The 71,889-nt window shown below is 25.6% G+C and overlaps 3 protein-coding genes across 3 annotated transcripts; 1 reads left to right on the top strand and 2 right to left on the bottom strand.

Moving 5' to 3' along the window:
- Positions 1-13,958: 13,958 nt before the first annotated feature.
- On the bottom strand, positions 13,959-20,285 carry LOC145835614 (phenylalanine--tRNA ligase beta subunit-like). Its single transcript, XM_082943288.1, has 9 exons — positions 20,057-20,285; positions 19,723-19,942; positions 17,911-18,392; positions 17,362-17,457; positions 16,952-17,109; positions 16,018-16,205; positions 15,503-15,688; positions 14,793-14,911; positions 13,959-14,529 (listed from the first exon to the last, which is right to left on the bottom strand). The coding sequence occupies exons 1-9, from the start codon at positions 20,266-20,268 to the stop codon at positions 14,400-14,402; spliced, it is 1,791 nt and encodes a 596-aa protein (XP_082799414.1). The 5' UTR covers positions 20,269-20,285; the 3' UTR covers positions 13,959-14,399.
- Positions 20,286-33,899: 13,614 nt separating this feature from the next.
- On the top strand, positions 33,900-43,358 carry LOC145836644 (uncharacterized). The gene is made up of 13 exons (XM_082944430.1): positions 33,900-33,923; positions 34,198-34,307; positions 35,301-35,454; positions 36,604-36,744; positions 37,520-37,630; positions 37,698-37,857; positions 39,150-39,285; positions 39,402-39,585; positions 39,981-40,133; positions 40,820-40,974; positions 42,608-42,693; positions 42,781-43,027; positions 43,199-43,358. Exons 1-13 carry the CDS (start codon positions 33,900-33,902, stop codon positions 43,356-43,358), a joined length of 1,821 nt encoding a protein of 606 aa, XP_082800556.1.
- A 2,863-nt stretch (positions 43,359-46,221) lies between these two features.
- Positions 46,222-71,069, bottom strand: LOC145835494 (uncharacterized). The gene is made up of 15 exons (XM_082943119.1): positions 71,043-71,069; positions 65,455-65,572; positions 61,629-62,348; positions 60,017-60,102; positions 59,688-59,837; positions 57,404-57,502; positions 56,070-56,226; positions 55,377-55,444; positions 54,111-54,258; positions 52,578-52,734; positions 50,471-51,209; positions 50,089-50,156; positions 47,438-47,648; positions 47,027-47,175; positions 46,222-46,878 (listed from the first exon to the last, which is right to left on the bottom strand). The coding sequence occupies exons 2-15, from the start codon at positions 65,505-65,507 to the stop codon at positions 46,807-46,809; spliced, it is 2,877 nt and encodes a 958-aa protein (XP_082799245.1). The 5' UTR covers positions 65,508-65,572; positions 71,043-71,069; the 3' UTR covers positions 46,222-46,806.
- Positions 71,070-71,889: the final 820 nt, after the last annotated feature.

Raw genomic sequence — 71,889 nt, 5'->3', positions numbered from 1 at the left:
AATATTTAATAATTACGTCATAATATTAAGCTGTTATATATGAACATTAGGACAAGCTAGTTAACTTATACTACAAAGTTAGATAATTCGTTCTTTATTTTTGGAAAAAAGTACTAAAGTGCTTTAATTTAGACAGGTAATATTTAATCTATTGTGAATATAAAAAGTAAAACACCAAATATCAATTATTGAATTAATAAATTAAAAAATAGTTAATGTAATAAAAGCTACATAAACTTGGTATAATATTTACTTTTGTTGAATGTTTATCATGGTTAAATCTTAATTTTAACAAAGTTGAAAATTTGGAAGCAAATTGAATTTAAATTAAAAAATAAAACAAAGCACAAAAATCAAACTTTTTATTAAGCTTTCAATGGCCTGACCAAAAATTAAGTTACAGCGCCATACATAAAACCACTACGACTTCAACTACACATATGTTATATAACAAGTAAAATAATTAGTAATGTTTTAGAAAAGAGCAGTCGGGTACTAAATCAAAGATCTTATACAGATGCTTTAAATATTTAGTTATTTTAATAGAAATTTTTAATCGAAAAGAACAAAGCACAGCGTATAAAAACATATCACTTAAAATTGAAAGATTTTTTTATCTTCTAGTTTTATTACTCACTACATTACATACTGGAGGCGAGACTCCATAGTGGGCGCGGCGAAATTTAAACTACCTCAATTGTTGTTTCAAAATAAAATAAGCAGTTAAGCTTAAAACGTTAAATATATACAAAACGGAAAATTTAAGTATGAAAGATAGCTGTTTTCAAGGTGTTTAATGTCATTCCTTGTTTTAATGCTACATAGTGACTAATTTTCTTCAGTACTTTTAAACACTCTAGCAATGAGTAGAACCTAGAGAACGTTCAAAAATTAAATTAATTTTGAATAACTATTTTTTATAATTCTACAACATTATTTTTTTATCTTATACTTCTAACTGGTTTGCCATCCACAAATAACTAGCCTCAGTCAGCCTGTGTTTGTCAAAAATCCTACAAAAAACTGCACGGCCTTAGTACAATGATCTTAGTTGTACTTTTTCTTACCACTTAATGCGTGTAAGTTTTGTAATCTCAGAAACTGTATAAAGGTAGAAAAATAAATATACTTAATATTTCAATAATTTAGTTTGGATGGTTAGGTGCAAACTTAGTATGACTTTTTTTATAGTGTGCGGCAGGGGCGTGTCTAGACTTTTTTCAAAGGGATTCACAATTTTTTTTAATTCTTAATTTCCCGCTTAAGTACGCATTTCTTAGGTATGCCCAGTTAAGTACGCAATATTTAGCCAAAAAAGTGTTTGTTTAAAAAGCTTTTTTTCTGCTTAGAAAAAGAAAAAACATATAAGTAGTAATGGAAAAGTATTTTATATTTTTATTCATTATACTGTACTAAATTTAGATAATTTAAAACTAAAAGAGCCGGAAAATTTATATTTATAATAAAATTTTTTTTTAAGTAATTTAAACTATAAGTATTTAAATTTTACTAAAAAAAATGGTTAATTACCTAGGATGATGTCGCACGAATATCAAGCTGAATTTATATTAAATTCAATGTTGTTTTTTACCATAATTGTAGGCTTAAAACTTATATTTTATAAATAAATAATTAAAACTTCTTTATTATAAACCAATAAAACTTAAATATTTAACTCCTTTTTATTTTGAAACAAAGCAAATGATACATAACTTATTTACATTACTATACTGTAAAATAAAATCAATTAAGTATATTAGTTTATAACAATTGAATTTAATTCTAACTATGTATTTATATAGCCTGTTCAAAACGAAGTATAATTTTAGATCAAACATACATACCTACAAGCCTAAAATCATGGTTCAAAAAGATATTTAACACAATATAATTTCAGCTTGATATTGGTGCGACATCATCCTAGGTAATTACTAAAAATGTTTAGACTTTTACAACTAAATTAAAAAATCTTTAAATTATAATTAAATGTTAGCCTCATAGTGCAGGAATTCTAATAATGATTTTGAAATCTTTCTGAGTTAAAAATTTCAAAAAAATCAAGAACAAAATTTGTGGCTAACACATATACAAAAATAAAACAACTTAAATAAAAAAATATTAAAATAGCAATAAATGATAATAGAATAAATTGGCAGGTCTAAAGATAATTTTAAAAACTCTATATATTGAACTTTTCACGGTTTAAACCCAGTTTGGTTAGACACATAAACAAAAATATCAATTTTAAAGTACAAAAACTTCACACAACATTATTATATACAACCAAGTAAGTTAAATTAAATTTTAGTGATTATATTGGACATTTTTTAAGTAAAATTGTACTTACTAGTTCAAAAACAATACTGTATTAAAAGTTATTTACACTAATAAACAATTTTTAGTGGGAACTAAGAGCATCATAGTAAAAAGTTTCCTAGATAGAAAATGATAGTTTATAACTTTTACCTATTATGACGTCACGATTGAAATTTTATTTAAAATATATTTCAGCTGGGCAAAAAAGAGCATTTTTTGTTAAGTAAACTTTTTTATCTTCCAGTGTTATTAATTCAACATTCATTATTCAAAGTTTATCAAATAAGCAAACAAAGACAATAAACAACGTTTTTAATGATATTCTAAGATTTTTTTTCTTTTTTTTTTAATGGGGTTTACAGGAAACAGGAAACCAGTCAAAACACGCCCCTGGTGTGCGGCCCGCTAGCAATTTTTTTTAAGAAAAGTGGCCCGCGACTTACAAAATACTGCCGACCCCTGTTCTAGAGTAAACTTTAATATAAATATTTAATAACACTTATCAATAATTATAAGTTCACTCGAAACACTTACTTAAGAGATATTAACCGCTTTACTGAAGATTAACTTCAAGGCTAATATGGTTACGAAAACCTTCATTGTTAGGGTTTAGATTTTTTATAAGTATGTACCAAGATTTAATATCTATAAAATTTTTATTTATTAAGGTTTTTCATACACCACGTCCTAGTTAATTTGAGCGCCTTTTTGTTGTTCAAGAAAAAACATACTATATTTTTATAAATATAACTATAACATTGTACAAACCAAATTAGTTTTATAAAAAAATCAACAAGCAAAAATAGTGTTATCAAAATTTCTTTTTAAAATTTAGTATGTTCAAAAGTTTATGCACAATGAACACATGTAGTAGTTATTTATTTTTACGTGGAGATCTAAACGTGTGTTTTAGGCAAAAGTAAAAAAAAATCTCAAAAATAGTTAAAGGTGGCAATGTCGTTTGTGACAAAAACTTTGTTTTGAAGGCTTAAGAACTCAAAAAAATTATCGTCAAACCGTAGGCAACGAAGGCGTTGAACACTTTTGAAGATAACTCCATCGCTCTATGCAGGTTTAATTTTCTCGCCTTTCTCAGATTTTTTGCTTTTCAATCATTACATCAGCCGAATTATCATTAAAATTGGCTTCGAAGTTGCAACATGCGAACTTCACAGGTCCTTCTGTCACAATAAAATATTCTTATTACTTCACTACTACTATCAGTAGGTTTAAAAGTAGTAAATAATAAGTAAGCGATTACTCCTTAATTTATAGTTATGTGTTGTTAACATTTGCTGAAAATTTTATTAAAGTTATTTTGTCTTTATATAATTAAAACTAAGTTTATCAGAGTTAGTTTTCAACAAATTGAATGTAAATCAACTTGTGTTTTTAAAAAAGTGTGGCTTTATTGTATATTTTTTTTACAGCTATATAAGCATTAAAAAATTTTTTTTAATCTTTATATGGAAACAACAAACTTCAACACTACATAAATAGTATTTAAAATTTAAAAATTTTACGACTTGAACGTTGCGATGAAAAAAATACTTTATCGTCTGGAAACCTCTATCTACAAAAATTTTAAATTTCTCAGCGCATTAGTCCTGTTACCATCGGTTAATGCCTTACTTTACTTGCTTCGCAATCGGCCTTCGACATGCAACTCATTCTGACAACATTTTTTGCTTTAAAAAAACATTGTAGTAAAAAAACTATGTTTTTCAGAGTGCAATTAACGCAATGCTAATCTGGCATACCAAGTAGAGTGTAGTGTTAAGCTTGATAAGCATGTGTCAGCTCGGAGAGCCTGGTAGCACCGGCGGAATAGCCTCGGAGTCACTTGTGATTGTGACCCTAATAGTCGCAAAGCTCTGGCTGGTCTTCTTTTCTGCGTTGCGCTTACGTGTGCGTCTCTCACTTATCTTAATACAAACTCTTACTTACGATAATAAAAAATTATTAGAATGACAAAATGAATATCAATATGATGATGAGTATGAGGATAAGTATCAATAACAATATGTTTATCAATCTGAGTATCAATAACAATTACTACACCAATTATTTTAAATAAAACTGAATATTAATTAATAACTACAGAAACATTAACCTTAAATATCACTAAAATAGTACTGAAAATCACTAATAAATTATACACAACTATAAAATTACTAAATTGCCTAACTTTGATAAATACAGAAAACTTAAACATTTAATATCACTAAAATTGTACTAAAAACTACAAATAAGTTATATACAACTATAAAATTACTAAATTTATTATCAGACAAATTAACTACGAGGTTGCAAATAATAAAATAACAAGATGCAAGGAGAGAACAAATAAGAATTCATAGTTGCTTTTTTAGTAACAATTCTTTCTTGCAGATAAACCTTAATTTTACACTGCAAACACACTAACTCAAAATCTCCAACTCAACAAACTCGAACTAAAGACATATTTTAGCGTATATAGTGTTTTGTCCTTTTGGGAAAAATAGCCTAACTTTACATATGAATTACAATTTGTAAAAGCATAAAATTAGAAGGCATATATTACTTACCTCAACCATTTAACCCATTCTGACTTCTAGACTCTGGAACTTCGAAAGTTCTGCAAAAACTATCTTCAGCACAAGCTTGATCTTTTTTTGTGTCTTCGTCAACAAACACTGTAGCTTTATACCCCTTTTTACAGGTGACGCTAGCGTCGCTTTGCACAAAAAGGCATGATAAAAGTTAAAAAAATCTTTTTTTGCAATTTTTTTTATTAAAAACTATTTTTTTATTAAAAAACTGCGGAGGCAACGTTTAAATTCATTTTTTTTTGCAATGCAAACTTACTTTTTGCGTTTGTAGAATAATTTATATTCTTTGCCACAATAAATTATTGAAAAAAACTAACTTTTTAAATGTTTAATTGTTTTAAAAGATAAAGCATTAAGTTTTTTAGAATTTACACTAATATCAAGAAATTTAATTAAAAATTTCAATGACAGTTTTTTAAATGACAGTTATTTAATACAGCATTGTTGATGCTAGTTGGAAGTTCCAACTTGGAACTAAAACTATATTTTTATACAACATGAACTTTTAATAACTTAGTTTTACTTTAGTCACTTACGTTTGTTTACAGACAATTGATTTTTTGTATTACTTTTGTCAAAAGTATAGCAAAGTAACTAGTTTGAACAAAAATGGTTTTGTTTTTTTTATATTTGATTTACAGTTTTAACGTTTGGCCGTACACAAAACCACTTTACAAATTGAAACTTCAACAGCTATACTTAACATTCTCGATCGTTCTGACAATAGTTTACTATACCAGCTAATTATATATTACTTATGGAAGGAAATGACGTATTAGACTGTTAAGGAAGAACTTAAAAAAAAACCAATACAAACACGGTTAGGTCTTTTGATTTGAGCTATAATTGTTGGTTACTTTTTCAGTAGAAGTAAATTAAATTCTGGAACACTTAAACTTTTGATTATGTTTTCCGAGTTTAATATATTCTTTATAAGTTGGTATCCAAGCTTTCTAAAATATTTGTTAAGTAAAACATAAAGTAAAATTTTTTATACAAAAATATTTAAATGCTCTTTTGCAAAAACTACATTGTTTATATAAACTAGATAAAAAAATCAATACTTCTTAAATAAACATAAAACTGAGCGTATTGTTATTTTAAAACTACTTAATTAGTTTCAAAAAATATTGTTAAAAGGTAAAATAGTTTTTATGACACTACTGTACTACAGTGTAAACAAGGCTACATTTTAAAAAAAAGACAGCTATAAGTTTTGCTTAACTTTTTAAAATTAAAGCTGATATCTGTTTTGTAGTTTTAAGTTTTTAAATAAATATGTTTTTACCATTAATGACTTATATTCAATCAAATAAGGTAGTATTAAACAGTTATACGAAAAATATTTTTATAGAAAATGCAAGAGTTTTGCGTACAGTCACAATTATCCTCTTTGTTTATATTTTACTTAAGTACTATTGATTTCACATTTAGTAAATCTGGCTATTAGTTTTAAAAAGGAAATAATTGGTAACTTAAAAAATAATCAGCTAATACAAACTCAAGCTAATTTAAAAGTTTTACTTATGAAGTACTTATAAAGTATAACAGTTTTAATATGTAGAGTAGGGTTTCCCTAACTTTTTTCATTAGGCCGCCTTTAAAGAAATTAAATAAGCTACAGCAAAATTACTCAAAAAACTTCCATTAAAATTACCCAAGATCTTTTTCTTTCTTTTTCTCTTCATCAACACCAGAATATCTAGTGTAAGTTTAATTTATAAAATTAGTTTCACAACTTATAAAAACAGATTTTTTAGACAACTCATTAGAATAGTTGGTTGTATAATATAAGTTTATTAAGTTTTAAACTCGCAATTGGTAATTATAAATAAAAATTTTAAAGTTTTTCTAAATCTAAAACTGCTTAGAAAAAGTTTTAAACAATAAATACAATTTAGTAGTAAATTACATATATGTAACTTCTTAGCAATAATTAGTAAAGTGAGCTTATTTAGGTGTGAGTAAAATTCGTTTATACGTTAAATCAGGGGTGGCAAAAGTATTTTTTTTATTCTCGTGCAAAAATGACCTTTCGTGCAAAAGTTACTCTCCGTGCAAAAGTGTATTCTTGCAAAAATGTTCCTTCGTGCAAAAGTTTCCCTTTGTGCATATTTGACCTGTTCCCGTTTAGAACAGCTTTAATTGCGATCTGCGAAACATGTTTTTATTTTTACTGCATTGATTTCCAAGCCGTAATATTGGTTGGAAAGTGCCGCTGAGGGATTTAAAGTTTTCTTGGTTTAATATTTCAAGACGTCAGAGTGAGTTTTTCATTGCAACGTTTCAGCTTGAAGTTCTAAAATAAAGTTTTTGATTTTGTAGCTTTTTAAAGGTTAGATAAGTGTCGAAAAAAACATTCTTCTGTAAAAGTAAGTCGTTTCACATTAGACTTTTTGAAAACTAACTCTGATAAACCTAGTTAAAATTTTTTTTGAGACAAAATACACCTTAATGAGCTATTTAAGTAAGTGCAAACAATACAAAATTCAAAACTGAAAAGTTATTACTTATTTTTTTTTTAACATTTAAACATACTGATAATAGCAGTGAAAAAGTAAAAGTGTTTTAGTGACAGCGGAAAGTTTAACATTACATTTTTTAACTTCGCACCCAATTGTAATGATAATTCAGATATAAAAACTATTGAAGAAAAATTTAAGGAGGACGATAAAAATAAACCTCCAGTGAGCTGCGGAATCAAGGCTTGACAATGTTTTTGTTTCAAGTGATTAACCGCTCAAAGTAAAGTTTTTAGTTTCCAAACTGTTTTAAACAAAATTCGGCCTGCAAAGGGTAAATGTGCGGTTCGTAAGCGTATTTTTATTATAACTGGGATGAGGCCCGCGAAAGGTAAAACTGCGACCTGAAAACCTAAAAGTCTGGCCCGCCAAAGAAACTTTTAAAACGTACACTATATGTTTTTAAACTTAAAATAAAAATTCAAAAAAGTCTCAGGTATAATAGACGGGATATTAAACACTTACATTAGATTTTCAGTTAGCAATAAATTATCGAAGTTTGTACAGTTCAACTTAAGAGAATGTAGTTTTACAACGTTGTGCAAAACCCTGATTCGTGTTTTGTGTGTTTTTTTTTTGTTTCAAAAGTATGTGAAAATAACTTTTAGTTTGATTTCTATTGAGCAAAATTTGAAAAATAAAACAAGAAAATCTTTTAAGTTTTTTGTGAAAAAGTAATGAATGTACTTATTTTTTTTCTCTTTATTTAGAACATTTTTAAATTTAGTGAACTTAAAATTTGAACTAACACGACATTTGAAAATATATTTAGGATTTTGTATTTATGTTCAAGTTGTTGTGTTTAAAAAAGTTAAAGTTTTCAACAATTAAATTATTTTAAAAAGTCATCACAATCTCATATAAATATTTTCAAATAACGCAGTGTGTATATTCGGACATATTAGTAGAGAAATATTAAAAACAAAGTAAAAAAAAAAGTTAGTCTGAAAAGGTAAGTAAAGTTAAAAGTTTAAAAGTTCTGCGATTCGTATTGAAATGTTTTTGCTGTTTTTTAATTCATCTCAATTAAGTTTTGAACATATTATAAAAAAAAATCAGTTAGAAATAAACGATTTAAAAAAATTTTAGCTGATTTTTTAAAAATTTTATTAAGTAAATTTTAATTTGTACAGTACAGTTTTAGATTTACTTTTGTTTTTCATTGAACGTCGAAATAGAAACACTCAAAAAATTTAATTTATTTTTATTTTGGTTAATAAAATTAAACATAGTTATCTAATTTTATTTTTACTTCACAAAATTTATGCCTTTCAAAAATGGATCTTCGTGCAAAAGAAATACCCGTGGAAAATCTCACCAGTACAAAACTGAAGACTAGTGCAAAAGTGACTCCATGTAAAAGTAACGCTTCGTGCAATATAACTTGTGTGAAAATGAAGATCCTTGCAAAAGTGATACTTAACTTGGGAGGGAGAATAGATCGGGTGGTAATCGTTCTGGGTTGAATTAATCGAGAGGGAATTGATCATTTTGGAAAATGTTCGGGCTGGAATTGACTCAGGTGGCAAATGATCGCGGGTTCGAACTGAACGTGTCCTTGCATATATCGTAGAAAATGGTATTTAACGTAAAATATCACCTAAATCGTTACAGTTTATCGTCTATGACGCAGCCTATAACTGTTTACACTTAGGGAAGGAAAACCAATAGAGGTTTTTAATGGTCTGGGCTAAGAATTGATGTCAATTATCTGGGTAGTTACTATATAGCGTTTCAAGAGACGATTTTTTTTCTCACTGAAACAAGGTACTACTGCCTTTAATTTGCCTTGGTGCTCCAATACCTGCACAAAACTTCATTCCCAATGATTTGAGAAGCTAGTCTGAATCACCTCACCACATGAAACAAAAACAAGTTCAGAGGAAGTTTTTTGTTGGACAAACCGGCCAAATCAAACAAAGACTCCTTAGTTCGGTATCAGGGTGTACAGTATCATTGTTAAAAAGACGTTCAAATAGACCTAAAATTTGATCCTTGAAAAAGTAAGGAGATTTACTGCTAATTGAACACGTGTCCTAAGCAGGGAAGCAGGATTATCAAAACTAAAAAAACAATATTAGCGGCTTGCATCATTGAGACTTAATTGAAAATCAAGTTTAATTTTAAAACGTTCGTTAATTTCTTTAGAAAAATTTGTTCTAAAGCTATTTAAGTTTTAAATAAGCTTATCATGTGTAGGATGTATGTGGTGAGACTTACATTTTCTTACAACTTTCTTATAGTTTATAGGCGCATGACTTTGGCTGACAAGTGCTTCAAACCTTGATTTGTGATTCAATCCAGTATAGCTTTGTAAAACAACTGGTACTTCAGTTTCATATGTAGCTTTTTTAAATAATGTTTCTACAATATTACTTTCTTTCCATGTCTCAGCTAGCGACTTTTCTTCCTTTACATCAGATTCGCTATTGTTGCACCAACCTGAGCTTGGCATCGCAACGTTGTATTCTATTTTTTCTCTAAAGTCTTCATCTGTAGACTTTTTCAGCTCTAAAATTAACTGGGAAACAAGCTACTTATTTTTTGAGCTCATTTGTGGTTGCTCATTTTAAGTAGAGTCATGGTTGTACTCTTGTTTGTCAGTTTTTGCACTTGTGTACTAGGATGGGTTGGTCAGCTTGAAATTTATTCGAATTTAAGTTTTTTGAGTTTTTTTTTATACTGCATGAAAGTGTTGGTTTTCTAAACTTAAAAAGAAGCAATTTTGACGACAGAGAAGAATTTTCTTTTTGCTATAAATTTGAATAAATCCAAACTTTTATTTATTTTTTTACATTTTTGTTAGAAAGTAGATTTGTTTAGTTACATTAACATTAGTTTAGTCGAGATTTTAGCATTTTCTGTCCAGTTATTTTTAAGATTGTTCTTTAAAGTTACTTTTTGAATTAAGTTCAGAATACTTACAATTTTTTTTTTTCTGCTTACAAACTTTTTCTTTTTTATACTTTATTATTATAATTTTTTTTTATTGCATGCAAATGTAAAAAGAATAGTTATAGATGTTTATATTTTAGCAGAAAATAAAGTATTTAAAAAGCAAGCTGAGATAACTGTTTAAAGCAAATTTATGTTAAAAAATCTCTTTTTCAGCAAAGCAAAGAAAATTTCTTCTTTTTTATGTTTGCAAATATTGTTTTCTTTCTATTATTACAGCTAAGACTTAGTCAAGTTTTTTAAAAGGAGAAAAGAGTTTTTTTTTTGATTAATCTAATGGAAAGAAATTTGTTGTTGTTAATATCATTGTTGTTAAGATTATTATTGTATTTTTTACGTAATACGTATCTTCATTCTTTCATTTAAAAAAGTTAAGTTCAGTTATTGTAAAAATCACTTCTTTAAAATTCTTTAAAAATTTACAATAGTTTATTTAACTATTCAAATGTTAAATACAACTTAAATTATCAAATAAAAAAAATACTTTATCTGCACAAAATTCTTAAATTATTGTTTTTTTTTTGTAAAAATCCTCAGCGTATTACACTTTACATTCTTTTTAGAGGTTGTAACCTATAATTCAAATATCCACACGTTTGCTATTAGTATTGTTTAAGCAAATTTTTTTATGGATACAGCTTTATTTTACTTTTTTTTGAATATTGCAGCTTTATCTTATTTATTTTTTTTTCAGTGTTATAGCTTTATTTTACTATTACTTATTTTTTGATAAGTTAAAATAAGTTAGTAGTAGAGTCGAAATTCTTAAACACACTTAAAAAAAAAAACTTCAAATATTTTTATTTATTTATTTTTTCTGTTTTTTAAATAATATAAAAGGTTAATTTATTTGCCAAATTCTTGTTGAATTTTAAAATTAAAGCTTCAGATAAAAACTTAACTTTTTAACGTAAAGTTAGATATATATTTTATGTGTATATAATGCAATGTTAGATATATGTGTGTATAAAAATTCTTTCATTTTTTTGGATATCTATTTATTTTTATTTTAAGAAAAATGTTTAAAGTTGTATAGTTTAATAGTCTCATTTTTCATAGATCTTTTCGTTTTAGAGTTTAAATTTTTCTTATTTTTCATTTTTAGCTCATTATAATTTTGATAAAGTTTGGGTATGCAACTCGATGACCGAGAGGTCTTTTTGCTACCCAGGTCATTGGACCAAAAATTTTTGAGCAATTTTTTTTTTGTTTTTGTTCAATAAACTAATAATAATTAAATATTATATAAAAAATATTTCACTTTTTTCAAGATTTTATTGATAACTGAAGATCTTGTTTAAGTAAAACATTGTTAAGATAATAAAATTTAAAAATCATATAAAAAATATTAATTTACGCCAATTGCCATTACTTCTCTAAAAACTTGACTTATAACAAGCTATAATAACTTGTAACACTAACTTAAGTATTTGATTTTAATCTAAACTAACTATTAACTCAAAGTAAATCTTAACTTTACTTCTATAAAAACTTTCAGTCTGAAAAAAAGTTGGACTTGCTACGTGGCAGAATTTTTATTTGACAACTAAAAAAAGAAATAATAAGTTAATAATAATTATATAAAAGAATTTTAAAATACTATAGAACCAAAACAACACCAACTCAATGTAATTTGTATGAAAAACTAATCTAAGATTTAAAAAGTTCAGTTTAACCTGAGTGTATGGTAAATCTGTTTTAAATTTATACGTTTTATTATTTCTAAATTTAAAACCTTTGCTCTTGACAGAAATAACAAATCTTAAAAATTAAACCTAAAAAGAAAACAATTTTATTACTTTTAACGCATGGCATTATTATGCTACACATCGTTCGACTTAAATATATTTAAATGTTGGAAAAATGTATATTAACTTTCGGACGATTCTTAAAGTATTTGGTAATAAAGTTGTTTATTTTAAGCTAAAATTTATTCTCAATGTAATTTGCTAATTGACAAGAATTTAAATAAAAGTGACGTGGTGTCTTACCTGCATGGCAGCTTGAATTGTATATTAGCCTTTTTTAAAATAAAAATAATTTTAAAGTTCTTTTAAGCACTGCTTGTATCTAAAGTTTTATAATAGAATTGTATAAAAGCTTATCATTCTTTTTTATGTTAAGCCTATGTATATATGACAGAAGTACGCAGATTTTTTATAAATAACGGAGCAGTTTTTCATAAAAACTTGTACAAATTGCGAGCTGCAATGTATAAAAATTCATTTACGGGACACGCTTGTTTAAAATTATATTAATAATTAAAAACCAAAACTACTTTAAATTAAAAGTTTGATAAAATTTGGAAAAGTATAGCACTAGTAACTCCTCCTTTTTTAAACAAGTCCCTATTTGTAAGTTTGTACCACAGACGTATCATCAATTATAGTAAAATATATGTTTCTAGCTTAAATGCATAACACGAGCAAAATATTTTTGTTTTGCAAGTCGCAGTTTTCCAACTTCTGATATAAGTTATGAGCGCACTAGACTTTCAAAACTTTTGTGCTTATACTTTTTGCTATTTACTTTGACTACGATTTTGCTTAAAATATTTTGGTACAATTTTTTGGTTTATCCTTTAAAAGCTTTACCAGAACGATCTAGAATTAATCTACATTTATTTATAATTAAGCTTGTTGACATAAGAATATAATTTTTTTGCTACTGTAAAACCCAGAGAGAACCTTTTTGAACTGTTTTACGATAATTAAAATTATTTCAACATCCAATAAAAAACTCAATCAACTATTTCGAGCTAAAGCTTTATAGTAGATGTTTCATTTGGTTTAAAAACTTTTAGCATTAAACCAACGACGTAGACAGATTCAAGTAAATCTACTTAGTAGTATAGTCTGTATAATTTCAAATTTTTAAAAGCACACAGTCACGGTTATACTTTTTAACAGAGAAACTTTATTATGTTTAACTACTTGAACTTTATTTGGTATTTAAATTTTTACTACTGTTTTTGTGAAAGTGCCAAGGTTTTTTTATTTTAGATTTTTTATAAGAAGACATTTATTGTTTTAATAATTTTAACGAAAACGAGCATGTAAGTAGTAAAATATTTAAAAATAATAAAGTTTTTAACTACTGCTTTTATATACCAAGTGTTTATTATTTCTAAATAGTTTATTACTGGCATCGACGTTATAATTATGACTTAATTAGTATGCACGTTTTTAAAAAGCTAGACTACAAAAGAATTGTTGAAAAATATTAACTTATTTTATTTTATAAAAATCAGTTTTTATGTTTGTTTAAACTTAAAATCCTACAAAATATTAACAAAAAAACTATTGTGATTTAGTTTTAAAAAGTTACTAAGTCTTTATCTACTAAACTTTATTTCCATTACACATGAAAACAATTAAGACATGACGATTTTATTCTGTCTATTTATGAAATAACTTCTCAAACTAAAAAATGTTTTTCCTTTACGTTCTTTTTAATTTTTAAAAAAGATGGTTAAAAAAATAACATTTTGATTCATCATTATGCATATACGACTTCTTAAAAAGTTAATTTCTAGTTTAATTTTCATTGAAAACGTCATACAGTAGATTAAAACTCTTGCTGACTGAATTTAAATTTAAAAAATCTAAGAGAAGCCTAACGATAAGAAGAGACAATTTTAGAGTTAGACAATTACGTGTAAATAAAATCGTTTACCTTTAACTTTTCTAAATAGTGTTATCTTCAAAATTATTTAAAAAAATATTAATAAAAAACAACAGCTTGGTTTAAAAAATTTATTCTAGTTGGTAATAAATAATAACCTAAACAATTAAAACTCATTTATAAAAATCATATTCTGTAAATAATTTTCATCGAAACATTAAAATTACTATTCATAACAAAGTTGACATAAAGAAACAGAAATTGACATCAAAAACAAGTGCGAAAAAATAAATACACCCTAGTTAAAATTTACTAAAAATCAATAAAATCGTGTACAATAAAACAACGAAAAGCACACTTTATTGAGATTACTTCCATCCATGAACACTGTTCAATACAAACTCTCCATGTTTATTTCAACGGCCGATACGGGAGTTTTAAGCTTGAAATTTTTCAAAACTGATGGATGTATGATTCCACATTCACCTATTCTCTTACCTCCTAACATTATTGCTGCACAGCTGTTTACAGAAAATTTATAAATATATTTATTTATTCTTATACTTTAGTTTAATTCTTGTTTAGTGAAATACTTATTTGCTATGAAATCCTTACTATTTACAACTAAATTAAAGAGTTACAATTTTTTATATTTTTGTAGTCATTTAAAGTTTATAAACAATAGTAAACTTAATATAAAAAACAGTTTTTATAAAAAATGAAGTAAATTTAATAGAACAAATACATTGTTTATTGAGTTTAGTGGTACAACTCATAAACTTACCTCATGTATGATGGATGATCAACTTGTTTGAGGTAGAATTTGCCTACCTTGTTTTCTTTTTTTTCAGAAAATTGCATACCAAATTGTTCAAGGATCAAGAAAGCAACACTTTGAATAGGCTGTTTAATTTACAATGAAATATTTTAACTGTTTGACAAACAAACTAAAATATTCTAACAACATAGGTATTGGAATATACAAAATCCATATAAGTTATACTTAAATGAAGGTGAACTTATTTATTTACATTTTAAAATTTTAGTGTTTTTATTTAACAGGCAAAAGTTTTGTATAAAAATTTATCTATTTGTTTACCATTATAATCATTATGATTAAAAATTGACAAACTTATATTAAATAACTTATCATTTAAGCTCTTTATACTCTACCAATAATTAAATTTATATGAAAATTTTACAGATCATAAAAGATACAAATTTATTTATAAGGGCAAACATGATTTTATTATCAACCGCACAGTTGAAGAATGATATGTAGTTATCGTTTTATTTACACATGCAAACAATTAAACAGTTTAAATACTAGAAGCTAATTGAGTTATTAATGAAGTTTATGTAATAAAAATAAACAAATCTTAATCAAAAAAACAATAGCAGAAACAAAACGGCATAAATCAAAGAACTGCTATAATACGTACTAAACACATAAAATTAATGTTTAATTATGGAGTATTTGGTTCAGAAACCAACCTCAAAAGTGTCGCCAGTACCAGTGTAAACAGCGCAAATATTTCGTTGATTTTTTGCACCTGTTCCATTCACATCCTCGTTCTTCTGCACAACTTCTTGAACTTCAAACAATTTCACTGGCAGCTTCAGACTGCGGTTGGAGGCCAGAGTTTTCATTAAACCAGGTAAAAGTTGCGTCCTGACAATCTGAAATTTTAACAAAAAATTAGATGCATTTTTCAATAATATAAAGAAATTAAATATCGATTTATTACTTTTTTTTAAATTTAAATTTTGTTTTGTTAACCAGCTGACTAGTTTTGATGTGTTTGTACCGTACAATTAAAACAATTAGTTTGTGTGAAATATATAAATATATTTTTTTGTATGCCGTTTAATCTTATTTTCATGATTTTATTATTTATATCATATTTAATTAAATTATTTGTCGTTTAAGTAAGTTGTTTAAATTTAACATCAAATACAAATGATAAAACAACAAAGCACCAAATATATAAATTAAAAAACAAACAAACTTGAAACTCTTGGGTTTTGGGGTTGGATATGGTGACGGCTTTATTGGCAATTGTTTTTTCAGGCAGCAGCATGCTTGTGGAGCAATCATCTCTTGAGCACAAGATGAATGAGAGCGCTTCGACGTAGCCAGCAGCGACTATTTCTTTTCTCAGCCGGTCTGTCAGCTTGTTCACCTTCAAAAGTTCACCTGTTGCATATATGATAAGGTTAAGACACCAAAGTAAAATAAAAAATATAACCGAATATTACGTTTAACAACATTATATAGCAGCAAAAGTGTAGTTTTATATTCATAAGCTAGAGTGTTAGATATTAATTAATTGTATAGAAGAGTTGAGTATATTTAAATTTGTTGTTTGTTGACCAACATATGTATCTGTTTTTTATTTGTTACTAAAAAAACTTTGGTAACAGATAGAATCACATACATGTTACGAGATATGTAAGATCATATACAAAAAAGTCTGCTTTATGTCATATTAGCGTTAAGTTTATGTAAAGATTAACAAACTCAAAAATATTTTTTTGCTTAATAAGTTACTTATTTACTTTTGACATAAACTTACAAAGTAGTACTAGAAAACTTAAATTACCACCTTATTTGATATATCAAAAACTCAAAAAGTTTGTATATAAACAATAAATAAGTTTAGCTGAATTAAACATATATAACATCAAATAAAAATGTGTCAATTTGTAAAAAGTTTAGAAATAAAATCCTTGAAAACTTATACTTTAAGAAAGTACAAAGTAAATAGAATTTAAGTTGTACTATGTTTTTATAAGGTTGAGACTTAGCATTGGTGTTAGTAAAACTAGAATTTCATTTTTTCAACTATAAAATATTCATTATTGTATAAAAATGTCCCTAAAACTATGCAAGAGAAAATTATGAAATTATTTAAAGGTTTGAATTAGACATATTTTTTTTACCTTTAATGGAAGTTTTTGATGGCAATGTTTTTTCGATATTATCAAAACCGTATGCAATAGCAACGTCTTCCAGAATATCAATTTTATGCAAGATGTCGGACCTTGTAGGAGGAATTGTGACAGATATTTCACCAGTTCTTTCATTTGTTACTGACGATCTAAAATTTATAAGAATTAAATAATGTTTTTTAATACGATCTCAATTAAATTTTTTTACGATTACTAATTGTAAAAATTTCAAAAATTTATTAACTTACTTTAAAACAAATAGTTTACAAAATATATTTTAAACTTGGACAGATTAAACAGAAATCTTTTAAATTACAAGATTATATAAATAAAAACAAAAAAATAAATGTTAAGTACGCTGATAATTTGTTTAAATGATAAATATAAAAACCATTACTAACTCTAGACACATTTTAGTAAGAATTTGAGATATTTTGCTTGCACTTATATCAATTCCAATAGTTTTGTTAAGATAATCTGCATTAACTTTTTCCACCCTAAATAAATAAAATAAGTTAACTAAGTGAAAAACCATAACTACTATTAATAAAAGTTATATAATTTGGGTTTCAACTAGTAAATGATACGGTAAAATTTAACCTTTCTAAATACAAACAAGTTATTTTACTTGGACATGTTTTTAGGAGCGGATAATTTATATTTAGCTTTTTAGTTTAGTGAAATTATTTTAAGAACAATGTTTCATAAAACTTCTTAAACTTTAAAAACTTTATGACTTAAATACTTTTCATTGTAAAAATTCAATACATTGTCAAAAAAAAGCTTAAACCCGTTACGAATAAGAAAACCATTAATATTTTATAACAATAGTTTGTAAACATTGTATTTAAAGTTAAGTAATTCAAATATTAAGAGTTTATATCTCCTTTTGTAACAGCTTCTAAAAAACATAACAACTGTACAAAATAACACTAAAAAACAAAAGTTACCTGTATGGAATAAGAGGAGTAGTAATCACATTACCATCTGCAAGTTCTACATCTACTGGCTCTATTTCAAACTGATCTTCACAATGGTAAGAAAACAAGGTTGTGATGATGTCCAACGTCGTATTCGCCTTTGTTTGGTCGGTTGCGGTTATCTCAATGAAAATGTTTTTAGTGTTCAAAGTGATCTTGCTGTGCTCTCCATTGATAATTGGAGGCATTGACATAACAATGCCATTTGCGTCTCTGATAACAGGGTACTTGTCCTTGCCCTCTATCAAATGCAAGTAAGGTTTTAAATGCGAATCCTTGAAAATTTCCATGAGTTCAGCTGCATTGTGGCTTTTTTCCTGTCCCAGAGCAACAAAGTTAATTTTCTTGGGAGGCTGAGCGTCGTACACAAACGGACCTTTCACGGTATCAAGGTCATGAGTTCCAATTGAGACCAAGCTTCTTTTTCTTCCGATATTCTGATGCAACTTGTCCTGTTTAAGTTGATTTTGAATTTAATTAGTATTTAAGATATAAGTTTGTATTTGATTAGTGGAATATTTTTAAAATGTAAACATAAATAAACAAATATTTGAAAATTTTTATTTTTTGAACATCCTGAAAACTTTATTTAATTTTTTTATCATTTTCTGTAACTAATAGTAGGTATTTTAAAACACGTAGAATAAATACAACAAATTGATCTAAAAAGTATTAATATTCTACTAGTAATAAAACAGTGGAAGATGATTTATTTTTGCAGGATATTTTTCAAAAATATAACTTTGTTGCTGAGTTTATCTGGTAAAACTAATTAAAAATGCATCGTTGAAATAATAATAATCAGAAAGTTTTATATAGCTTTGATAATTTTTGAAAACAATTTTTGATGAAGTTTTCGCTAAATTCTACAACAATTTAGTTCATTTATAAAAATATTTGGTAACACTAACAATTTGAGTTTAATTTAATATTTAAAGATTATTTAAAAGTATTAATTCAAAACATCTTAAACAATTCAAGCTTTTTTAGTTCAGACAAGTAAAACAAGTGGAAAAAAAAAAAAGAAAATCTAGGTTTTTAACAATTAGAGCAAAATTTTAGACAATAACCTGCCAACTAGGTACGCAATGCGTACCTAGGAAATCTTGGTCTTTAACTACCTGCATTAAGTTTATAACCAAAAAAAAAAAATTTACTAAAGCTTATGAATGACTTTCAAAGAAAAATTCCCCCAAATAAAAACTTTTATCAGACAACCAAAATATATTTGTTGAAAGTAATATGTATATTATAAGTATTTAGTTTATTTAGTAACAAGTATTTATTTACGAATGTATTTTTGTAATTATATTGAAGTTTTTTATTTTAAAAAATAGTTCTGATATGACTATATTCTTAACTTGTTAGATTCGTCTAAAAAAGCTTATTTTTAAATACATTTATACCTATAAAAACTAGACGTTTAAAAAAAATTGAAATAAGTTTCGAATTCACTTATACACAATTATTTATTTTTCCCACAAAATATTACTAAACAGTTATTTTGTTATTTGGTCGGATAATTTTTAGATAAAATTGCATTTATATAGTATAACATGGGTAATATAATCTATATTATGAAAAAAAAAAGCATTTTGAACACAGCTTGTTCGGTTTATAAGTGGGTACTATGCTGAAAGTTCGTACCTATTTGGCATTATACTGAACTGACTTTAAAAAGCAAATCAATCAAAACATACTAAAATTTTTAAAGTATTCTTAATCTTTGTTACTAAAAGATTAAAAAAGTTAAATACAAAAACATTTAAATTAGTAGCTAACCTGCAAATCAATAAAGCTATCATAAGCTTGTTGATTCAAGTTAACATTTCTGAGAATAGCTGCAACAGCAACTGGGCGAACACTTTTGGTGTTCTCCTTAACAATCAGCCTTTGACGCTTTCCACTTGCTGGTTGTTTTAAAACGAACGTTGGTGCTTTGTTTTGTTCCAAAAACACTTTCATACTGTGCACCAGCCCTTCCATACATAACAAGTCATACCTAAAATATAAGAATATTTAAAAAAACATCCAAGTCTTTGATTTTAAAATAATGCAGACATACAATTGGTGAGTCATAGTTTAAAATCAGCCGGTAAGAAAAAAATCAATTAACCTGTTTGCAGGAATATCAATTTTGTAAATTACATCTTCTGACAATCCCTTGGCAGCACTATCACCTTGTTCTTTGGACTTCTGTTGCTTTTCAGAAGTGACATCATCAAGTTCAATTCCAAAATCAAAGCATAGTTGATCAAATTCTTTTTCAGTGAATTCTCTACCTAGCTGTTTGAAAAGCTCGTCTCTGTTCAATCCAATGGTTGGCATTTTTTTTTATAAATTAGTTTTCTTTAAAAAACATTTTATACAATTTACTATTTGTTCACTATTATTTATTCATTCTTTAAATAAAATTGATTAAATCAAATCAGATTCTCAAGGTATTGTAGCTCCCTAAAAACTGACCATGGTATTAATGTTGTTGGATTTCAAAATTTCGTTTAAAACTTTAGTTAACTAATTTTTTTTTGTTTTTATATCATTATGCCAGAATTATTTTTTCTTATAAATATTTTTAAAATATTATAAACAAAAGTTTTAAAAACATTTCAATTGATAAATATATCATTTCAAATGGAAGGAATAAGAACTCTAATTTAATCAAAAAATTCTAAAGGACATTATATTTATATCTAAATTGTCAATATCTAACAATTGAATTGTAAACAATAATTAGTTTTAATTATGATTTATTTAACAACTAGCTAGTATTTTACAGAGTAACTTGGTTATTATTTCTGTCATTTAGATAAATTGGGACCATTGTCATTCTAAATCTTCATTTGGAGAAAAACTTTGAACAACTTGCTTTAAAAATTAAAATATACTTGATTATTTAAAAGAGTCTTTAATCCGTAATCAGTTTTACAATTATAAAACTACCCTTACAGACCAAATTTATCCTGAGTTATCTTTTGTGTGTGGCAACCTTCCTTAAATATGTCCTGTTTGACCTTAAACTGTCATGATTCATCCTGAATTTTATAATCCTTTATATAAATATTTTTTTTAACAATTTGTAATATCAATAACAATGAAGTTTCTGAACAAATTTGATTAATCTCATTCATGATTTAGAAAAAAAGGGACTAGGATCTTTTTTAAAATTCTTAAAACTACCTTGAATTTTTCAAATACTACCATATTTGACTGAGTCATCCTGAACAAAAAAAAAACTAGGCTATTTTACTCTGAGACTTCAACCATTTTTAATTATCTTGAGTATCTAACTTTTAATCAACCCTATTTCAATGGTGTTGCTTCAAGCTCTATCAGCTACAACTGATTGTATTCTAATGTAATTTAAATTTTATACTCTTTTGTTATTTAAATATTCACTATTCAAAATATCATTAAAATACTACAAGCCAGGGTTGCCAAATTTTCTCCAGGTTTAAAATTTTTTTTTACCACTAAAGTTTATGCTGGAATTATTATTTTCTATGAAGATTTTATACTTGTAAATTTAATAATGTATAATATACTTCAATCAATAAACAATTAATTTTTTAATAGAAAAGAATTAGAACTCTAATTTGATAGAAAAATTATGAAGGACACTGTATAAATATCTAAATTTTCAATATCTAACATTTCATTTGTAAACAATTATTAGTTTTAATTATGATTTCTTTAATAATTAGCTAATATTTTACAGAGTATCTTAATCCTTATTATTTCTGTCATTTACATAAATTAATACCATTGCCATTTTAAATCTTCATTTTGAGAAAAAAACTTGTTTTAAAAATTAAACAATACTTGATTATTTAAAACAGTCTTTAATCCATAAACAGTTTTACAATTAACAGGATTGCCATTTTTTAAGTCCAAAAAACTACCCTTACAGACCAAATTTATACTGAGTTATCTTTTGTGTGGCAACTTAGCTTAAATCTGTCCTCAGTGACCTTAAACTGTCCTGCGTCATCCTGAGTTTTTTAATCCTTTATATAGTTCTTAAAAAACATTTTTTATCTTAAAACTTTTTATTATCAATAAAAATTAAGTTTTTGAACAAATTTGGCTATAAAATATCATATTAATGAATAAGGAACAACAATATATTATTCATGATTTAGAAAAAGGGGACTAAGATAGTTTTTAAATTCTTAAAATTACCTTGAATTTTTTTTATAACACCATACTGGCCTGAGTTATCCTGAATAAAATAAATATCATTAAAATACTACAAGCCAGGGTTGCCAAATGTTCTCAAGGTTTTTAAATTTTCTTTTATCACTTAAATTTATGCCAGAAATATTATTTTTTATGAAGATTTTATACTTAAAAAAGTTTATTAGTTTTAATTATGATTTATTTAACAACTAGCTAGTATTTTACAGAGTAACTTGGTTATTATTTCTGTCATTTAGATAAATTGGGACCATTGTCATTCTAAATCTTCATTTGGAGAAAAACTTTGAACAACTTGCTTTAAAAATTAAAATATACTTGATTATTTAAAAGAGTCTTTAATCCGTAATCAGTTTTACAATTATAAAACTACCCTTACAGACCAAATTTATCCTGAGTTATCTTTTGTGTGTGGCAACCTTCCTTAAATATGTCCTGTTTGACCTTAAACTGTCATGATTCATCCTGAATTTTATAATCCTTTATATAAATATTTTTTTTAACAATTTGTAATATCAATAACAATGAAGTTTCTGAACAAATTTGATTAATCTCATTCATGATTTAGAAAAAAAGGGACTAGGATCTTTTTTAAAATTCTTAAAACTACCTTGAATTTTTCAAATACTACCATATTTGACTGAGTCATCCTGAACAAAAAAAAAACTAGGCTATTTTACTCTGAGACTTCAACCATTTTTAATTATCTTGAGTATCTAACTTTTAATCAACCCTATTTCAATGGTGTTGCTTCAAGCTCTATCAGCTACAACTGATTGTATTCTAATGTAATTTAAATTTTATACTCTTTTGTTATTTAAATATTCACTATTCAAAATATCATTAAAATACTACAAGCCAGGGTTGCCAAATTTTCTCCAGGTTTAAAATTTTTTTTTACCACTAAAGTTTATGCTGGAATTATTATTTTCTATGAAGATTTTATACTTGTAAATTTAATAATGTATAATATACTTCAATCAATAAACAATTAATTTTTTAATAGAAAAGAATTAGAACTCTAATTTGATAGAAAAATTATGAAGGACACTGTATAAATATCTAAATTTTCAATATCTAACATTTCATTTGTAAACAATTATTAGTTTTAATTATGATTTCTTTAATAATTAGCTAATATTTTACAGAGTATCTTAATCCTTATTATTTCTGTCATTTACATAAATTAATACCATTGCCATTTTAAATCTTCATTTTGAGAAAAAAACTTGTTTTAAAAATTAAACAATACTTGATTATTTAAAACAGTCTTTAATCCATAAACAGTTTTACAATTAACAGGATTGCCATTTTTTAAGTTCAAAAAACTACCCTTACAGACCAAATTTATACTGAGTTATCTTTTGTGTGGCAACTTAGCTTAAATCTGTCCTCAGTGACCTTAAACTGTCCTGCGTCATCCTGAGTTTTTTAATCCTTTATATAGTTCTTAAAAAACATTTTTTATCTTAAAACTTTTTATTATCAATAAAAATTAAGTTTTTGAACAAATTTGGCTATAAAATGTCATATTAATGAATAAGGAACAACAATATATTATTCATGATTTAGAAAAAGGGGACTAAGATATTTTTTAAATTCTTAAAATTACCTTGAATTTTTTTTATAACACCATACTGGCCTGAGTTATCCTGAATAAAATAAATATCATTAAAATACTACAAGCCAGGGTTGCCAAATGTTCTTAAGGTTTTTAAATTTTCTTTTATCACTTAAATTTATGCCAGAAATATTATTTTTTATGAAGATTTTATACTTAAAAAAGTTTATTAGTTTTAATTATGATTTATTTAACAACTAGCTAGTATTTTACAGAGTAACTTGGTTATTATTTCTGTCATTTAGATAAATTGGGACCATTGTCATTCTAAATCTTCATTTGGAGAAAAACTTTGAACAACTTGCTTTAAAAATTAAAATATACTTGATTATTTAAAAGAGTCAATCAGTTTTACAATTATAAAACTACCCTTACAGACCAAATTTATCCTGAGTTATCTTTTGTGTGTGGCAACCTTCCTTAAATATGTCCTGTTTGACCTTAAACTGTCATGATTCATCCTGAATTTTATAATCCTTTATATAAATATTTTTTTTAACAATTTGTAATATCAATAACAATGAAGTTTCTGAACAAATTTGATTAATCTCATTCATGATTTAGAAAAAAAGGGACAAGGATATTTTTTTAAATTCTTTAAATTACCTTTATTTTTTCAAGTACTACCATACTTGCCTGAGTCATCCTGAACAAAAAAAAACTAGGCTATTCTACTCTGAGATTTCAAACATTTTTAATTATCTTGAGTATCTAACTTTTAATCAACCCTATTTCAATGGTGTTGCTTCAAGCTCTATCAGCTACAACTGATTGTATTCTAATGTAATTTAACTTTTATACTCTTTTGTTATTTAAATATTCACTATTCAAAATATCATTAAATACTACAAGCCAGGGTTGTCAAATGTTCTTTAGGTTTTTTTAATTTCTTCCAGGTTTTTAAAATTACACCATTTAAGATTTATTTTTAGTTTAAAATTAAGTTTAAGGTAAAAAACTGTGTTAAATACTATAACAACTTTAAAAGATATCTTAAACCTACTATAGATATATTTTTTAATTAATTTCTTTTTTAATGAAGACAACAAAATTTTATGTACACAATACATTTTTGTGTCAAATTGAAATTTTACTAATAACATGTATAAGTTGTTTAAAATTCTAGGTTTTTAAATGATTTTTGTGGTTAGAGTTTTTGATTTGAGGTTAGTCCAGGTTTCTTAGTCTAAATTGTCAAATTCCAGGATTTTTATGCTTTTTGAGGATTCCAGGTTTTTTGGCAAACCTGTTTGCGATTCTTTGAGTCAAAAAGAAAGAAATTAACTGACCAAAAACTACCTTAAGTCATCCTGAGTTTTTTAGGTCCTTAAAAAAGTTTTTCCCCTCAGGCACAAACACAATGTTGTTTGTTTGAGTAGTGAAGAGCTAGCAAAATAAGAATTTCAAAATTAACCAAAATCAAACTCTTGAAAAAAATTGGTTGTACAAACAACAAATTAATGAAATAGGATCAACTAAGTTTGAGATTTAAAAAAACTTCTAAAGTATAAATATCCTGATTTTTTTATTAAAAAACAAAACTGTCCATAATCAGCCTGAGTTTAAAAAATAAAGTTATAACATCATGAGTTATACTGAGTGTGTGGCATGGCAACCCTGTTAGATACACATAACATTAAGGGCGCATAGAAGGGGTCAACCTTGATTTTTACAAGTTGATCTTATTTTATAGAGTTTTATCTGAGCTATCAGTGATTTCTAACCACTTGAAAAAGTTCAAAGTAAATTTTGAGATATGAACAATCAAAGTCCGTGACCTCAATAGGAAGGCGCAAACTAAAATGGCAAAAAAGTATCATCTAAAATTCAAGGTAATTTCTATAAAATTCTATCTCCTCCAGCATTTTTTAAGCAATCTTCTTTAAATTTTTACATAAAGTCTATTAGCAAATTATTAAAATATTGAATACAGGATTTTTTTTTTTTGAAAAATAATTTTTTTATCAAAAAACCACCTTTTTTTTTGTGTAATATATTTATTTTTTTAAATTTTTAAAATTGCAACATTAAGAGTTTTTTAAACTATAAAAGGAACGTTTCCTGGAAGTTTGAGGTCTCTAGCTCAAACAATGAAGGAGAAGATAAATTTTTAGTGATTTTTAAAATTTCTGAAAAAATTAACCCCAAAAAATTTGTTGTATATACATTGTATCAGAAACTTTTTATATAAATTACAATATCTTAAAAATTTTAAAATTATTTTTTCATTCTATAAAAGCTGGCTTGTAGTTTGTACTTCATATAGCTTCCATTTAGGACCCAATGTTATTTTTATTAAAAAAAAATTTCAGACCCCACTATGCCCATAATACTTAAACTCATCAAATTAAGTTATTATAAACTATATTTGATGTTTATAAAACTTGTTTTATCCTAAATGAGTTTTACATCTTAAGCTATTACTCCTAGCATTCTTAGAAATTACTGAAATTATTAATATTTTTAGTTAAAACAAAATTTCATTTCCAAAATACTTCTGATTAAAGAGGCTGAAGTTTTATAGACATTTAAATTCTAGATTCTCAACACATTTTCATTTTTTACTTATAGTCATTACTATACAAGATTTAACTTCTATTTTCAAAAATAAAATAGTTAACGTACCTCGAAAATACCAAAAATAAATAATTAAAAACAGAAGAAGCTCAGTAAACACACTTTAAAATCGCCAGTAGTCACAATAGAGCAATTAAACTCCAGAACCTTGTTCCATGTGCGTAGAACTATAAACAAAACAAGAATTAACTTTCTACCTTCAAAAACAAAATAGTTATGGTATCCTGAAAAATACCAAAAATAATAATGAAAACCCTAGTAAACACACTTTAAAACTGCTTGTAACTATTTTATTTTTGAAAATAGAAAGTTAAATCTTGTTTTGTTCATAGTTCTACGCACATGGAACAAGGTTTTGGAGTTACATTCCTCTAATGTGACTACGGGCTGTTTCAAAGTGTGTTTACTAGGTTTTTTCTTTTTGTTTTTTTTTTGGGGGTACTGTAACTATTTTATTTCTGAAGGTAGAAAATTAATTCTTGTTTTGTCCATAGTTCTATGCACATGGAACAAGGTTTTGGAGTTTAATTGCTCTATTGTGACTACTGGTGATTTTAAAGTGTGTTTACTGAGCTTCTTCTGTTTTTATTTGTATTTTTTGAGGTACAGTAACTATTTTATTTTTGAAAATAGAAAGTTAAATCTTGTTTTGTTCATAGTTTTACGCACATGGAACAAGAATCTAGAGTTTCATTGCTCTAATGTGACTATGGGCGGTTTTAAAGTGTGGTAATGACTATAAGTAAAAAATTAGAATGTGTTGAGAATCTAGAATTTAAATGTCTATTAAACTTCAGCATTGTTTCTACCTTTTGTATATCAGAACATACACAAAAAAAGTTGTAAAGTGAGACTAATGTTTTTCTAGTTTGAGTTTTTCAAATTATTTTGTATAAAACAAATATACTGATGTTTAAATAATAAATACATCATTTTCCACAACCTAACACTTGGTGGTTAAGTATAATTTGGTTATTTTAATATATTAAAAAAAAAATTATAATAAAACTTCACTATGAATATGTATCAATTTTAGTATTTTAAATGCTTGAATGAGCAACACATATACTATTGTTCTACATTTTCAACAAACTAAATTATTTATATTCTACTCAACATGTCAATGCTTATATTTATGAACTACATAAAACAAAAAACCAAAAGAATTATACCAAACGCAAAGCGTAGTAGAAAACAGCTTCAAAAAATTGATTGAATAATTAAAATCTCAAAAATAGAAAAAAGACTACATTTTTTTAGTTTATTCTTACAGTTAAAAAACATATATGGTAAGTATACTTTAATCTGATTAGTGAAATTAATAAGTATGTATAATTTTTATTTTTCTAATAGTTTTTGAAAGTCAGTACTATTTCTTCTTCTTCTTTTAGAACGTAATATATTTGATCTCTACTTTCTAAGCCGGATTTACCGAGCCTATGACACTTATTGAAAAATCTAAAAACAGAGACTAGAAGTTTAGATTAGTTATAGAGTGAGACCATTTAAAATAAAAAGAATTACTTAAAGTTTAAGTTTTACTTATTATTCTTTGTGTATTTATTGAGATAATTATTGTTAAACATATTATACTTTTTTTTAATATTTTTTAATTTGTTTAAATAGTAACATCTAAAACAAAAATTTAAGTAGTTTAACACATTTTTTATTACATTATAGATTTTAGTATTGTTGACTCAGCAAATATGCAAATCAGACTGATCTTTAAATAAACTTTATATTACATAATAAATTTATTTTATATAGAACCTGTTGAAATTAATTCTATTCGGTAACTTGCTGGGAACGGGTCAAAAAACTATGACATCACTTTAGTACAGAATAACACTTTAGCACGGACTGACATTTTAGCACGGTGTGACACTTTAGCACAGAGTGTCACTTTAGCACGTAGTGACATTTTAGCACTGAACTGAATCTATTTTGATTTTTTTATGCTTAAATAATACTTGTACTATTATGTTTAGAAATCTAAAAACGTACTATGCAACATGTAAACTAAAAGTTAAGAAGCTTTAAATAAGCTACAGTGGAGTTTAAGCTAGTGGTCTACTGGATCCGGTCGGATCCTAGCTGAGATTTGGCCGAATCTGGATCCAGTTAGTTTGGAAATATTTTGTTTTCCGCGATCATATAATTTAAGTTTTGTATACTTATAAAATTATTCAAGCGAAACAGACTAATCAAACCTTAGTTAATTCAATTATTCGTTGTAAACATACATGTACATACATCCTCCTAAGCACCCTGTTTTATTTACACGCTTCAATTGATAATTAAAGATTCACTGTTTTCAGAAAATGACATAAGTGTGTTAATAGCCAAGGCCCGTCAAACTGTTGGCTACTTTAATCATTTACAGCGTGCGAGAAACTTAAAAAATCAGGTTCATCAGTGTCAATGCAAAAAGCCTTGCTACTTATAAAAAGTGTTTAAATAAGATGGAACTCAACAAATTTTATGCTGAAAAACTAGAAAAAATGTTGTTCTACAAACAAGTGTCTTAAACTTTAAGGCTATGAAATGAGAAATAAAAAATCATAATTGTCGTGATACTGGTCAAAGTGGTCAAGTTTCTCTAGTACTGACTAATAAACCTAAAGCTCAACTACCTAAACATGTTCCTAAATTTTTTTTGTCGTTATATTCTACATTTAAATCGGGTAAAAAGTGCAAACAATCACGAAAGTGAGCAAAAAGATTCAGTTATTCAAGAGATTGAGAACAACAACAATATTTATTGAACGACAAAAATAACGCTCAATATAGTTAATCCTAGGACCTGGTCTATGTTAAAACCTTTTGTTTATCGATTTGTACGGCGTTTGGATACAGTTTAACTTTATGTCTAGAAACCTTTACTTTTAGTGGTATGTTTTTCATAATGTACCATTATTTAAAAGATGCACAAACACGCACATTTTTAGTATTTAATTATTAAACTTAGAAGTGATCTACCTGATCTGAAGACCGAGATCCTGATTTAAAAAAGTTAAGGTGCAATAATTAAGAAAAAAAGGAACAGTCTGCATTTTTCTTAAAACAACACTTCTTTGAAGTATACTAAACTTCAAGTTTAAATTTTTATACATTTGTACTTAATTTTGTATATCGCTAGCAAATGAGTCAAATCATGAATGTTATAATACAAAATTAAAGTTAAATATATATGACTGATCATTTACCTGCTTATTAAAAATTGTTGATAAAACTACCTGACGTTTGATAAGTTCTATGTTTTTTCATTTATGAAAATAACAAACAACTCTAACTTATTACTAGGAAAAGTATTCAAGCTGGGACAAGCTTTGTTTTGGAAATTAAAAAATGAATACTTTTACATTATTATGTCAATACGGATGATGCTCTTTTTGAAGCTAGTAAACTAAATTACTTAATTTTAATTAAAATAACACTTTTATTTTGTAGAAAATCGGTGCAAATTGAATTAAAAGTTTCTAAATAAGAACACTGAAACTATTTTACCACGGATGGAACTGTTTTGCATTTGTTCGGAACGTTTTATAATTTGATATACATAAAAAAATATTTTTTATTACATTGTTAAGTGTATTAAGTGTTTTGAATTTTTATTTAGGTCCGAGTTGTCTGTACACAAGATCACAGTTTTTTTCTGAAAAGCTTTGATTTGACAAGCTGCTAATACGGAAAAAATAGCTTTATTTAAAAACTATTCGCATAGGTAGGCAGCATTACAGAAAACTTGGTTTTTAATAAATTTTAGCGGTAAGCTCTTAACTTGTATTGTAAGTAACATAAGATACACTTTTTTTATATATACTGAGTCCTTTAATAGATACCTCAATTACAGCTAAAAATACGACTACTATTTAGACACAGTACCGTTTAGTAGATATAAATACAAAGTTTTAATGATAAAAAATGCTTTCTACTAAAATTATTTAGTTAAAAATAGGTTCTAAAGGGTGTTTTAAAAAAACACGTTTGCTAAAACTAAACTAAAACTATATATTGAAATAATTCGCATACTTTAAAAACGTTTTGTTAGTTTTTTTAATCTAATGAGTCTGAGAATTCAAAATAATTATATATATATATTTATTTAGTAGCGCACGTAAAATACCTTAGCTTTATAAAGTTTACTAGGATGTCAATAAAAAAACGTGCATGAATTACATAATTAAATTTTTCTTAATTTTTTATTTCACAAAACAATATAAGAAGTTTTGACAAAAGTATTCAATAAATTTGTTAAACTAATATTTAAAATACCTTTTGAAAACAATGAAAAAAGCAACAAAATACATTTATATTAAAGTAATTTGTTTTAAGTTTGTTATTTAACCGTTGATTTTCAACTTTTAAAGATATTGAAATATGAACTATTCAAAAACGCTTAGAATCGCCTTGCACCAATTGGAATAACTTTTGTATTAGATGATTTTTTTTTAGTATGAATCACCAAAAAGATTAGAATCTTTGCTTTCTAACCAAAAAATTCAAAGAAATATCTAATAATTTTAATTTGCTATTTCAAGCTGGCGGCCCACTGTCAGATATTTTCGAAAGAAAGTATGTAAATATTGCTTAATAAACCATTCAAAAAACACAGTCTTAAAATTGTAGAAGAATCAGGACTATTACAAACAAAATTCTAGAATTATCTTTAACAACTTTAAACTTAAGCTACCAAACATCAAACTATTCATTACTTTGTTTAAATACAGTTGCATTTAAACATTTTTTTAAACCCATACATCTATATGATAAGGAATATCCCTTTAGTTATGTAGAAAAGACTTAACAACACGCTAAAACTCAGTTTATTACAGATACAACTTAGTTTATGATAAAACACATATAAAAGAAAACTAGACACAATTATCTTAACCCCCGTTCACCTTAAAAGTTTAATAAAACAATAACCTGGTAAAAGTTTTTTTAATTACAACCACTTGTATGAGAAAATTTTAAACCTAAAAACAAAATCAATTTTAGAAGAAATTAGTAACACACAAATACAAACTATTTAATTAAAGACAGAAATATTAGTATATGTAATTTAAGTATCAGTAAATGCATAAAAGAACCATGGAAGTTATATAACCAATTACTTACAACAAACTTTATGTATATGGCTACTGTCAGCTTAACTTTACGTTGTAACAAGGGAATATTTACAAAAAAAAAGCATTCCACTGTGCTATCAAACTTTGTGTGGAATCTAAAAGACAATTACAATATAGAATGCGAATTATAAGGAGTACAAGACCTAAACTCAGTTCAGAAACGGCTATAAACTATGTCTTTAAAAAAAGTAAGTTTATTTTCACAAGGTTAAATTATCCTTGTGAACTTGTTTGTTTCAAATTATGCAATTTAATTGTTTTAATAAATATCGAAGATATGATATAAACTAGACACTGATAAGAGCTGCTTTAATACAATTTAGTTTAGAATCGTTTTACACATTTTAGTTAGTAACGTAAAGAAAATTTGATAAAAAATAAAAAACAAACGTAATTGAGACCTGTGCCGTAGTTCATAACTAAATACAAAAGTTATGACTGAAATTTGTATATTTAGTTAATTTTAAAACCTAAGCAGCATAAGTATGCGTCAGTATCATTATTAGAGAACAAATTCAATATATCTCAAAAGTTCATTTGCAGTAGTTTTATTAATGAAAGTTGACCTAAAAACTTCTAAAATTTACTGACAAAACTTATAAACATTCGCCTTTAAAATCTTTTGAAGTAAAAAGCACTTGTAGTAGTATTATTTGTAACACCTTTATAATGTTACTTTAAAATGAAGAAAACGTAAATGATTGTTGTTAGGATAATTGAAAATAGTTTAAATGAATTCTTATAGTTTTAAATAATAGGTAAGATGTTTACTTAAATTCCCGATTTTTCAATTAAAACATAGTTAACTGTTTATTTCAGCTATTGATAATGATTAGCTTTATTATTTGATAACAAAAATTAAATCTATATTACACAAACATTTCTAAAAAGGTAAAACACACATTTCAAATGTTTTAGATCATAAGAAAACAGTAATTGATATTTAATTTCGAACTAAAAAAACTAATTCTAAAAACTGATTTAAAATAGAAATATGAAAAAAAAATATGTTAAAGATGTATAGGATTATAAAAGAAACTATAACTTATTATTTTATTTATTTGAGCATGTATAAACATAATAAACTTATATGTTGGCCTATTTTTAAAGCTTATATAAAGTATAACTTTTTTTCGCAAGTTCTTTTTTAACAAATAGAATAAATGTAAACATATTGCACATCATTTAATAAACTCTAAGTGTTACTTCATACAAGCCTGTAGCGAAATTAAGAACTTAATTATACAGACTAAGTAAAGTAATAAATAGAATTGCGTTTTTTTTATATATGAATAAAAAAAAATTCTGAGAATTCAATTTATGTTTGAAACAGAAAATTTAGCATTAAGTCATATTTTTATAATCAGATAATTGTAACATAATTAAAATTTAAACGGTATACTTTCTACACAGAGTACTAAAAAAGTATTACAATTGAGAAATTAAAGGACATATATGAAATAAAAGTTAGTTTTACTTAAGTTTTACAAAACAGTAGTGTACTAATATTTTTCTACTAATTAAATTAAAATGTCTCAAACAACTTTAAATAAAATATTTGTCTTTGATAGAAGGCAAAGAGATTAAAGTTGTTACGATGACAAAACACAACTTCGGCATTGTTTACTTTTAGGAGTGTCACGCGTTTCTTTCATAAGCTTATTTCTTTTTTGTTGTTGTCTCCTTTTTTGTGCTAACTGTAGTAAGTATATTAATTCATTCAAAAACTGAATATAGTAACTTTAAAAATGGGTAACATAGTAACTAATCCATCGTTAAAAGAAAAAAACACTAATTTTGAAGAAAAAGTAGGCTCAAAAAATACTATAAAGTCAAGAAATAATACTTTAAGTGTTAAAGGAGAACCAATTAAAAGGTTGAATTCAAATAAAGGAATTAAAGTAGAACGACAAACGAAAAATCTTTCCGAAATAGAAAACACAGTTATGACAGAACAATCGGAAAATGCTGCAAAAGTTTTAGAACCTGAAATTGTCTTAAATAAAGAAAACACACAAGACAAAATACTTGAAGGTGTTTCAAAAATATCCAAAGAAAAAGGTCTTTTGAGATTTTAGACTTTAATTAGCAAAATAAAACTTGTTAAAACTTTCTAATATTCAATATTTTAAAGATTCATTAGAGAAGAAAAATGCAGTAGATTTTCAAGAGTATCCGGAACTTAAAGGTTTTAGGTTTTTAAATTGTTTACTTATGCTTAACAAAAAAAAGTTTAAACTGAAAAGTATCCATTAAAAATTTGACTTAGTCTTAAAAACTTAAGATTATATATTTTTGTATTATTTTATTTTGTAGAATGTTTAGTTCATATCAAAACCTTGCTGCAAAGCGTGTACAGAAACCTTGACAAAGATACACTAAGTAGAAATATTAGTTTATCATCAAGCCATGCATTCGAAGAAATATACAATATGTATTTTGAACTTCCAAAAAGGGTTATTCATTATACAATGATTTTTTTCTTGTTATCTACTTTATAGCTTTAAAAATTTGCTTAATTATATTCATTCTGTAAACAATATATTTTTATGTAATATTGTATTGTTCAATAAATAACATCTACATAAGAAAAAAATTATACTAACTACTTTGAATTTTGTTAAAAACTGGTCGTATAATTAAATTATTAATAAAAATATTAGTTATTACAAAGAATTAAGTTTTAAACTAAAGTAAAACAGTAACTTAATCATTCAATAAATTAAAAAGTGTTTTCGAAACTTGATTGGTGACACTTTAGCCAATGAAGGAGCAGCTCACCTTTTAACGGCGTATATGAGTATTTTATCAAGAGAAGGAACCGAATATGTTTTTGAAGGGTAAGAATAATAAATATAAACTTAACTAACTTAAAATAGTAAGTACTTAGCTTATAATGAACGATTTAAAAAAGTGATTTCATGTTGTTTGTTAAAATACAATTTTTACTATTTTTTTGTTCAATAATTTTTCTAAATATTTTTTTCCATTTTACTAACAAATGAAAAATTGTTAGGTTTTAAATGAAGTTACATATTCTAAATTTAATTATATAAATTTGTATAAGTACAATAACATTCTAAAATTCAGTAACTTAATTTTAAAGGTTTACAACGAAGACAAGATTATAAATGTAAAATATTATGTTCGAAGTAAAAACGATTTTAATTGTTTATAGTACAAAAATATTTGTTGTTTATTTTAGAACTATTAAGCATAATAGAGTAATGATAAATTGCTTTTTTTTATTAAGAGTTTAACAAAGTCAAAACTAGATATTATATAATACTTTTAGCAGTCTATCAAACAAGCATTTAAGTCATTAAAAAAATAACTAATGCTAAATCATGAGTATTCAATATTAGCTTTCATTATTTTTTACTAAGATATGTTACTACATTTAAATCTTTAATTGGAATAGTACATCGGTTAGAACTAAAAAAAAATAAAGTTAAAAAAAATAAAGTTTAGATAGTATTTTAAAGAGAATTGAGTTACATATTGAAACCAACGCCTTATGTAAAACCAGTTTTAGTTTTGTTCATTTTAAGCTTAGGTATATTTATCAGCTATAAAATACTTGCTAACCGTTTTCAAAAATGGTTACATGACAATTCAAACTATGAAAACTAAAATTCCCACAAATCAAACCTTTAATAAGTATTTAAGGGGCCACATCTCAAAAATTAATGCATGTTTTAAATAAATTAAAATTATCAAGAGTTCCGATTTATTAAAACTTGACTTGTCAGAATTTTAGTTGTCGAGCACCCATTACAAACTGTTTTTTATTTTCTTCATCTTATGTAAACTAGGTTTTATACTAAAAACAGATACAAATACCAGTGTATGGAAGTTATGAGAAGTTTATGTTGGAATTACTCCGATGTGAGTTTCAAACTGTGCGATGAATTCAGTCGAGCAGGAATTCTCAATCTTATGTACAACGACTTGAAGAAGTTTAAAAATACCTACAAAACAAGTGAAGTTGGTTCAATAATTAATTTTACAGTTTTTTAAACAAACTGTTTTATATTGTAATGGATGACGTTATCTAAAATGTGACTCAAAAAGTATTTAGGTTTGTTCAAAAAAAAAAGGTTTGAACTGATAACTCATTCAAGAAGTTAAAATGATAACGGTTTATTTTTGATATTATATATGTTTTAAATCATAACTATTTTACCACAAATTGACTGTTTTTTATTGATTTTAATTATCTCATAAACTTTTACTAACGATTTATAATAACCTTTATAATATTATAATACCTTATTTCATCGTGTGGTCCTAGTTTACCAATAATATTTAAGCAATACTTCTCTTTATCTTACACTCGTAAGTATGTACAAATATGTAAAACAAACTCTACAAGCTTTGGGCTTAGCTAAAGTTCGTTTATAGTTACTACTCACATAAACACTATTCATAATTATACTTGCTTTTTTTCTAATGTGTTTTAATATTTTATAGACTCCGTAGATCTGTTCTTAAATTTATGTGAGAGCAGTGAAACGCCGTTAGTCGGAATAAAGTTTTGACACAAAAACATCTGTGGTATATATAAATATTTTTTTGATTTAGCTGGCTGAAGATTAATGCGTATAGTCTTATGAAACACGTGTACCAGTATTTTGAAATCTTATTTTTCTAATAAATTTTTTAAAAGCCCTTCAAGTGTGGCTCAGTAGAAGGTGTTTAAGTTTAAATAACAACCTTATTTTATATATGTATATTTATATATATACTGTTTATTGTTTCAAACTTTGGTTATTAAAGTTTTTTTTTTTCTAATCTACATTATCTTTATTAAAGTTAAAGTAGTTCTATAATAGTTAAATGAAGAAAAAAGAAGCTTTTTACGAAGTATTGCAAATTAAATTATAAATGGTTAAACTGAGAACTGTACAAGTGTACTGTACATTGTACATACTTTCTGCAAAAATGTATTGAAAGTTTTATAGTTCAAAAATAAAATGCGACTTTCTTAAATACTTTTAAGTTTTACTTTGTTAGTAATAGTTGTTATTTGGTATAGAAATCTTAATAACCTATTAATTTACACAAGTTTTAATCTTAAGAAGTTAAATTAAAAAATTTAAAATAAGATATAAGTACAAATAGATTCTTTTGTAGAAACAAGGATTCATCGTGGTTTCAGCAATGAGTATAATCTATAACTGTGCTAAGTCTTCTGAGAACATTAAGTATCTAAGATCAATGAAAGGGCTACCTGAAGAAGTGTTATGGTATTCCAAAAACAGCGATGGTCATTCAGTTAGTAAAAAAAAACAGTTATCTTTATGATTAGTGTTCGCATTTAGAAATTAAAGTGTATATTTCATAGAAATATTTTATCAGATTTTTAAAGTTGTGTTTCTAGTTATGTCCTGGACAAGACGTTAAAAGGTATTCCACAAGGTTTACGACTCGAATACCGAAAGGTTCTTCGTGCACCAGGTCCTTTGACCAAATATTTTGAGTATCTTTTTTTTTGTCGTCAAATAAACTTATACTGTAAGTACTAAAAAAGATAACATATTTAATAACTTTAAGTGGCTAAAACAAGTTAAATTTAGAATATAAAAAGTAAAACAGTAGTAAATAAAAATATTGTGTATTCCTATTGAAGTATATTATAAGACACTCATTTTAAATAAATACCTAACACTAGATACCGTAAAAATACTTTGTTACTTCACTTCGGCTTTTGAAAATATTGTATACAAATAAAAAGTGCTAGTTTATACTTGATACAAACAGTATTTGCTACAGATTTAGTAGTCTGTAGTATACAGGTTTGTAAATTTTTGTTATACTTATTTAAATGTATGAAATTAGGCTTAATATGTTTGATATTTTTTGAAAACTTACAAAACTTAAAAATTTCATTGAATACTCAATTTTTACTATTGTTTAACTTGTTAAAGTAAAAAAAAATAACGTAAGGTTTGTGTAATTGTAGCTTATGTAAATTAATTGTTAAAAGAAAATACTATGAGTTTATTAACATTTTGAATGAAGTTAGAAACTTCAAGATCATTTCTTATAGAAAACTAGTGTACTTAGTCCGCTAAGCACAATGACTCTAGCGTATGTGGTTGATGAAGAAAGCAATCATCTAATAACATCCGAGGACGAAGTTATTACAACCATCATTAGGGTAATTAAAAAAATATATACTTACTTTCAAACTGAACTTTAATTTTAAAAGAAAAAAAAAACTAAAGTTGTTCCAAGGATCACTTACGACTAAAGATCATTTAATGGACGGATTTTCTGCTGCCGAGCTTGTAGATGGACTTAAGAAACTTGCAAGCAACAAACACAACAGCAATAATATAATGAAAAAAAATGTCATGATACCATTGGTAAAACTCTTGCAAAGTGGTATGTTGTTTTGTTGTAAAGAAATACAGTTATATGTCAGTATATATACTTTTGTACATAAAATAATTTAATTATTAGAGTAAAAGTTTCTAAAAGTAAATTTAATACTCAGCTATATTAGTTTAAATAAATAAATTCTCACAAATAAAATATAAAAATTGGTTAAATAATACAAAATTTCTCTAATATTTAAATGTAATTAGTTAACTTGTATCTAGGTTCAATATGTAAATACAAATTTCATCAATCTGCAAAAATGACATGAATTCGTTTTTTAAATTTTATGAAATTAGTTTTAAACATTAACAAAAATTTGTTAAAGTTGTTTAGTGCTTGGTAATGTTTTTAGAGCTACTTAGATAAAATTCTTATAAATTTGTTTATTAGTTCAAGGCGAGTTTTTATCATAAATTACAATATTAATTTTACAATGTGTAAATATCAAATAAATATTCTAGTAGCAAAGAATAAAGAACTAATTAAAAGTTATAAAAGTAATTACACTTATCGACGACTTACAACTTACATGAGTACTTTATAAAATAGGTTAGAAAAAATTAATCTGAGATTCTATTAACGAAACCAAAAAATAAAAACCTGAAAATATGGTTTAATGAAAACAAGTTCTTAAGAATTTAGTTTTCTTACTTCTATAATTTCAAAAGTAAAAACAATTGTATATATTTTTTATTGAACAAAATATTTGGTCCTAGGACCTGGTGAACGAAATAACCTTGCAGTTATCGAGTCGTACTTCACTGGATATCTTTTAACGTCTTGTCCAGGACGTTAACTAAGTAAAATAAGTTATAAAAGGCAACATTTAAAGTTTTGTAATTGTTTTAAAACATCTATTAAATTTTCTTAAAAGATTGTTAAGGTAGTATGTTATAGATTAGCTCAACTACATAAAAATTATAAGTGTTTTTATTTTGGTTGCATGATTGTAAATATATAAAATATGCTTTATTTTTTAAAAAATAACCACTTTATACAAAACCTTTTGTTCATAGTTATCTTAGGAAAATATTTTTGTACGTTTGTTTTAAGCTTTGTAACTGTGTACGTTATGTTTGATTGTTATTTCATGTGATAGGGTCTAGTAAAATCACCTTAATAATGAAAAAAATGTCGACTTCAAATGAGCGTATTTAAGTTTACCTAAAGACTACAAATCATAATTCTAGTTAAACTTACAAGTTTATACAAGTTTTATAAAGTTTTATTTATTTACGATTTTATATAAGATATACTAAATCAAGTAGTCTAAATTTATTCTAACTGTTTTACAGGAAGTGAAACTGAAAAAGTTGCTGCAGCTAGACTAGTATGGGTACTTGCGTTTAACGATGCAAACAAAAAAGAAATTACTACTGTACACCAGGAAGTAATAACAATTTTAAAAGACTTGAAAAATAGCAAAAACAAGTAAAATAGAATTTTCTTTAAAGAGTTTATATATTGACTATACCTCAACATTTTTTTCTTTTTAGACCTCACTTTTATTTTACAACACTACTATTATTAAACTTACGTCTATTCAGAGAACTTAGTAAAGTATCGTCTGGAGCTTTGTGGGTACTTCAATATGACTCTAAAAAGATAGCTACGAAATTAAATAAACATGATGGTCATCTTAAAAAGAAAAAAAAGAGGCGGAAAATGAGTAAAGAAAAAAGTTCTAGGGTTTTGTCAATGCCAAGTTCTACAAGAGAAATAAAAGTGATGGTTTGTTAAAACAACAAAAAAACTTATATATTAATATTAGATATTAGATATTAATATATAAGTAGTTGAATGTAATAAAAATCATTTTACTTTTAGCTACATAAAAACTTTGAAAAACCAAAACACTATTTTAATTTAAATACCTAAACAAGTAACAATTCAAAGTTTGATAAAAGTTCTAACATGACAAAAAATAGTTTTATCTTTTAATCAATTGATGTTTTTGTTGTTTTTAACTTAAATTTAAAAACACATAATAAAAAATGAGTAAAATGTTTTATACAGAGCATATGAAAGTTTTAATACTTTTATATGTATCCATATTTATTAAAAAAATAGTTTAAGCTTAGGAATTTTAGTAATTTATAAAAGTCGTTCATGCCAAAAAAATACAGGAAACTAGCTCTTCTTCTGAAAAGGCAGATGAGTCTGAGGATGAGAAAAAAGATGATGAGCTGAATAAAACTATTAATCAAACTGATACATTAAAAAATAAAAAGCACATAATGATCAGTTACCAATGGCATTACCAGAAGCTCATGCTAAGGGTTAGTTTGATATTAATCGAAGGGTTTCTATTTCCAATATACAACTTTGTTTTTTAGAAAGTTTGTTAGTTTCAACGAACAGTATAGTTCTTTTCCTTAAAACAACAAACTAAGCTTGTGTTTAATAAATACTGCTACTAAACTAATAAATTTATGCTTTCATAAAAAAAATAGAAATAGAGTAACAAAATGAGTAAAATAGCAAAATATAGTCAAAATATCATGACTTCAAAACATTAAAGCAGTATAAAAACTTTAAACGTGATGTTTTAACAATATGTTTTTTTCAAAAACTATGATTAGGTTTATCATAATTTTTGACGTCTAATTAATTTAGTTATGTCTAAACTCAGTAAAAAATACTATGTATTCTAAGACAGTTTTACAAAACCTGGCTTAAGCCATTTACTTATTATTTTTTTTGTCATATGATTAGAATTTTTTGGAAGAAAAATATTTTTAGCTTTTTAATTTTTAGCTCTTTTTGATAAAAATTTTAGAATATGTTTCTTGCGTATTTAAGTTTTACTATTATAGTTTTATACTGACTTAATCAGTAAAACTAAGGTTAGTATTGTATTATTTTTAAGTGTTACAATTTGTTTACTTTCAAAAGTAAAAAGACTATGTTTTTATTAAAGATGCAAAAGTACTAAAACTTTAGCTATTTCAACAACTTATTTTAGATAAAAAGTTCATTAGAAGAGCAAGGATATCGCGTTTGGATGGACGTGGTTGAAATGGGTGGAAGCACGCTGCAGAAAATGGCCCAAGCTGTCGAAGAAGCAGAAGTGATTCTGGTGGGTCTTTCTCAGAGGTACAAGGACAGTGTCAGCTGCAGGTGAACGTTTTGTAGATAATATTTTTAAGGTTAAAAAACAGTTAAATTTAGAATATAAAACTCAATATAATTTTTTTACTTTAAACAATTGAAAGAAGCGTTTATACAACATATTTATTGTTGTATATAAAAATATTTTTCTGAATAAAAATTTTTATTAGGTGCATAAAGTTATTTGGTATGGAATGTAATCTTATTTTTGTGATTGATCGAATGTTTTAATTTTATTTTTTTAGAATAGTGTTAGCAAAAAATTAATGATGAATAAAAAAAACTAAAATATTTATTTTGAATAACTTTATTGTAAAATAAAATATAAATATATAAATATATTTTGGTCAAGCTTAAACAACTTTCACAACTGTTAAATTTAATTTTATAAACTAAGGATTTATAAATAAACCTTTAAAACTATTTACAAAAATTCAACTCATAAACAAACAAATTAAATTGTTTAATTTTTATAAATACATTAGACCATTTCTATAAGCTAGATTGTCACTAAAACTATTTTATCTTCGATATTGTAATTGTTTTTAAATATTACTCTCAGATTTTTCAAATTTAACTTTAAGCTTAACTAAGCACTATTGTTTTTTAAAATAAGTTATAAAAAATTAACATTAACAAAATTTTTACTAACACAAAGTTTCACCGAGAGGGGTTTCATTTTAGAAATTTACAAATATGATAATTAACACTGATGAATAATTTTTATGGTTTTTTATATTTATTGAGAAAATTGAAATAAATTTACAAACTGATAAAATTTGCATTGCTCTTTTGCAGCAAAAAAATATTATATAGTATATATTAAAAAAGCGTATGTACAATAACTTTTTTCTAAAATTGTCTTTTAATAACAGTTTATTTGGATAAAGAATCACTATCATAATAATATTTAGGCTTTTTTATCTAGATATTGTTTCAAAAATATACTTAGGTTATATTTGAAATTACTTGAAATTTTATCTATACATTTAACAATGTTTCATAGCTTATGCTACATTTAGATATTTTACATTAATAATAAACTAAAATTTTAATAGCATCAATAACAAAACTACTAGTTGTTAATTAAATTATTTGTATTTTCTTAAGCATGACATTTTAAGTTTTAAGTATACTAGAGTAGTGTAGTCTCATTTCTAATGACAACAAGATTATGTTAATCAACATAAATTTATATAAAAATTAGAGAAATTAACAAAAAAGCATTTTAAGTCGTCAAAAGGAAGTAGAGCTTTTTGTTTCATAAAATAAATTTTGTTTTGTAGCAGATAAATGAATACTAGGTTAATTTTTGTAAATAGCTTACTATTGTGTATTGACCGACAAATAAATTCTCAAAAAGATTTTTCTAAGAATTTGGTGGAAATCTTTCGGTTGTCAAAGTTATCATTTTACTACAATCTAAAAATTATTAAAACTATGGTATGTTTTTTTAAATGAAACATAAAGCAACAATGGATTAATACAAAAAACTTACTTTTTAATTTTTACACGTTTAGTACTACTAAGACTTAAAAATTTAAAACGTTATCCACTACAAAAAATTATCATCATCCGAACTTCTTTTAAAAAACCTTACTTTAGGATAAATAAAAACCACTATAACTTAGAATTTTATTAGAACCGAAGCTGAATACGCGTACAAACTGAACAAAAATGTCATTCCTCTGCTATTAGAGAAAGACTACCAACCTGACGGATGGCTAGGTACAACTTATTGTTTTTTATGTACCATATTTTTAACTGAAATTTTATTATTCACTTTCAAAAAATAACCATTAAAATATTTTAAAGGTGCAATCGTTGGAGCGAAGTTTTATTTTGACTTTACAAATGCTTTGTTATATAGAACTAAATTTGAAGCACTTATCAAAGAATTAGGATTAAGAGGAAAAATAATAAAAGATGAAATTTTAAACAATGCTTCAATAGTAAAAGTAGACAAAACTGAAAGCAGTCAAACGGTAGTAGACCTGAAAACTGTAGAAAACTGGAGCTTTGACGATGTGAAAAATTGGATTGTAGACAAAAATTTAAAGTCGTAAGTTGTATGTTTTTCATTTGAGAAAATTAATATCTAAAGCACATAAAAGTTTAATTAATTTTATTTAAGTTTATATTATACAGAATCTAACTAAAAGTACGTAGTACAATTTTTTTTAGCTTAATTAGATTTGCTTTGCAACAAATTTTTAATCGGTGCATATTTCAGATTGAAGTTAAAAGAATTAGATGGTCAAGGATTATTATTTCTTAAGACTCTAAGATTCGAAGCACCAGAGTTTTTTTACCGGTTTTTATCAGAGCAGATGTGTTTAAAAACTTTAAGGGAGTTACAAACTTTTACACAAGCTTTAGAAAAGTTGAGTTGAACATTAATAATAAGTAAAATATACCATTTTAGCAAGCTACATGATAAATACAGCACATTGTTATTGTTATTTTAAAACGTTTTATAAATGTGTTTAGATAAATGAATTTTTAGAATAAAAATATTAAAATCTTTACTATTAATTTAAACAACTTTTGTTTTATCCCCTTTTTTAGTTACATGAACTTGATAACATATAAAAAGTGTTTATCAGCTTAAAAGTCATTTTAACTTGCAAAGTTAAAAAACTGCATCACTGAAAAGGTAACATCTAGTTTTATGATAGTTTATGAGTAGTTTTTACAGTTATTTAAATCTTAAGTCAAATAAACTTTTTAAAATAATATCGCTAAAAACAGCTTGTAAATTATGAAAAGTCAAAAGTATATCGATCATTAAAAAAAGTATTGTTGTTATTTTAGTCATGTAATATAAACAACAGTACACTAATTGTTTTTGTGTTAAAAATATGAACTAAAAGTTTATTAACGAGCTTGAATGTAATTTTTTACAAAATTGTTGAGTTTATAAACTTTGAGTTTAAAATTTATAAAGTTAGTGATTATAACTTAAAATATAGAACCTTTTCGAAAAAAAATTGTTTGCTTTAAGTGGTTTTTAACATATAGTAATTGTATTTATATTCTTTAAATAATAAGTAGTTAAGTATTTGTAAATAAAGAAATCCAAAAATACTTTTGATAAAGTTTATAATTTGTTAATTTCCGAAAATCTAAAATTCTAATTTGTTCAGATATCTAAACCAAGTTAAAAAACTCCATCCATAACTGTAGTTAAGCCAGTCGCAAAGTAGTTTGAAGGGTTTTTGTTTTAACAAAATTTGGATAACTTAAAAACTTAAAATCTACCCTGAAGGAAAAAAAAATCAGTTTGTTTTTATTACCAAAGATTAAAAGAAGTAATGATAAATATAAAGTAGTATTAGTGTTTACCTAAAAAACGTTCAAAGTTTGTTATAAAACGACACAAGTAGATTATATAAGTATTTGTATCTATAAAAGCCTTCGACTTACTAGGTACAGGTAATGTTAAAAGCTAATGGTTTACAATGCAAATTTTTTAAATCTAATGTTTGTTGATAACAACCTATATATTTTTAAATAAATTATCACATAGTCTAATACATCAGCTACTATAAGATTGATTTTCCTGTTAAAAACTCACTATCTATTGGAAAGAAAAGTAGTAATCACCCTATTAGTTGCTAAAAAATAGTCTGAGTTTAGGCAACATCAAGTAGACCAAAGCCTTTTATCAGTAACGGGCTAACTTTCTAAAAAAAGTTTGTTCGCAGCCCGCACTGTACAGAAAACAACTTTTTAATTGGCCGTAGTTATTAAAAAATTGTATTAATCAACAAAAAATTACAATTTTAAAACAAAAAAGGATAAAATAAGCTATAATAAAACACAAAATAATAATAAGTTATTAAATTTAGAGCTAAGGCTTATCCATAAGATATTAAAACAGATTTTGTTTAAATTTCTAAGCTTATTGTAAATTAAAATTATCACGGACCGCAGTTTGCCGATTCTGATTTATATTATTTTGTACTAATAAGAATTCTGTAGATTAACACAATGGAAGTTTACTAAGAACGTCGGCTTATAAAAGAAAAACAACTCTGCTATTAAGATAAAAATACTTAAATATGTTTATATTAGAATTTGATCTTATAACTTAAAAGTTAAGTAGATACCAACCTAAAGTGACAATTGCTAAAAAATTTAAAGCATGCTGAGTAAAAGTTGACCTGTTATTTTAATTATTCCCAAAGTTCTTTGCACGTATAACTGAAGAAGAGTTTAAAAAAACGAGTATTACATTTATCAAGGAACAATCTATAAGGACTAGTTAGTTATACAATATCTATAAATACTAATCGACAATTTAAATGTATAAAAGCTTATTTTACAACTTGCATATTTTACCCACACATTTTTGCAATACCTAAGAGAAACATAATTAACTGATATTTTTGTCTAGCGTTTGAAATTTAAGTATTTCAATTTATTTTTTCTAGGCTTCTAATGTAGTGCATAAGTAATTTCAATTTATAATAACTTTAGCTAATTAAAATTTTTGTTGTAATCTGAGCCTGTTATTTAAAGTTCATAATCATAATGAATTACATTTGATACTGTCTTACAATGTGTATGTTTGACAACAAAATTGCACCTTAAGTATGTATTTTTAACAGTACTTGTTCTAAAATAAAAGATTTGTCACTAGTTTTACTTTGAAGAATATTGAATTCTTTACATTATTTTATAACTATCTAAACTTACTAAAATACAAAAAATATAACAATATGTTAATAATTAAGGGTAAGGTTTTAAATTAGTTAACACTGTTAGTTTTTAGGTGTACAAAAACTAATGTTACTATTTTATTCATTACTTGTTGCAATTAAAAAACTTGTTAAATTAGCTTTCTCTTACTTAAAATTGTCATTATTACTTAAAACGCTCTGAAGATTTTTTCAGGAAAAACAGTGTCAGCTAAAGTAACAATCGTCGAATAAAATTTTAATATTTGCTTTCTGGAAACAAAAAATCCTAAAGCCTTCTGTACTACGTAGCTAGAAGTCAGAGTAATTGATTAACGAATTATTTTTTGTTAGGAAAAATTAAACGTAAAGTTTTCACTTTGAGTTTGTCTTTGAATCTTTAAATCTTTTGTCTTTGAGACAGGAGTAAAATTTTGAAAAAATGGTACATTACATTTTTAACTTGTGATTCGAACTTTACTTAAGATTTATTACTAACAAATACCTTAGTTGAAACAAATAATGTATAGCTAAGTATCATATTTCTTTGGAAACCAAAAAGCAACAAAAAACAAAAATGTTTTTAATTTTATTAACTGATATAAGTTTTATAAGAAACGCAAAACAAAAATACATTGAGAGAGAAATAAAAGAGTAAAATAATCAAGGGAATTAAGATTGAGGATACACAAACGTCACCATAAAATCGTGTTTTGCAGATGGGCTCTAATGTGGATGCACAAGAGCACAGCTGATCCCACGCATTTAAAACAATACGATGTACGCAAGCAAATAATCAATATATAATATAAACAGCACAAAATAAATAATCATGACGTGGTCACCACAAGTAAATATTGCCAAACACTTTTTCATTTGTGACATCACAAATCAAATCAACGAAACAGCCTTCGCGTATATAAGACCACACACACAAACTTTTTTTGTTATATATTTTTGTATATATATACATATATATATATATACGTCACACACGTGACACGCTTGACATAGAAATCACCAGCTGCAAAAACTATCACTATGACGTCATTATAGAAGATGATGAGCGGTCAGATGTCTCTGTAAACAAGTAGCAGAAGGTTAGCACTCCAAGGTTCGCGCTCTCCCTTTTGTGGACTATTGTGGGGCCGGGGTCGCTTCAGGGAGGGGCGTCCACATTACCCTGGTGATTGAGTACAGGGGGCCAGCAAGACTGGCTGTTGGATGGAACCTGCAACATTTGGTTGAATTTAACTAGATATATTTTTTTTCTTTTAAATGAAGTTGAGAAATGATTTTTAAATGCTAAAAAACTTTTGCCTTGTAAAATTAAATTGTGTTTTTTTAAATAAAAAAGTGTTTGATATCCAAAAGTTTACCGGATTGTGGCTGGAAGAATCATTTTTCACGAAGTTCATGTTTGACCAAGGCGAAAAATGATGCTGCAAGTTGGAGTTGGAAGATTCCTTGAACCTTTCGCTTCCGATTGGCGTCAGTAGAGTGTTTGATGAATTGTTGCTTGATCCACCTATTAACAATAATTTGATCAAAAAATTTTTGCATAATTTTCATATCAGGAACTGTAAACTTAAACAAAATTTGCACACTGGATTTTTTCTACTAAAAATTATAATGAAACTACTAATGTGACAAAACTAGTGAGAAATAGTTCAACTTTAAAATATTTCAATACCAATCACTGCTAAAAATGGTTATTAACCAAATACAGTTTTATTTTAAACAGAAACATATAAGGTTTTTCATTTAAAAATTAAACAAACAGTTCTCACCGTTGACTTTGGGTCCCCAGATGTTGTTGTCGGGGAAGAGCTTGTATGCGTCGTCTCCCGCCGCCAGTAGATTGTTGCTCTTGTTCTCCTGCAGCTTCTGATAGTTGCCGCCTTGCTTCATCGCCTCGCCGTTGTTGAATATGGAAGACAAGCTCGTGTCGCTGCTCATGTAGCTCCTCGACGGCTCCTTGTACTTGTCCATTGTGTGCATCTGTGATTCGATACATAATTTACTTTTAATAAAGTTATATCAACCAACAAAATTTAAACTGAGTAACAAGTAAAATTTATCATAACACTGATTGAATTTAATAATATTCACAGTCTGAAAAGGTTGTAGTTGAAAAAGTAGTTATATAAGGGTGATATGCAGATAGCATTTTAAGCTTTTTTTTTTGACACTGCTCCGATGTCAAATGTTGAAAAACTTATAGCTTTGTTAAAGACCAAGAGGCATATGACACAACAGCTCAATTTTAGTTTAAGCTCCAGTTAAAAATTCTAAGCATCTCTTTATTACATTTTTTAAATACTTAAAACATACTTAGTTAAACAAAAAAAAATTATATCCAAAAACAAATATTTATGAAATATAGAACAAATATACATTGTAATAGTGTTTATGACACTTAAAATATTAACAGTTATTTTAAACTTAATGTTCTATATATGCTACTTAAAAAATAGTTGTATAACTTTTCTGTATACTAAAATATTAAAAAAAACGGCAACATAAAAAGAGCAAATTGTATTCTCAAATAAAACGCATATAACTTTTATATGATTGTTGTTTAATTTAATATAATCTACATAAAAATCTTAAAATTACAAAATAGAAATATCGATTTAAGGAAATTTAATTATCTTGCTTGAAATTGCGTTTAATAGAGGTCTTGAATTTTGAAAAGTAAATTAATCAGGGTTGCCATTAGTTTTTGAAAAATTTCTTCCAAGTTTTAGAAAGTACCCGTTTTTGGGTTTATTTTTAGTTTAAAGCTAAGTTTAAGGTAAAAAACTGCGTTATATAATATAACAACACTGAAAATATACTGTAAAGCTACTTTTAATGTGATTTTAGTTAAAAAATTTTCTTGACGATGACAGTTTTTTTAATCTATTTGCTAGATTTTTCGTGTCAAATAAAAATTCTACTACTAAGCTTGTAACAATTGATTAAACTTCAAAGTTTTTTAGTTATTTTTGATCGAAATTCCAGGTTTTTTCATGATTTTTTTTCAAAATTTATCAAATTTCAGGTTTTCTAGGATTCCAGATTTAGTGGCCACCCTGATTAATCTAAATATTAAATTATAAATATACTATATGTTAAGGCCATAGGGGGGGGTCCAACATTTTTTTTTACAAAAATTTACTTTGGCTTTGATATGAAAGCTTTAATTACAAACTACAAGTCAGTTTTTATAGAAATCAAAAATATCATTTAACTTTTGAGATATTTATTTATTTTTTTTAATTTTTCAATATAAACGTATGGACCGCAAATTTTTCAAGCAATCTTCTTCAAATTTTCAGGAAACATTCCTTATAATGTAAGGAAAAAACGTTACTTTAGAATTTTAATTTCATAAAAAAATTAAAATTTTATCACAAAAATTTTAAAAAAAAAGTGTTTTTTTTTTTCAAAAAAAAAAAAATTTTACTATTTTTTTTTTAAATTCCAAAGTAACGTTTTTTTGTTATTGTATAAAGATTAGACTGTAAAAGTTTGAAGAAGATTGCTTGAAAAATGTAGGAGGAGATAGATTTTAAATGAAATAGTCTTTTTTCGCTGTTTTAGTTTTCCCTTCCCATAGGGAACCTATTATGCGGCCCGACTTTGACTGGTCATATCTCAAAAAATAAATTGAATTTTTTAAAACAAAAAAAAAGCATTCTAAAGCTTAGAAAAAACTCTATAAAATAAGATCAACTTGTAAAAAACATGGTTTATAATTTTATTTAGTTTTTTGTCTTAGTTATTTATTTCAAGTTTAGCTTAATGTCTTCTTGCATGTTATTGTAAAAAAAAATACAGATTTTTTCAACTGATGATCTCGTTTGGTTAGGTTCAAGCGAGTGAAACATTGCTTTGTTAATAAAATTTATTATATTGAATTGAAATTTTTTATGTACAAATAAATGGAACAATTCTCTAAGTTTAATAATTATTACCATATTAGTATAAATAATCAAATTAAAAAATACTACACTAAAATACAATTTCTTTAAAACATTCCGGCCAACGAATTTAGAATAATTTATTTAATATCAAAAAGTAATCATTTTACAACCAATACAAATTAATCGGCAATTCTACGGAAAACACAAATCAATCAATTTGATCGATCACTTAATTATTTTAAACTTTTGTTGTTTTAAGTGAAAAAGTATTTACAATTTTATGTTTCTCCTGTAAGTTTTTGACGACAAAAAGTGAATTATATTAAAATGTCACAAAAAAAAATAGAGCGTTATTTATAAGTACCTAACATACTAGTTGAACAGGCAATACTAGTAGTACCTATACTTTTTCTTTGAACATTTAGATAATTAAGCTTCAAAACTTAGTAAACCAAAATCGAGTTTTTTTTAAAATAATCTTAATACATTAAAACATATATTAGTTTTTTGATCAACAAACTAATACTAACTGATAAATTAATGCTTGAAGTTTGTCCCATATTGTTCGTAGATGAAAAGCTGGATCCTGTGTGGAAATCTGCAAAGGTAAAAATATACTATAAAATGTAAAAACTATTTCAGTTTAAAATATAAAACAAACTGCTTTCAAATTAGGTTTATTAAACTGTATTAGTATTTTATGTGTTTATAATTGTCAGGTTATGTTTTAAACAATGGATCAAGTAAGTTAATTTTAAACATACATTCGAATTTTTTTTTACTACTTAAAAATTTGACCTTACATATACTAGTTTTCCAACAAAAGTAAGTTGAAAATTACGTAAACTTTAGAGTGAAAACAGAGTCACTGATTAGTAACATCTATCTATCTTATACGTTCAAACTACCAACTATTTATATTGCTGCTGTTGTAAAACTGCTTCAACTGGTTGCTGGTCGCCAAATTGAGTTGGCGGCTCCCCAGATCGCCCTGCTTTTGCATGACGTCATAATGGCTGAGCGGCGGGGTTTCCATTCTCCTCGTGTTTTGAACCAGCTCCATCAGGTTCCGGTTAATGGCCGGGGGAGGCACGTTGCTGCGAGGGGGCCACTGGGGCGGGGGGACGCGCGGGTCGAACCCTCCAGTGGGTTGAGGCCTCTTCATCTGCTCAATGTACGTCATCAGGTCGTTCCGCTCAACCGCGTTCTGATTGGAGAACTCCTGCCGCTTCACGAACTGCGGCATCTGCAGGCCGCCTGCCGCAGGGTAGATGGCCGCCTTTTCGGAGCCAAACTGCGGCGGCGGCACGAACTTGTTAATGGATGGCGGTGGAACGAGGCCGATGTCGTGCGGCGGGAAGGACGGAGGCGGCGGGGGCCGGTTGAAGTCGGGGAATACCTTGGGCGGGGGGTGGCTGCGCATGAAAGCGCTGGTCGGGTGCTCCTGCAAGTTGTCCTGCTGCAGGTGAAAGTTCTGCTGGTTGTTGAGTTGCGAGCTGCTGGTGGTGGAGTTGGGCGAGGGGGACCTTTCGATGGAGTAGGGGGACGGGGAGAACTGGGTTGGGGGCTGGTTGGCGAAGGTGACCACTCGCGTGTTCTGAACGCTGGGTGACGCTGTGGAGTTGCCGCTGAAAATATCTTCGAGCAGAACCTGTTGTTGTTGTTTAATTGTGTTTGCAGTGACTAAGCGTAATTGAAAACATTACAAGCAGTTTTAAAAGGCATTTTGAATTAATTTCAAAAAGCTATTGTTTCAAAAATAACAACAGTAAAAACAAAAATTAAATAGAATTAAATAATTAAAATATAAAAAAACAAAAACAAACATCCTAATTAGCTAAATGTTTTAGAACAGCTAAAAAATTACTTTTCTTTAATAAAACAATGAATAAGATAAAACCAAACTTCTTAGGTGTTGTCCTATTTATTTCAAATATATTAAGTTAAGTTTATCACATTACAAAGAGTAAGTTATTACAAAGATAATATACTTCATTTATAAATAAAACTAATTAACTGATGATATTTTAAACAACTTTGAAACAATAAAATAATTTTATAAACAAGCTAGTGAAAAGTACAGTAAATTTTTGTAAGTTTTCTAAATAGGTAAGTGTTTAAAAAGAGATTAAACAAAATTAAGTATTCTTAATAATCAAGTTAAAATGAATAACAATAAATAAATAAAAAATTTCTTTTACTGAAATTTAAACTACTGTTTTAAAAAGATCTTAAGACAAACTACTGATAAAAATACTGATTATAAGCTTAAAAATTATAAACTACTATTTATTTGTTTTTTATAGAATAAAATGATAATATTACATTTTACTTATTAAGTACTTTGGGAAGTTAAACTCAAAAAAGTTATTTATTTACTTTTGTAACTATTAACAAAAGTTTATTGTTTTAGTGTATTACTAAATTTATTTATGATATAATGCTTTTTTATTTACATAAATACATTATGTTCACAAAAAATTCTAAACAATTTACTAAGTTTTCAAGCATTTATTGTTTAAAAAAAATTATTTTATACTCCTTCCACCCGCTTTTCTTACTGCTTTTACGTTCAACTATCTACACAAAGATTTTTTTTGTTGCATCAAATTAATTGATGCTAAATATTTAGCAAGGTGGACAAATTTAGTTAGTATTTTCTCTTCTTATATAAACTATTTACAATATATTTGTCTTTGTGAGAAACGTTTTAATTCACATTGCAAATATAAGGCAAACTAGACTTAGTAATATTACTTTTGTAAAATAAAGTAGTTAACTTAAAAAAAAATATTAATGTTTAGGTCTTGCTATGAGGAAAAAGCTTCTTGTACAAAAATAACATTAATTATTTTTTCTTAGTATTTAACTTAAGAAAGCCACCTTTTCGTTTAAAAATATAAATAACCTGATTTAGTATATGTTGTTTTAATTATCAAACATTTCGCAGGCTGTTTATTTTAAATCGTAGAACAGAAACTTGAAACTAGCTTAAAATACTCGAAATTTATATACTTACCTCTTGATCAACGAATCCGTTGGTGCCAAGCTGGTTGTTAACATCGGCACCATTAGCAACTGTAATGTCCGAGTGGAAGAAAGTAGAGTTGTTGTCGATTGTGGTACGTAATAATTCCCCATTGATTTCAGTTATTTTCAGTCCCAATTTGTATAACCTGCATTTTTATTTTAAATTTATATCGAAGTTAATATGTAGTGATTGTGAGATGTTCTTTAGTCAGAATTTAAAAAATCAAATTATTAGTATAGATTTAATACACTTCTATGTAAACTAACATAATTTTTAAAACCTTAAAACTAATCAATTCTAAAGAGTAGTGCTTAGCCGCCAATAGAAAATTAAAGCATAATGAGTATACTAATTTTTAAATACTTTCTAACTAAAACTTTTTTAATTAAAAAAAAAGTATTTAAGAGCAAAAAAACAAATATTTTTTTAATTATCTAAACTGTGATGTTTTTAATTATTTGTATACTAAAAACCTTGTAACAGATATTTACTAAAATATATGCGAAGACAGGAATTGGAATTATTTGAAACTATTTTTATTTTATATAAAAAACATAACAAATTGCAAGATAAGCAACTATGTCAGTTTAAAATGGGCTAAAAATTTTATGCAAACAACGTGACTGTTTTCAAAACATTTAAAATAATTTAAAAGACCTTAAAATCTTTTGGTTTTAAATTATTTAGTAGTAATAAAACTTATGGTTAACAGAGACTTAAAATTCAAGAAAAAAAGAACTGAATATGTTTTCTTGTTTATAAACTACTAACATTTTTATTTAAATTAAGTCGTAAAATGCTTTAAACTTTTAAAAAACGTGAATAAAATATTTGGGGCCAAAAAAACTTATTTTATCTGAAAAAAAAACTTACAGAAATACATGTCCACAAACTATTACAATTAACTTTTTAATAAAATTTTAATCCTACAATTTCAGATAAAGAAATTCTTCTTGGGTAACTTTGAATTCAAAATACAACAATAATCAAATTAAACTTTGGTAGATATTTTTAATAAATAATGTCTACTTACACCAACTTGAGTAAAACCATAAAACGAGTAATAAATATATCACAACTAGGTAAAAGTTGAATAATATTAGGTCAATTATTAATAAATTTACCATATAAAAAAATAAAAGATACTTTTAAAACTAAGCATCTAATTAGATGTTAAATTTAAAACACAAAATCTAACTGCATGGTAAAAAAACTAAAAACATCAATTAAAATAATTTTAGACTTAAATTATAACTTTAACATAAGTTTTTATTTATGAGTTAAAAATTAAAACCTTTAAAGTAATTTATGTAGTTGGAAAAGACAATACTAAACAACTTTACAAAGTAAGACTTTAAGGTACATTTAAGGAAATTTATCAATTAAAAATTGATAGATTTAGCACATTTAAATAAATATATTATAAAAAGCTGTGAATATTGAATGTACCTAATACTTTCATTATATTTTATAATTGTAAATAACATCTTTTTATAGTAGTTAAAATGAAAACATATTCACCTGTAACACCGGCAAGCATGCTGGCAATCGCTGATTGTGACGTCATTGTGGTGATTTCCAATGATGGCTTTGTCGAAGTTCAGTTTGCGCAAGCACGACAGAAGTCCGACAAAACCGCGGACTTCTACATCTTCTGGCAGAGCAGCGCCTAGAAAATTTTCAAGTTATAAAATTAACAGCCTTTAGATATAAAAAAATTTAAAAAAGAAAGAAACAAAAACTTGGTGTGCAAAGTACAATGCACTCACTTTAAATTGCTGTTAACTATAACTGTAAACAATTAAACAGTTAAGGAAGTAGTAAATACAAAACAAAACTTGAATAATTGTTGTACTACAGAATAAATTTACAATTTAATTTTTGAAAGAATTACTAAATTAACACAAATTGAATCTAATTTCAGATGTTTGTGAATACATTTATAAGTACACTTTTGAAAAAATTTAATACTACTTAAATACTATTCACGTCTGTTTAAAGTTGTTAGGATGGTTTTACAAGCCTGAGAAAAAGTATTAATGAAAATATGCATGTGTGATGTTGTGTTAAGTTGCACTTACGGACTAAAACATCTGAAAATAAAAATAAATTACATATAAGTTGTTACAATCGGGCTTGTAATTTTCATTAAAAAATGCATAATTAGGCATAATTTAGAATGTACAATCTATTTGATGATATAAATAACTTAAATCCAGATTTCAAAAAAAAATATTTGCAATTAAGACGCTTTTTAAATACTGTCATGTGGCAAACAATACAGACACAAAATGCTCAAAGATTTTTTAAACATAGCTTTTGAAAAACTATAAACCGTGTAAAAAAAAATTGTTAGAAAATTTCATTTTCAAACAAAAAAAAGAAATATAAAGAAACTTTATAAATAAACAACACAGTATAAAGATATAAAATAATGAATTTAAAAACTAAAAATTGTAGAACAAATTATATAGTAAAAAAAAATATTAACGATCTTTTATGACTGAATTAACTTTAACAAAATGCAAAGAGAAAAGTGAAACGCTTAATTAACTTTCTTTAAAGTAATATGTTTACTAGTTATTATACCTTTTTTTATTTGAAAAATATCTTAAGCTTTTATAAAAACACTTTATTAATACTTTTTAAAGCTTTCTCAACTTTCTAATACTTCTTTTTTTAATTTAAAAGTATTTTATTATGTTTTAAATTTAGACAATTTTTTTTCTATACACAGCGCATAGTAAATTGGCATTTAATAGCTATTTTATTTATCATATATCATACCTCCATTGTCATTAACTTTATCTTGATTTCCTAGCGTGTTTAACAGTTTGGCTAGCCTAGGCCACACTCTGCAAAAAAAAATTATAAATATTAAAACTAAATTTTTTAAGTTCAAAAATACAACAAATAAAGTTTTACAAAATTACTTCAGTTCAGCTTAGTAAAGTAACGTTGATTATTTTAAACCATAAAAAACTTAAAGTTTTCTTTACAAATATAATTATAATTTTTGCAATTATATATAAGTTCAATTTAGGTTAACATTTTTTTGTAGTTTCTTAATTTGAAAAAATAACAGACGATAAAAGATACTTTTTTTTCTGATTTAAACTAATTGAGTAATTTAAATTCCGCAGTATAATTGTACAAATAATGTAAAATAGAAAATTAAATTAGTATAGTAGTTTTATAATTTGGCTAGATACAGCTTATTAAAAAAAAACAAATACTGAAGATGTTATTCTAAATACATCCAAAGACACAACTAAATTTATTCAAGTTAGTTTCTTGATCTTTATCTAAAAATTTTAAGTTTTACAGACTATCTAATAATCTAATAATATTCTATTGATTTCACCATTGTTCAAATTAACACGTGTTGAAAAATTATAGAAAATTAATAACTGCATACAAATGACCTCACAGTTTCTTACTACAAATTAGTTTTTTTAACAAATTAAAAAAAAAACCAACTTGCTGTAAGATAAGAAATCAGCTCTCATCAGTAGAGAAGGGTTGATGACAAGCCAATCGAGAACGAGCTTTATTGCGGGAAGCACCGGATGTTTCAGCTCGTTTATGTCGTCACTGTGGATCGGAACACACGACAAAAACTCGCCCAAGCAAGACACTGTTTATTTGAAAAACGTATTAAACATGAAAAAGATTTAAAGTAGAGTCAAAATGAAACTGTAATAGGAAATTAAGAAGTAAGAATAAAGACGTAAAACTAAGACCTTTGTAAATTTCATATGTTAACTTTTTACGCCTTTAAGGCTAAAATAATTAAAATATACTTGTTACCTACGCAAATTGCAATTGTTACCACGAGGGTTACTTTGTGTTTAATAGCTTTTTTTGCAATTGAAAAAAAATTCCAAATATTAGATCCAATTATTTTTCTTATCTTTAAGCTAACTAAGATTTTTTTTCTAAAGTCTTTGATTTAAAAAATCCATTGGATTGGGGTTTGAACTTAGTAGTGAGGCCCCTTTAAAAATTTAACGTTATTTTTAATTTGTTTACTTATTTTAGCTTTTTTCTAAAATAAATTAATATTTTTTTTAACTTACTTACTTAATTAAGTATTTTATGATGATTAAAAAAACGTTAAGTTTTTAAAGGGACCCCACTACTAAATTCAAACCCCAATCCAATGGACTTTTTTTATTAGAGGCAAAGGAGCGTTCTCTAGAGTAAAAAAAAATCTAAGTTAGCTTTTAAGATAAGGAAAATAATTGGATCTAAAGTTTAGAAATTTTTTAAAAATTGCAAAAAAGCTATTCGAGCCAAAGTAACAATAGTATTGTTACCTACCTCATTGCATTGCCTAATTTTTATACTAGTATAAAAAAGTTTACCATAAAAAAGAACTTAAAAAGAGTCATTAGCTTTCATTACTCTTATTTGAATTGAAAGAATTTTCTAGTAAATGAAAAATACTTAAAAAAAAAATTTAAACCGAAAAGTTATTTTGGAGAGAAAGCTAAAAAAGTTTATTGGAAACTACACAAGCATACAGTCATAACTACAATATCTATCTACTTATTGAACATTTGGTTTGATTATTTATTAACAAACAACTAATAAAATTATACTTTCCAGAGACTTAATGATACGGATTAGTAAAAATAAAAAAAAAAGCTTCACTTAAAAGCTACATCAAGCGTTTTTTGAAAGTAGTAGTCAATTATGTTTTACAAGGAGCATATTCAATTACTAGTGATTAATATAAAAGCTAAGAAATTTTTTATTACAGACATTTTATACATATAATAGTTATTTACAATATAAAAAAAAATAAATACTTGCAAAATGAAGCATGGCTTCCCAACATGACGTCAATGTGTTACCATCCCCAACTACGTCATCGTTATGGTCTGATGCACTCTGCACTGGCATTCCGTCTGCAAAATAACTAACGTCATACAGAGAAGAAAATACTATTCAGTTAACAATTTGTTAGATTGTGCATAAAAAGTTTATCTGTTATTCTTAAAAGAAAAATGTTGAAATACCAGATTAAAATTCTTAAGAAAAAGCTTTTGGAAAAAAATTGTAAAGTAAATAAGATTTTTGTACGCTATTGAAAGTGCTGTGAAATTATGAATGAGATGTTTACTAAAACAAGATAAACACAAGATAACAAAGATTAAAAAAAATAGTTTCATAACTCTATGTTATAGTAGAAAATCTAATTAGTGTCTTGGATATAACAAAATTTTATTTATAAATCTAAGTCACAAAGTTTTTTATTAAACATGTAGTATATAAAATACTTAAAACATTATAAAAAAAGTTTATATTTAAATTTTAGTACACAAAACAATATTTTAGTGAACACTTTTAATAAATATTTTAACAACTTTTTAATCAAAGTTAGCTAATGATTATACTTAAAATTAGATAAGTAAAAATGATCGATTTAACCATAACGACAAACTTTGAAGAAAGTTTTGAGTGTTTGTCCAATATTGGAGAGTAATGTGACATAAAAAAAGAGAGAATGTAAAAGTAAACATTAAAATTAGTTGAATGGGCGTCCGTTAAACGCTTATCTAACTAAACAACATTTCAGTGTAAATAAAAGAATTTAATAAAACAATTTCGTCGAACAACATTAGCTACTTAACAAACAAAAAGCACAACTTTAATTAGCACAAACTAAGCTTAAAACTTTTTTACCTAAAACTTTGATAATTTTGTAACTTATATTAAATAAAACAATTTAAAATTCTCGACTTGAATGTCTTTTTTAATCTACTATTTATTTTAACAGTTTATTACTAACAAAACGATGTTAATATAGGAGTGAAACATTGTTTTGTTAGTAATAAACTGTTAAAACAAATAATATACTAAAACTTTTATATAAGGTACATAAAACTAGAAACTTAACTAGTTCCTATTTAAAAAAGGTTTGATGTTTGAACTAAATGATAGAAGTCTATGTGAACTTAAACTAAAAAAACTATACAAGTAAACAAAAAATTTGATAAATCACTTAAGGATAACATTTAACAAAGAACTAGTTTTAGTGAAATTAATAAATATTTTAAATTTTGATAAATTCAAATATTCATTATATTTAACAATATCTAGATGTCATAAAAGTTATGTAAGAATATCAACTAATTAATTTAAGCAAAACAAATTTGAATTAAAACACTTAACTAACAAACTATTACACAACTATATAAAAGGAAGTGTAATACTTAACAACTTAATGATTTACAAATATTACATTCATAGATTTTAAGTGATGACAACAAGGTTTTGTTTAAAGTAAATTGTTTTTAACTATACTATACTTAGAATAAATAATTACAATAATGAATAGTAGCATATTACAATGAAAAAAAAGCTTGAATGTTTAGCTCGATAAGTCTTAAAAAACAATACCTTTTCTTTTAAAATAAATTACATTCTATTATCGAAAATTTTTAAAATTATTTTTATTTTCTTCAAAAATCTGCAGTTGACTTTATACATAATTACTAGTAATTATCAATTTCGAAAGCAAGTCACATCAACAAAAAATAAAATTGTACGTTGTTATTGTATTGATTCAAAAATAGTTCATATGTGCATTGAACTTTAAAAGTGTACAAACTAAATAAATATTTTGTTATACATTTCATAACTAACATTTAAAAGATAACACATAAGTGTCAATAAAGCTTGAAATAAGTAATGTTGCTTAAACAATAATATACGAAAACTAACTAGTTAAACTACAGCTTTAAAAACAAGAAGTAGACTTCAATTTTTATAATTCATAAAAAAGGCAATGATCATATATATTAAGGTCGAATACTTAAATGAAACCTACAGTAGCAGTAATGTATAAATATATTGTAAAGTAAATAAAAAACATTTTTCCTTAGAGTCTGCATATAAATTCATTGTACATTAAGCATTTAAAAGTAAAAAAAAACTTGTTTAACTCTATATTCTATAAAAATCAAAACATTTTTAGTCATTGATAGGTATTGTTCTGTCTTTTTTTAATACAATAAGAGTGATTTGTTTACTAGACTGTTAAAAGAACATGTGAACAAAAAATTGTATTTAAAATACAAACAACTAAACCTTTGATGCCTCTTTCAGCAAGATGTTGGAGAGTGAACAAGTTGATGAAAGTCATCTGAATTATCTGTGATGAGCAAAGAGATCCTGCTTTCAGGTGAACTAAAGTGAGGAAGCACAGCTGTCCCACCATGTCCTTTAGCTTGTTAATATCTAATATACACACTTAAATTAAAATAAATTCAAGTGAAAATTATTTTTATAAAGAAGAATTATTACTACTAGGCTTCATAAAAATAGCAATAAACAATGTTTTAGTCATAAATATAAAGCAAATTGAAAAATTTGTGCTTGAAAAATAAATAATGGAAATAAGGTAAACATGCACTTACTTTGCTTAAGATAGATGCAAGCGTGGAACTTTAGAAAAAACTTGACAAGATCGCTGCTGGTTATTTTCATATTTACTGGGTCTTTGCTGTTTAATTTAGATCTTTTTAAAGAATTTTTGATATTTTATTACACTACATTGAATTTTTTTTATCACTTTCAAAAAATCACAAAAAATTATAAATATCTAAAATGAATTGATATATTTTTTTTAATTCTTTAATATTAGTAACAATCAATACTTGTTTACAAAAATGCATACAGCATTTTTTTTTTAATATGAGCAGTATATGTAGTTTAAACTAAAAAGGTTTACTTTTTTACTGAAGAACAGTTATAGTGTAACTTGATATGGCTGTTAAACTTATGCACTCGAACTCTATTTTTTTACTTTTATTTATGAGTTTTAAGGTCAAGAGGGTTGATTCGTCATTTTATACTTTAAATAACATTGCCTCAACCATTGTCGAAAAGAAAACATTGAAGTATTTACTATAAGTCAGTTTTTAACTAACATAAAAACTTTAATTAACTTTTGAGAAACAATTATTTTTATAAAAAGTTAACAATACAGATTTTTTTACCAAAATTTTTTAAATGTCAATTATTTTAGAAATTAAATGAGCCACAAAAATAATTTTTATTAATTTTTTGAGCTAGAGACCTCAATTTTTCAGGAAATGTCCATTGCAGTGTTTATAAAAATGTGTCTAAACAACTTTTTTTAAATAAAAATGATAGAACAAAAAATTTAATATTATTTTTAGTCATAAATGCTCAAGTTCCTCAAAACTAATTTAATATATAAAAAAGACTAGACTGGGAAAGTTTAGAAACAAAAATAAAAAGTATAGTGAGTTAGTCTTTTTTTTGCACCCTCCATTAGTAACTTGTAAAAGAATTTGACTTTGTTAACTTACATTTTTAAAACTACTTTGAATTCTAAAATACAGTAGTAGCTTAGAAAAAAATTAGACTAAAAAGTAAATTATGTTCTCCTATAGCCTTAAGTTACTGATTATAGGTAAATAGATTGAATTATTAGACTAAACATCATTTATGGTTAATAATTATGAATTTAGGTTAATTAACAAGAAACCCAAATGAATATCTATTAAGCTAATAAAAGTAAGGCAAATTCAAAAGAAATAATTAAAAATCTCAAATTGACTCCAAATAGCATTGCATTTTTTTGAGTCAAAAAAGCCAGCCCGAAAGACTAAAAGCTAACTTTTTTTGAGAAAATTAAAAAATTAACCAATAAGAGACAAATACTAAAAAAAAAACTTTAAACCTTGAATAAAAACTTTATTTTATAAAGTGAAATAAGATCTAAAACACTAACTACAATTTTTTTTCAAAAATCAAGAGTTTTAAATGATGAAAACAAATCTGAGATTTAGAAAAATAATCAAAATTAGACTGAACTTCAATTCAAAAATTTAAAACAAGCTTGAGTCAGTCTGAACTTTTCAAAAATCTAAAAAGTCAAACTAGCCTGAGTTAGCTTTAGCGCTTAGCAACCCTATGAAAGACAAAATATGTTAGTTTCATTTAATAGGCATCATATACTTAAGTCTAATAAGTTTAAAAAGTAGTTAAATTAGTACAAACCTTGTTATTATTTTGCTTAGACTTCTTTTTAGATTAGCATGTGAACCAGGAAACTTCCCTTTTACAGCCATTGACCTACAGTAATAAAATGCCATTTTTAAAAGGTCACTTTTAGCAGTTGCTAAAATGGCAAGCTGGTTGTAAGGGTGACCTGAACTAGGCATGAACCTAGCCGCATGCAAGTAATAAGACTCAGCATGAGCATTTTGTTGTCGATACCTTGCAATATCTCCAAGGTGTACCAGGCAGTGTTGGCAAATGTAATGAGAAGAGTTTTGAACTGGTTCTACAGTATTCTTTTTAGTTTTAGAAATATTATCTTTTAGTATATTAAGATCACAAGCTCTTAACCTTGTTCCAGGAATATCAACATTATACACATGACATAAGTCTTGCAACAAATTTGAGTAAAACCCTGAAGCCGAATCAAGAAAAGAAGTTAGATGTATCTGTGCTTCAGCTCGTTTTCTGCTAGGTGTTTCTCTGACAACTTGCTGCATTAAAGATATTCGGCTTTTGAAAACTCCCCAAAGATCATGGTCTACTTTATTATCTAAAGCAAATTCTAAGTTGGTAATTAGTAGTTTTCTATATGTAGATTGCAGCTCTGTTAGCTTAGTGACAATATCTCCAGACCACAGAGCATCTTCTCTATACTGAAAGTTAGAATTATTAACAGCTCCATTTGTTTCTATTGATGACTTTAACTTCAATGCAGCCCTGTGATAAATAGCTAAATGTAGATTAATTGGGCAATTTCATTTTATTTTTTTTTTATTTAAATGTTTTTACCTGATTTCATTTACATAAAATAAAAAATCAGTAAGTATGAGAACACTTAATTAAATATATCATTTGATTTTAAGATTAACAGAAATAATAAAATTAGCCACAACCTAGCATTTGATTACATATAACAGCTTTAAATTATGTACAACTTAAAAATACTCTAATCATATTGAACTTATGTAAAAATATAAATTATCCTAAGAATAACAGTTAATTAAATTATATTCATATTATTTGAATAAAATAATTTATAATTAATAAAAATACTTAAAAATTAGCAATTAGAACAGGAGTAGGCAAACTATGGCCCAACAGCTAAAAGTATCTAGCAAAAAAAAACCATAAGCCACAATTTATTATTTTTCTAAAAACATTCTTTAAAAAAATAATTTAAGGGCATAGAGGGGTCTACCTTGATTATTAAAAGTTGATCTCATAGAGTTTTATCTGAGCTATCTAACAATTCTAACCGCTTGAAAAAACTCAAAGTATCTTTTGAGATATGAGCGATCAAAGTAGGTGACCTCAATAGGTTTATAATAAAAGGCGCAAACTAAAAACGCAAAAAAAAAGACCATTTTACTAAAAATCCATCTCCTCCTTCATTTTTTGAGCAATCTTCTTCAAATTTTCACAGAAAATCTTTTATGAAAGTTTAAAAGATTGAATGCAAGAATTTCTTTTAATTTTAAAAAATAAAATTTTAATTAGTAAAAAAACATTTTTTTTGTTTTTTTATCAAAAATTTTTATTTTTTAATACTTTTAAAATTGCATCATTTAAAGTCTTTTAAGCTATATACAGGGTTGCCACTCTTTGAGCCAAAAAATCTTCCCTGAGTGACCAAAAATTTCCCTGAGTAACCTTAAATTTCCCTGAGTTTCCCTGAGTATTTTTCAAATCTTGAAAAAAAAATTTTCTCTTCTAACACAAATTATTAATACCTCATTCTCATTTTTCTTCTTTAATAATAAAAGGAAGGTTGTATGTGTATGCTTCTGCATTAAATTTATGAAAAAAAACTGTTTTCGAAAACTTAACCTTAAAAGGTTTAAACCAATTAAAAATTAAAAACTAAATTTTTGCACAACTTTGTGTAAACTTCTTAGTTAACTTTCTACATAAAAGAATAAAGTTTAATTTGTTTGACATTTTAATTGACAAAATTTAATTGCTGAAGTAAGATATTGACAGTGTACTTTTTTTTTCTTCATGCATCTCACCACCAAATCTAGTTGAGTTTTTTGCAAGACTTTATTGAAATACTCATCAAATGAAATGGAATAAAAAGACGAGCACAAAACTGTTTTTTTTAAGACATCTTTTAAAAAAGGGGCTATACCAAAGTTTGTTATAAATGAATATTTGGTTCTATTCATGCAGAACTTTTTTGCAATTTCACTATCAGGAAACATGGTAGTGAATAAAGTATTATTATTATAGCAAGAGTTTCCTGACCAGTTTTCTTTAGTACACTTGAGAGCCCAATAAATTTCAGCAGCTGTTGAAGAAGTTGCAGCTGATATACTAGTTGAACTATTAGCCCCACCAAAATAAGAAGTAATTGCACTATTTTTACTCTTAGAGGCTTTCAATTTAAGATGTTTTTTCGACATACTGTGCGATTTCAATGCCCTTATACCCATGTTGGATAAGGCCATTGGTGTATCATCACCACACCACTTACATTTAAACTTCTCTTTGTCTACATCCTCAAGTAACCAATTTTTGAAGTCTTCATGGTTAAGCCAACTTTTTTTAAACAAGGTTTTAAACTGTACTTACTCATAATACTTAAAAAGCTTTTAAATTAAATGTGCAAAAAAGTTGTAAAGTATATTAAAACATTCACACTAAAAAATTAATTACCATTACTGCTACTACTTTTGAAATTATTATTTATAAACAAAAATTTAACCTCTATTTTTTTAACTAAAGTAATACAACATTAATCTGTATTCATTTTATTTTTTTTTACTGAAAACAAGTAGTTGTAAACAAATAACAAATAACTTTATTATTTAAAAAATAAGAACTAATAGTACAACATAGTGTTTTTTAAACTACATAAGTAACTAAAAATAAAAAGTTTATTAGAACTTTTCAATGAATAGATAACTACAACTTTTATTTCTTTAAACTGTTTGATTTTACTTAAGTAAATATAAATTTAAAACTTAAAAAAACTCCAATATTAATACTAAGAATATTGAAGAACTAGCCGCAAGGCTAAAAAAATTCTAAATAACCACTTAAATAATAAAAATTACTACTTTTGAACAAAATATTTAAACTGGATTAACTAAACCTCATTCTAGATCTAGAAAAAAACTTCCCTGAGATTCTCAAAAACTTCCCTGAAATTTAGAGAAAAAATCAAAACTTCCCTGAGTTTCCCTGAGTTAAAAGAAAAATGCCAAAATTCCCTGAGTTTCCCTGAGATTTTCTACAGTTTGAAAATTCCCTGAGATTCCCTGAGTTCCCTGAGTGTGTGGCAACCCTGTATATAAGGAACGTTTTCTGAAAGTTTGAGGTTTCTAGCTAAAAAAATGAAGGATAAGATAAATTTTTAGTGATTTTTTTTAATTTCTAAGAAAATAAATCCAAAAAAACTTGTGGTTCATACGTTTGTATTAAAAACTATTTATAAAGATTACAATATCTCAAAAGTTAAATAATAATTTTTTATACTATAAAAACTGGCTTGTAGTTTGTACTTATAAGTTATTATTACTTGTAGTTTTCATATAAATGCCAATGTTATTCTTAGTAAAAAAAATGTTGGACCCCCCTATAGTTTTAAGGTAATAACTCAGAACTATGCTAATTCTATAGTAATTACTAAAACTTTATTATTGCTTGCTTCATATAATTTTTAGCCTAAAGTAGTACTATTTTACTGGTTTCTACTACTATTTTAAACAACTTTATCCCAAAGATACATTTTTGCCAATGAGCAAATTTTTCTAGAAAAAGTTGTCCTACATTTTATAAAAGCCTGCCAATCCTTGAATAAGTAAAAAATATTCAAACGTACTCTAAAAGTTGACTACGACTGTCATTCATTGCATTTATAACACTTTGAACCATCAGATAGCTTCATAGTTGTATAACCATTAATTGTATGTACAAAAATTTACACTTTATTTTAATACCTGAAAAAGTTATTTTAGTGTTTTAAACTATATAGATATTAATTCAGAAAAAAAGCTGTTTAAAATAATTTTTTTTTATGCTATTAGTTTGTAATAGGTAAAATTTACACATCTAGACTTAAATTATTCTGAAACAATTTATTGTCTACTGTTAAGGCTGTAGAGTACTCATTTTTAATTTGAATAACTTCTTAGACTTTAAAAAACAAGCTATAAGGTTTTTTTTTTTCATTATGAGTAAGTTTTAAGATAGTTTATTAAAGTTGGCAAGCTCCATAGGTTCTTAAAGTAAGCATTATATCAGCAAAAAAGACTCTATAAAAACTAAGTTTTTCCCAGTTCTTAGACATCAAATAAAAAAATGTTTAAGTATAGTTTTAAAAATCATAAAGAAAAATCTTAATTTATTTAGTTTTTAGTAAAAATATATTTTGTTTTTAATGAAAACAAAAGTTTTATTGTCATATATAATCAAATTACTGAAAATTATAACCTAATTTAATAAACTTTGATTAATTGGATTTCCGTACCATAATAATAAATAATCTGATTAACATACACATAAAAAAAATAAATTGATAGAAAGAAATGGAGATGTACCTTAATCTTCTTAAAATATTTGAAATAATTGCTAAATATGAGCTAAACTTATCAGCAATTAACATTGATACAGAGCATCTTTGCTAATCAGGTCCCTCCTAAATCCAACTGGTTTCAGCTAAGAAGAAGTTTTGATAATTTTAGCCAAAATCTATGTTTTCATCTTTAAACTTAAAACCAAATAATAAAAACTCCATGAATTTATGCTAATAAACAGGAAACCACTATCAAAATGCTTTCATTTGTCAGCAAAGTTCTGATATAAATAAAATTGTTTATGGTGTGGTTCAGGGACGTAGCTAGCTAAAAAAAGTTACGAATCTGCAAAAATTAAAACATCTGAAATAACTTGTGATAACATCCTAGCGGGAACACAGCAATTTAAACTACCTCTAATGTTATTGAATTTAATCTGAAAAAATGCAGTTATGTTAATACATCAAAAATGGAATGTTGAGGTACGAGTGATAACTGTATACAAGGCAATTTAATTTGCTCCACACCCCCTATGACTCTTTATGTCTTGCCACTTGTGTAAACCAAGAAAACATTCATTAAACAGTAGGAATTTTTAAAGGTAGTTTTAAATATTGGGTACTTTCAATTGCAGAAAATTTGCAAAAAAAAAAGTACCAAAAATTTTGATGACATCATTAACTTTACTTTGGGTAGTTTTGAAGCTTAAACTTGTAAAAAAAACAAAATTGCTGTCCAAGCCTATGACAAATTCACTTTTTTAATTTTCTAAAATATGAAAATAATCATATCAGGAATAAAACAATAGAATAATACTAAACATTTCCCTATGTTAACAAAATTATAGAAATATTTTTTGTTAACATAAAGTTACAATTTCAAATTCAAACACAAATAAAAAAAAATGATTTTAAAAATGTTTCTTTTATATTTTATTGATAAATTTAATTCATAAAAAATTTTGAGCTAATTATGCATGAGTTATGTACTTCAATAAAAGCTACCTTTTTATAGTTTGAAATAAAGTTAACAGGGTGGCCATCAAACCTAAATGCTTATGGGAATCTTGGAATGTTATATAAAATCCTAGAATGACTTGAACTCTGATCACTTATTTTGTCTAGAAAAGTAAATAAGACTTGAATTAAAATTATTAAGTTTTGAAAAATTGAAAGAAGTGTCAAAAAAACTTTAGGAGCAACCTTGGGTACAGGGAGGGTGTAGATCACTTTTATTACAAGTTGATGTCACTTTATGAAATTTAATCTAAACTACAAGTATCTTTATACAGATGTTTTATACCAAAACAAATTTTTGATATAAAATATTAAAATAGGAGAGTACAGTAGGTTTTTATTGTCATCTTTTACTATTTTTTAAATATACTTCCTTAAAATTTGAGCAGGGTTGCCAAAACACCTGGAATCCAGGAACTTGGCAGTTTAAACAAAAACTGGAAAAACCTTGAACTTTTGAAATTAAAAAATTTGAAAAAATCTAGTGTTTAAAAAAAATCATCAAAAATTCTGTAATTTTTAAACTACTTCTACATGTAAAATAATGAAATGTTTATAAAATATGATAACTTAAAGTAATCAATAATCTATAAAAGAAAATTTTCAAAGTCAATAGCTTAATTTGTGGTTGAATTTAAAATTGTAACTTACACAAAAAATATCAAGGTTGAAAATTATATTTCCTTAACTTTGTTAATATAGTGAAATGTTTTGTATTGTTTTATTTCAGATACAATTATTTTTATATTTAGAAAAATAAACAGTGAATTTATCATAGGCCTAGACAGCAAATTTTTTTTTACAAAGTTTAACCTTAATAACTACCCAAAGTAAAGTTAACGACATCATCAAAATATTGGGTACTTTTTTTTTGAAAAATTGAGGCAATTAAAAGTACCCAATACTTAAAACTACCCATAAAAAATTAAAAAGTCCTACTCTTCATTAAATATCAGTATAAAAAATCACCATTTAACTCAAAAACACTTATGATGTTTTGAAAATCAAACATTTAACGTAGTCAATAGTAACAAAAAGTTATGCAAATTTTTGTAACATAAAATTGTATGATTTTGATTTTTGAAGCTACAGCTTCCTTTAGAATCAATTTTGCATTGCAGTTTTTTGACAAAATTAAACTTTAGCGCCCTAAATGTTACAATTTGGATGTATTTAATTTGTTCAATATTTTTACAACACTAAAAATGCTAAAGAGTACATATATGTCAAAATTATCTCTCAGGAGTGCAAAATTAAGCATAAATGAATACTCAAAGCTAAGACAGCAGAGTCTTTTCAAGCTGAAATAAAAGCAAGTTTTTTCGCACATAAGTATACGTTTCTGTAGATTTGCAGAAACCTACCAAGCTACGTCCCTGGTGTGATTTGTTTTTAAAGCTGATTTTAAACTTTATCAAAATTTTTTACTAATTTTGTTGGTTTTAACTGTTTAGTGCTTAAAAAATTAAAAATTGATTTAGTTAAAACAATTTAGTGTAGGTATTATTATATTATTACATAATAAATAAGAGGTAAATAAGTTTCAAAAAATGGTTTGTGTTTTTATCCAGCCATGATCATTTAAAAAATGTGCTTAACATGGCCGGATTAGCAAGGATGCACTGCATTTTTTTACATAATATGACATAAAATTAAAAACATTAATTGTTTTTAAAATGCATACTAAAATTTCAACAACATAAGTCAATGAAATTTTTATAGTCTTTTCTATGATTTAAAAGGTTTAATCTTCTTTACTTTCAAAAGTTTCAAATTAACATTGTTAGTGTGTTATCTTGGACAAAACTAAGTCAATAACAAGTAAACTAAAAAATATTTTTTGAAACTATCCCAACAAAAAAAAGTTGAAGTATGCTACTACCTATCTAAAACACTATTTAATTAGTATTTTAAATTAAGGGCATAGAGATGTAAGACACTTTTTTATATGTTCATTTAACTTTTAAGATTTTTAACCTTACTAATAGTTGATTTTTACTGTTTTTTATAAGAAAAATTTTTATTTAAGATAAGATTTGACAAAGTTGAAGAACTCAGTAATATCCTTATGAAAGGACCATGTTAAAAAGGCAAAAAAAGATTATTTTATAAAAATTTATGTTCTCATATAGATTTCAAGTAATCTTTCTCAAACTACTTGGAGTACAGTCTTAACTTGAAAATAACCAATTCTAATGAAGATTTTTATTTAACTTTGAGTAAGAGTATACTATTTCTTAATTTATTTTATTCATACAACTTTTGTTTTAATTTTTTTTATTAATTGTGTCAATTGGATTTTATTTTATAATGCAAGGAACATTTCTTAAAAACTTTCAGTCAATAGCTTAAAAATAAAAAGAAAAGTAGACTATTTGTAAATTTTTAAATTTCCAAATAAACTGGACATGAAAAAATTGAGGTCCATAAATTTGTGTAGCATTTTTTTTAGAAAAACAACTATATCTTAAAAGTTAATTAAAATTTCCACATATTTTAAAAAATGGCTTATAGCTCATAATTTAAATTTTCATTTACTTTGAGCCAATGCTAACTTTATTTTAAAAGTCCTTCACATCCCCTATGCCCTTAATAAATTGTTTACAAGTAACAATATATGTTATATTTTGATTTTAAAACTCTAATTGCTTTGTTAAAAACATATAATTTAATTCAAAATAAATAAACTATATAAAAATATGTGTATGCAATATAAAATGGGTCCAACAGTGCAAATAACCTAAAATCAAGTTTCATTTAGTTAATTCAAGTAACTTTTTTACATAATTACATAAATCAAGGAAAATGGGAACCCTGTATTTAAGATAGGGTTGCCACTCCTTTTTTCAAAAATTTTTACAGGTTTTCCAAATTTCTTCCAGATTTTTACAAGTACACATTTCTGGGTCTGTTTGAAGTTTAAGGTGAGAAACTGTGTTAAATAGTATAAAACATTGAATAGATAATGTAAAGCTACTTTAAAAATGTTTTTTAATAAAAAAAATTTTTGATGATGACAAATTTCATATTTTTTTTTGATAGATTTTTACAATCTAATCACTACTGAACATGTGGAAATTGTTAAAATTCCAGGTTTATAAGTGATATTTGTCCAAAATTCAAGGTTTTTCAAGTTTTTTTTTTCAAAATTTTTAAAATTCCAGGTTTTTTTTTGCCTTAATTGTCAAATTCCAGGTTTTTCCAGGTAAAGTGGCAACCCAGTTTAAGTCATAGAATGGGTTGGTGTCAAATTTGCACAAGCGGACAAAATTGTACAAGTGAACTAAATTGCACAAAGATACTTTTGCACAAGCGGACAAAATTGCACAAAAACACTTAGGTACAGAGACATTTTTGCACAGATTGAATTTTTTATTACTAATTTTATAATTAACTTTATTTTTCTTAATTAATTAGTTTTTTCTTACTATCACTGTTACCTCTAACCCTAGGTCAGTAACTTTTTTTTCTTTGCTTTTACTGTTACCCCTCACCCTGTAGGTAGTTTTTATTTTTATTTTTAATCAATTTCTTTTTATTTATTCATTTTTTTCTATAATAATTTTTATTAGTATTTTTTTTATTATTACTATCACTGTTACCCCTGACCCTTACAGTATTTTTTTATTAATTTATATTTTATTTTTTATTTATGTTTTTTTATTTTACTCTCATGCAAAAATGACCCTCCGTGCAGAATTTTTTCATGCAATTTTAACCCGTTCCCCATAGAAGGGTGCAACTTTACTTATTTTTTAAATGTTGATCTTATTTAGATTTTATTTTAGCTATCAGACAGTTTTTACAACTTGACAAAACTCAACAGTGACTTTTTAGACAGAGAAAATAAACTTGGTTAAAATAAGCAAAAACAAAACCTTAACTAAACATTCAAGTTGTTCTTCACTTTTAAACCAATATTTACAGTTAGTCTACTACAAAAATTTAAACAACTTCTGAAAAAAAAACTTTCACGTTGAAAAAAAAAAACCAAACTTAACTTTAGTTTTACTTTAAATTAAAAATTACTAAAGTGTCAAAATATAAAAAAAATAGGATCTTAAGTTTTAAATACAGTAAAAATACAGTAACAATTTTAATTCTTAAAAATCCTTAGTCTCTAAAAACTAGGTAGTTTAATGAAATAGATAAATTTATTTTTTGGGAACCTAAAATATACCTTACTTTTAGATTTTTGAGAATTTTAGATACATTTTATTTCATAGTAACATGGTGCTAAACATTAAGTTTTGAAATATTTTCATAGATAAAAAAAACTATTAATTAACTAAAAATATTATTTTCTTATTTGAAACCTTTAACATAAGTGATTTAGCTTAAAAGTTAAGATTAAAATCATGTAACTTGTACAGAATTTTAAAAATTAGGCTACATAGTGGAAATTATCTGCTTTTAACTGGATAAACAGAATTATTAATCTAAAACTTTCCAATAAACATGTTTTCAAAAATTTGAGGTATTCCTAGACTTTATCATAGAAATAATTTTAATGAAATAAAATATCATACTACAGTATTGGTGGGGATAAAACCACATTTACCAGAAAAAAACTTTTGCAAGCTAAAATTGTTAAAAAAAAGTCTCAGCAAGACATGCAGTTTTAAAATGCTATACTTTAAAATTAAAAATCTAAGTAAACTTGGAAAGAAATAATCATTTAAGTGCATAGAGGGGAAGTATTTTCTAATTAACAATGGTTCTTAA

The sequence above is a fragment of the Thalia democratica genome, chromosome 5, assembly GCF_965202585.1.
Source record: "Thalia democratica chromosome 5, ktThaDemo2.hap1.1, whole genome shotgun sequence".
Taxonomy (NCBI): Eukaryota; Metazoa; Chordata; class Thaliacea; order Salpida; family Salpidae; genus Thalia; species Thalia democratica.
Note: the sequence above shows the minus strand (reverse complement) of the source record. Positions and strands in the feature narration are given on the sequence as shown.

Coding starts and splice junctions, on each gene's coding strand:
- LOC145835614 (XM_082943288.1), bottom strand. CDS start 20,268: ATGCCAACCATTGGATTGAACAGAGACGAGCTTTTCAAACAGCTAGGT. Junction 17,110..17,361: donor CTTACTAAAATGTGTCTAGA/GTTAGTAATGGT, acceptor TATAAATTTTAG/ATCGTCAGTAACAAATGAAA. Junction 15,689..16,017: donor CCAAAACCCAAGAGTTTCAA/GTTTGTTTGTTT, acceptor TTAAAATTTCAG/ATTGTCAGGACGCAACTTTT.
- LOC145835494 (XM_082943119.1), bottom strand. CDS start 65,507: ATGGTTCAAAGTGTTATAAATGCAATGAATGACAGTCGTAGTCAACTT. Junction 60,103..61,628: donor CTAAGCAAAATAATAACAAG/GTTTGTACTAAT, acceptor TAAATTAAACAG/CAAAGACCCAGTAAATATGA. Junction 57,503..59,687: donor TGCTGAAAGAGGCATCAAAG/GTTTAGTTGTTT, acceptor GTTATTTTGCAG/ACGGAATGCCAGTGCAGAGT.
- LOC145836644 (XM_082944430.1), top strand. CDS start 33,900: ATGTATTTTGAACTTCCAAAAAGG. Junction 34,308..35,300: donor ACCGAATATGTTTTTGAAGG/GTAAGAATAATA, acceptor TACTAAAAACAG/ATACAAATACCAGTGTATGG. Junction 39,286..39,401: donor TTGAAAAATAGCAAAAACAA/GTAAAATAGAAT, acceptor ACGTCTATTCAG/AGAACTTAGTAAAGTATCGT.